General features: G+C 27.6%; 2 protein-coding genes across 4 annotated transcripts; both read left to right on the top strand.

Annotated features, from left to right (window-relative positions):
- Positions 1-16,597: 16,597 nt before the first annotated feature.
- LOC100203772 (ciliary microtubule associated protein 1A) lies at positions 16,598-41,577 on the top strand. Its single transcript, XM_065799792.1, has 4 exons — positions 16,598-16,932; positions 36,265-36,488; positions 37,749-37,886; positions 41,146-41,577. Exons 1-4 carry the CDS (start codon positions 16,638-16,640, stop codon positions 41,233-41,235), a joined length of 747 nt encoding a protein of 248 aa, XP_065655864.1. The 5' UTR covers positions 16,598-16,637; the 3' UTR covers positions 41,236-41,577.
- A 4,226-nt stretch (positions 41,578-45,803) lies between these two features.
- Positions 45,804-50,176, top strand: LOC124814535 (uncharacterized). 3 transcript variants are annotated; one of them, XM_065799791.1, is made up of 9 exons: positions 45,804-46,079; positions 46,313-46,550; positions 46,960-47,118; positions 47,228-47,298; positions 47,433-47,726; positions 48,081-48,277; positions 49,286-49,350; positions 49,467-49,521; positions 49,845-50,151. In XM_065799791.1, exons 5-9 carry the CDS (start codon positions 47,591-47,593, stop codon positions 49,911-49,913), a joined length of 522 nt encoding a protein of 173 aa, XP_065655863.1. In that variant the 5' UTR covers positions 45,804-46,079; positions 46,313-46,550; positions 46,960-47,118; positions 47,228-47,298; positions 47,433-47,590; the 3' UTR covers positions 49,914-50,151. The 3 variants fall into 3 exon arrangements, with proteins under 3 accessions (XP_065655863.1, XP_065655861.1, XP_065655862.1); XM_065799789.1 differs by having other exon boundaries at positions 45,911-46,079; positions 49,467-49,573; positions 49,845-50,176; XM_065799790.1 differs by lacking the exons at positions 45,804-46,079; positions 46,313-46,550 and having other exon boundaries at positions 46,634-47,118; positions 49,467-49,573; positions 49,845-50,176.
- Positions 50,177-72,089: the final 21,913 nt, after the last annotated feature.

Below are 72,089 nucleotides of genomic sequence, written 5' to 3'. Positions count from 1 at the left end.
TTGTCCTGAACTACGTCCTATAGAAAGATATTAGGTTCATGTCAAAAGAAAACTAAGGTTCAATGTAAAAGAAGCCAATAACATTAAAGACCTCAAAAATTAATGGATTAGAGCTACCGAGAAAGTCCAGCCGAAGACTGTGCAAAAGCTGATGTCGAGTGTAAAACGTAAAGTGCGTGCGTTCTCACGTATGAAACTTCACAAACTTTGTTAAGTGAAATTTAAGAATGTAAATATATGTACTTTCAAAATATGTATAACATTCAATATCGAAATACAATAGTTAAATAAATATCCTTTAAAATGTCCGCGCAGACTTTTTCTGGTACATATCTTAGAAAGCAATAACATCGCAATCAACTTTGCTTACATATTTAATATTTTATTTGCAAACTATAGTTAGTGAAGTTGCTGTTGTATTTATTGGAGATAGTGCTGCACCTGCTTCCAGGGAAGGGTTTTATTGAGAATGTCAGCTAACTTAGATCCTACGGTTTATTCACTTTTTTTTCCCCAAGAGATGGCATAATTGGTGCGCAATCCTGAACATGCAACATTGGTTAGAAATGTGTATCTCAGTTTTACAATAAGTTTTAAGTTGAAATATAGTCTTTGATTAGAAAATATCACAATTTGTATGATTCTTTTACGTTTATTTATTATTCAGTTGTAACAATAGTAATATTATTGGTAATATGTTTAATGATAATAGTGAAATTGAAATGGATAATATTAGGCATGAAGTTATTATTGTAAATGGAAACAGGCGATATAAAAATAGTTGTCGTCAAATAAAAGAGATAGATCTAGGTAGAATAAAATTAGTCATTGAAATGTAAAAAATGCTGCTCAGCGAGTAGATAACTTATTTGCAAGAATTCAGTGTCAATCAGTGTTAATGTCTGTTAATTTGATTTTACTTTAGACATTTGAGAACAAAGCAAAGTATCAATTTTTTTTAATAGTAATATTATTTATATATTTATAGTAATATATTGAGTGATTTAAAGTATATATATTTATAGTAATATTTAGATTAATAACAGTTTATAACAATAATTTATAAATAAACAATTAATAACATAAATGATTTTAAATTTTTTTATAATTTCAATCATAATTATGTTCTTTTTTTTTTTTAGTTGCCTTTGTCATCATTTGATTAGTTTGCTTACTGTTTAAACATGGTTTTAATTTTGTAAATTTAATATGATGTTAAGTTTACTCTATTAATCATTAGTCGACTGTTACAGAGAAGCCGGGACTTAATTAAAAAATGCTGGGAATTTTGATCAAGGTAAAAATAATTTTGTTTACTGATAACATAATAAAACCAGTTACTATTATCTATTGCGTGTTTTTAACATTCTGCTTTGAAAACACTTTCTTTCTCTCCCTCTCTCTCTTAAATGAGAGAGAATTAATAAAACTTAGGTAATTACTGAGCTTTTACGTATTTCTTAATACCACAATTAATAATGATCATTTATAAGAAATATCTTACGAGTTGCTATTTTATGATATAATTGTTCAAATTAATAACTATAATTGTCCCTTGACTGTTCAAGTATTGTAACAAATAAAATCTTTTTAGTTCAAGTATTTTAGTTAATAAAATATCTTATTAAGTTGTGGTGTTATTACGTTGTATTGTTTATCCTTTTTATAATCTTTTTCTTTTTTAATTATTCTGAAGACACATAGTAATGTGTGCTTACAAATATCTTATGCTATGCGTTATTGTTGCTGTGTTTTGTGTTGATAGGCTGTTGACCTAGGCTGTTATAGCTGTTTTTTTGTTCTTTATATTTTCTGTAATGTTATTATTCTAATTCTACTAACAATAACATGCAAATAATACTTTTGTAATTAAAAATTGTAATTTTTTTCATTTCTTTTTTTAGGTATTTGCAGGCTTTACTTGACTTTCCTTTATTGGTACCTCCTGAGTTGTGACAGATTTTAAAAAGAACTTAACTGATGCTAATGCAGTTTTTATGTCGGTAACTATAAGTAATAACATTGCTGATAGGGAGTCAAACTTAAAATGTTACTTATAGATAAATTTGTATTTAATTTTTTAGATAATATATTAAGTTATTAATAAGTTATTATTGTTATAAATGATTTAATTACTAATAACCCGTATTACGGGTTGCTTACTGCTAGTATATATATAATTTGTTTATTTTTGAATGCATAAAAGTTTTTTATACTAAGAACTTTAATTGTAAAAGAACAAAAATTATTGTAAAAAATCAATATATATAATACTAATTTGTTCGAATTGAGTGAAATTTCAACCTGATAATGCACCAATAAAAACACCTGTAGAATGAGAATCTTTCTTTATAATTTGATTATTAGTGCAAATGTAACCTATGACTACGCCAAACCTTACATAAAATTCCAGAAAGATTGGTTTACTTGTTAAAGATTTATGGCAGTTTTAGTTTAAGTTCTTCTAGTTTTTTGCTACTTATACCTCAAAACCTTTTCAATTACTGTACTATTTAGTCGCTTTTTTCATAATAAGTGTTACTTAAGTGTTCTATTATGTAATACCAACAACTTTTACTTATTTGTTTTATTGCTGCACGTGCCATTTGCATTCTATAGGTCAAAATATTTATTTGCTATTTAAAGTGTGGCTTGAAAAGGCTTTTTCTATAGCGTAAAAACCTAAGTATTTCGTAAGCTACAAACTACTATCAAAATGCGTAAACGTGCTTAAAAAAAAAGGTGCATAATCTGGTCAAAGGACTATCAATTGAGAAAATAAAAAAAAGTTTCGTCTCTTTTAACAAACTTTTTATTGATTCGTAAAACCTGCTTAATTACATTTATTTTCAAAAGTGAAAATTCTTTTTTTTACTTTTTATTACCATTAAAAAACATTATATGATTACATTTTATAACATTCTTTAATTTTTTTCACAAAAAACAAAACAAATGTAAAACCTAAAATCTTATTTTTTAAAATAACAACATTTAAGGATTGAAATTTTTAACGCTATAGTTTAAAACTATAAATTTTTGCTGCCTAATCTCGAATAACTCAGATTTTGCTAGCATATAAAACTGCTGTTCATAGCGGTTACGCATCTCAACAACCTTCCTTTACTCTATAAGGGATTATTGTTTTCGCTTATACCTTGAAAAATGTTGATGACAACCTTAATAAGCAGTTTTGACTGATTATTCACTTTAGGGCCCCAAAGGAGGATTCGTGGTGACTAATGAAACTCTTGATGTGGGAAAATTGGGTGTGAATTTTAGGTTATGCTTGCATCAGTTTTTATTAAGTAACCCTTTTTTTAAATTTTCATTTTTTTCAGCAAAGCCCGGCTAAAGGATAAATCCAAAGCAAAGAATGACAGCTAATTTAAAACATTTGAATGCTTTAATAATGAAGTAGACGTTGGGAACCAAGTTTGTTTGAGCAAGTTGCTGCAGAACATCTATATTTTATAAGAAGCTTTTTGAATATATTTCCCTCGAACAGGCCCCCATAATATGAGCTCAGTTAAATGTTGAGGGCTGCTAGCCACTTATCAGCTTCTTTCCAGGCAGTTTTTAGGATCTGGAAAAAATAATCGACAAAACGTAAAAGGAGGAAAATAAATAAGCAGTTTTATTTTCATTTTTATAAAAATGAAAATAAAATATTTTGGGTCAAGATTTTGGGTCCATTAGCCCAAAATATGGGCTACATGCTGCAATAAACAGCTTGTGAACCAATAATGGTATGGCCATAAAATTTTCACAGATTTTAAATAACAGATGATTGCACTCACCCTGCTTCAATCTATTTTAATAAAATTGTTCATATTTTTGTAAGGAAAACATTTTGAGTCATAAAAAAAGCTCTGAAAAAGCTTTTAATTGAGACTTTTGGAACCAGTTAACTAACATGAATTATTTTGGTAAAGTGAATATATATATATATAAAACAACACTTAAAAATTTCAACACAATTGGAGAAACTAATCAACAGATATTTATCGCAGCGTGCAAAAATCTGGTACTTTGAAAAAAACGCTGATAGAAATTTGAATAAAGAATGAATTATATATAAATATATAAGTCAAAAACTTATGAAAAAACAGAGAAAAAAAAAAGCAAAAACTCTAATTTGAAATACCAATTCAGAGTTATTCGATAAAAATACAATATAGCTACAGCAAAATAAAGTTCAAATTTAATAAAAATAACAGAAAAATTGATATCTAAAACACCTCTGCATCATAAGAAAAACCATCACTTTCATTAAGTGTGCCAGTAAAACTTTTGGGATTTTTTTTTGGCAAAATCAATGCTGTGTTTCATCATATTTTCCTTGTAATAAATGTAGGTCGTCTCTGATTTTCTTGTTTTCTGATTTGATTGCATTAACGCAATCGACGAGCTTTTTTAAAGTCGACAACAGATTTAATCATTAGCAGATTTACATCTGGTAATTAGTATAATTGTTGACTATTTGTTTGCAATTAGATAACAATTTATCAAAATCTTTGTGAAGCTGTTTTTCTGTTAATGATATTGACATCAAATATATGCGGACAAAAGATTATCTTTTGCAATGGAAAAGTTGAAATGGAAAGTTGTAATTCAAAAATCAAGTTGTGAAGCTTTTAAAAGAAAAAGGATTTTTGTAAAAATAATATGAAGTGCTACATACTATTTTTTACAATGATTTTAACTAGGTGTAAACAGGCTTCTCTAAACTGCAAAAAATCTTGAATGATGACATCCTTCGGATGAGAGTATTTTTCCGCGACATTATTTAACTTATATTAACAGATATTATTATTCAAACTCAAATGTGAGATTATCTTGCTAATTTCTTTTAAAGCCATCTTTTTATTTTCTTATAATTTTTTTATTGTTTTAATTCAGTTAAAAAGTACGTCCGTTTACTATAAGAACCATGCAGCAAAAAAAGTAAAAATTTTGTAAAAAATTTTTACTTTTTTTGCTGCATGGTTCTTATAGTAAACGGACGTGCTTTTTTTTGCTGCATCTTTATCTATTGAACTATTGTATGTATGTATGTATGTATGTATGTATGTATGTATGTATGTATGTATGTATGTATGTATGTATGTATGTATGTATGTATGTATGTATGTATGTATGTATGTATGTATGTATGTATGTATGTATGTATGTATGTATGTATGTATGTATGTATGTATGTATGTATGTATGTATGTATGTATGTATGTATGTATGTATGTATGTATGTATGTATGTATGTATGTATGTATGTATGTATGTATGTATGTATGTATGTATGTATGTATGTATGTATGTATGTATGTATGTATGTATGTATGTATGTATGTATGTATGTATGTATGTATGTATGTATGTATGTATGTATGTATGTATGTATGTATGTATGTATGTATCAATCAACTATTTAATAGAATTGAGAACAAACACTTTTGTAAAATTTCAATAATAAAACTAAAGTTAGAATACTCATTTCGTAATCTACATCAGTTATGACGACAGTGGAGGTAATTTGTTTTGGGAGTTAAACTGTTTCGCCGACAGGGATCTATTAATTTTAAAGAGAAGTCTATTTTGAAATAATTTCTATTTCAAAATAGATTAACTCCCCGGTTAAATTTTTATGCAACGAGAATAAAAGTTAATTTATTTAACGACACCGGTGTTTTGTTAAATAAATAGCCCGTTAAAAAAGTAGACAGATGCGCTCTGCGCATGCACAGCCATTAAGTTTCCATTTGATAGGTGAAATCTATTAATAAATAGGCCGTGGATAGAGTGCCGACTTTCGGCACTCTACCCACGGCCTATTTATTAATAGATTTCACCTATCAATTAATAGATTTATTAATAGATTTCAGACTCTATAACGAAATTTGCTTATAGTGCCGGAAGCCCGTTAATTGGTTGAAAAAGTCACGTGTCAAAACAAATTCCGGTTTCATATATTTTAAATTCCAATCATTGGGAAAATATTTGAAAAATTTCATTTCATTCATACTTAAAAGATGTCAACTAGTTTTGCATGCAAAGATACTTTTTTATCATTTGAAGATTTAAAATCAGTTATTAAGAAATATGAAGATTCTCATTTTGTGCAGTTGTGGATTCGTGATGCCAAAACAATTAAAGCTGCTAGAAAAACCATTCCAAGAAAAGCTGCTATAATAGCTCCACAAATAAAGTATTACTATATTAAGTATTGTAAGTGGATATATACTATATTAAGTATTGTAAGTATTGTAATACCTAGCCAATAGAAAGAACTTTTTAGCTTTGCTCTAGTGTTGTTGAGACCAACATGAGCTCCATAAATCATGGTAAAATGGTTTAAAATGATAGCGTTTAAAGATGTCTATGATTCTAATCATGGCATGATTAGAATCATGGACATCTTTAAACGCTATCATTTTTTCACAGTCGTTTATAAGAACCTGTAATTTTTTAAATGCAGTTACATAATACAATTTACCATCTGAAGTATATAAAAATATATATTTAATTCAATGATGATAATTATTTACTCAACAAATTATAATGTAATGTTTACATACCACATAGTTTGATTTTTTTGCATACTTCAAAATAAGATTTACGCTCTGATTTGTAATATTTCATCCTTCCATCAGAGAGATATTGTTTAACATCTTCAACAGAATAGTTATGAACAGGCATTTTTCAAATTAAATTTTGGCCGTGGATAGAGTGCCGAAAGTCTGCACTCTATCTACGGCCAAAATTTTAATTTAAATTGTATTATGTAACTGCATTTAAAAAATTACAGGTTCTTATAAACGACTGTGAAAAAATGATAGCATTTAAAGATGTCCATGATTCTAATCATGCCATGATTAGAATCATAGACATCTTTAAACGCTATCATTTTAAACCATTTTACCATGATTCATGGAGCTCATGTTGGTCTCAACAACACTAGAGCAAAGCTAAAAAGTTCTTTCTATTGGCTAGGTATTATTAGTGTGTTATGTTTATAAAAATTATATTTGTTTTATTAGCTTTTTTTAATTGTTACATATTTCTTTATATTAAAAGGTATACCAATAAAGTTTAAACCTGAATTAATAATATTTATAAAAATCATTTTCACAACATTACGTATTTTATTCATGTTTGAGTTTTGTTTTATGTTAAATTTAATTGTTAGGGATGGTTAATCATATTAACAAATGGGTAAAAGAATGTGACAAGTGCCAACATATGGAGATATAAAAACTGTTGCTCCGGAATTAAAACCTATTAAGGTTAATGGACTGTGAGATTTTTTGGGTATAGATCTAATTAGACCTCTTACACTTACAAAACTTGGAAACAAATACATTTTAACTATAACTGATCTTTGGAGTAAATATATTGAAGCTTTTGTAATTCCTAAAAAGTCAGCGTTTTATGTTTCAAAGTGCCTTACTACTTATTTTATTGATTTGGTCCTCAAATTCTTTCAGATCAATGCAGAGAATTTGTAAATAGTTTAAATGAACTTTTGTTCTCTTCATTTTAAATCAAACACCTGATAACCTCTGCTTACCTCCCTCAAACTAATGGGCAAGATGAAAGAAAAATTCAGACTATTAAGAAATCCCTCTCTAAATTATCCAATGAAACCCAAGACAATTGGGAGAAATTGTTAGAAGCTGTTTTATTTGGTCTACGTACATGTGTGCAAAGTTCAACAAAATTCACACCTTTTTTTTAATGTTCAGCAGAGAAGCAAACTTGTTATGAACTTTGTCACTAAATAATATTGATGTAGATACAATGAAAATAAAATTTTTGAATATAATGCATCCAATGAGCAAGTTCAAGAAAAAATGGATTCTTATAATAAAATTGTTACAGAAGTAAATAACAATATTATTTAGACCCAGACTAAAATGATAAAATATTATGCTTCAAAACAACTGAAAGGATGCAAATCATTTTAAATAGGGGACCAAATTTTAGTAAGAAATACAGAAAAATATAAAAATGAAGTACAGAAAAATTGGTCGCAAAGGAAGTCGAATGGAGCATGATTGGCTGGGACCTGGAGTCATTTCAGAAATAAAACAAACTGGTGCTATTTTAACTGTTAATTGTAAAGTTTGGAAAAAATATGTTGCTTTATCTAATATTAAGCCTTATTTATCAGAAAAACAAGCATTGTCCACCCAATTGATTTTAAAAGAGCATGATTATTGTCTTAAAATGACTAAACAATTAATCGAAAAAGATGATTTAAAAGTAATTAAAAAAAAATCCAACAAAAGAAAGGATCCAACTTCTCTAACTGATGCAAGTATATTTAAATCCAAAAGATTAGTTTGTCCCGCAATTTCTGTAGATAATAATTTTTATTCAACATTATCAGCGCAGTCAGTCAAGCTGTGCATAGATGTTTTAAAACATCCATCTCGTTGGCTCAATGATACTTTAATTGATATTGCACAAAGCTTTCTTTCACACTAGTTTCCTGAAGTAGGTGGATTTCAAAGTTCTTCCATTTTTAATTCAAAAAACTCTGGTGGTTATACTATTTCTGGAAAGTTTGTTCAGATACTTAATGTTAGAAATTCGCATTGGGTTCTAATAAGTAATTTAACATCTGAAAATGGTTCTAATTCTGTTCAGTATTATGATTCACTGTTTACTGGATTTAATAAAGGCACTGTTCCATTACTGGTACACAGAGTTACACAATCGTTGATAATAAATGAATGTATTTCTTCTTTGAATGTGGAGGTCATTAGATGTCAAAAGAAAGACAATGGAAATGGTTGTGGGCTTTATGCTATTGCAAATGCTACTGCTTTATGCAATGGTTTTGATCCAAGTTTAATTATCTGGGATAAAAGTAGTATGATGTCTCATTTCCTGCAGTGTATTGACATTTCTTTATCATATGGTAAGTATGCTCATTATCATTTCAATGTGATGATTTCTGTCTCTGTACAATAATTGATTGAAACAATATTGATGTAGTGTCTCTTTAGCTTATAAAATAGTAAAAATATTTGAGTGTATATTTACAATGTGCTGACCTAATCATGTGATAATAGCCGTTTTCAGTTATTTATTTTGTTTTAATAAGTGAATTAGTAATTTTAGAAACTTTGTGTAAAAATATTTTTTTGAAAACCTTTATTAATTTATTAATTTTTGTTTCGTGAGCATAATGACTTGAAATCTTTTTGTTAAATACATAAAAATATTTTCTTAACAAAAACTTATTTTAAACAAAAACTAATTTTAAGTGTCTTTGATTGATTCGGTTTTAGATAGAGTTTTAAGTAGTAGAGATACAACAAGTAGAGTTACAAGTAGTTAGAGTTAGAACTAGAGTTACAAGTAGTAAAGGTGGAATTAGACTAGAGTTTACTCACTTTTATATTAGAGTTTAATCTAGAGTTTTTTAAATTAGATTTGTTATCGTAATTTATTTATTTTTTTAAAATTGTTACTGTAGTTTAAATTCTAGTTGTATCATCACTCTAACTATTAAGTAAAAGTTATAATTAATAAATATAAATTATAAATATAAAAAAGTTCAAAATAGTTTTCTAATATTATTTTATATTTCACTTTAGATTTTTTAGCCTGATTACATTTCAGGTTACAAGTACTTTTTTAAATTCAAACATATTGTCTTTTTATCTAGTAAATAATTCTACTTAAAATAAGAATGAAAACTTTCTTCTTTATTTTTAATTTTTTTTGTGAGTTTTAGGTACTACAACTTAAGCTCTTATGGCTAGGAGTAATTAAAGAAAAAGATTACATCGTTTATGTTAAAAGTATATTTGATAGGTAAACCTCAATCCCTGGTGTTTATTTGAGAAGGCAAACAACCGACAATCTAGGAGAGGTATATTTAAATGGACACAACTTTAATAACAATACAAAGTTGAATGTAAATTTATTTTGAAAAATAAATTTTTAACAATTTAATAGGTTATCATGTGTTTTTTTTATATTTCTCATTTTGTTTCCAAGTAATCGTAATCTTCTACATGTTTTAATCGCTTACACATTATCCCACGTAAGCGTGTTTGGACAGTTTAATTTGGATAATGCTGGTTTTTAATTGTAACGTTATGGAAGGTTTAAGATCATATTTAGATCAAAACCTCTAGGTTTTGTTAAATTTCAAACCATTAACTCGTTTTCCAGATCGGAAATAGATTCATAGGTTTATTAAGTGTAATAGATTTTAAACTTTTTACACTTATATGAAAATTTTCATTAGCTGAAAATTTATAGATTAAACTGCTTTTTTAAAAAAATTTAAATTAAAAAATGATTCTTTTAGAAATACTATTGCATTAAGAGATAATATTACTTATCCAGGAGGCACCGTGTGGGGTGGGCGCCAGATATCAAAATATAAATGTATTATAAATTTATATCACAATCTATAAACATAAGACACAATACAATATAAGATCGTTAATCAGTTAGTGCGGCGCTCCTAATTTAGGAACTTTTATTTATCGTGTTGTCACGTTAACTATGTTTGCAAATATTAAGTTCTTATAAGATTATTTTTAAAGTCATACTTTTTAAAAAAGATTTTATAAAACTTTAACTTAATCTTAACTTAGCCGCACAACGGATTGGATTTGGGTTTAAAATTACGTTTGGCGTTAAAAGTATTGTCTTGATAGCTCATTTTGTCTACTTTTTTAACGGGATACTTATTTAACGTAACGCCGGCATTTTAGAAGTCTTTATAAAACGTTAATGTAAACAACGTTAGCGAGCAAATCTGATTAAATGAGCATGGAATAAACAAAAAAACAATAGATAGAATGAGGAAGACGGTTATTTTATATTTCTGCTGTTGCTATGTAGGATAAATCAATGCTCTGAAGTTAAAAAATGCTTTTTGGTTAAATTGAAATTTTCGAATAATTAGTTTGTGTTACGAGCATCTTGAAGTTTAATTGAAAGCTACTTATAAATTATAATGATGCTTTACAATTTGTTAACTACATACCGTAAGTAGTTAACAATGTGTTCGTAAGTCTTACGAACACATTGAAACTTAGTTTCAAACAAAATTAAAGGAAAAAAAAATTATTAGTTTCTCGTAGCAAATGATTAGTTATTTATCAATGTTGCACGAACTGGTTGTTTAATTTAAGACATAATTAAAGAATAACGAATATGCAATATGTATTATGTTACGAATTTAAAAGTGAAATATGTTTCAATATATAGTTTAATTTAAAAGTAGGTTGCCCAGTATTATTGGACAAAAGGTATACAAATTTATATACACTGTTTATGAGAAAATGCTTCAAAACTTCAATTTAAACATTTTTTTACTCAAGAAACTGAAAAAGAGAGTTGGAAAAAACCAAGATTTATTTTTAAAAAAACCGATCGAAATGGATTGGTAAAGCTACAGTTTAGCAGCCTAAAATAATTTTATTTTTTTACTTGTTGCGCTCTTGTGCGAAGACTTGCTCTCTCAGTGGAGCATTTTTAAACATAAGGAATATTTATTGGCTTCAGTACATACATCAGCTATCTTATAGCCTGCTGCTACTAGGAAGTGCATTTACATTGACTGAGGGTTTGGCATGGGGCATTTGAATATTTTATTAATATTCCTAATGTTTAAAAAGCCTCCATTGACAAGAGCGCAACAAGCAATAAAAATAAATTATTTCAGGCTGCTTAACTGAAACCTTACTCATAGATTTTCTTAAATTTTGGGTTTTTGTAAGTTTTTTGGTTTTTTAAAAAGTAATTGTAATTTCAAATTTTTATTACTGTAAATATACTGTATTATATATACTATAGTGCTCAGGTGACCACTTTAATTATAAATTTTAGATTTTAGAAAAAAGTCATAATAAAAGTTATTATGGCAACTTAGTTATATAAACTTTTCACTACTTAGATTTTAATTTATCAATTGCAAGTATAAGTTTCAATAAGTAATCAATTATGCTACCTAAATTGGGAAGATGTTAAATGAATGTAATAAGATAGTATCAATTTAACATAACACAAAATTAAAAAACATTATCTACAACAGAGAACAGAAGTTTAAATGAGTATTTAATTTACACGCACAATCAAATTGAATTGCATTGGATTGCACTTTGGTGTGATGGAATTCCATAAAATTACAAATGAAATAGTGCAAACTTAACAAACTTAAGAAATTCTTTAGAGACTTAGTATTATTCTTAGTATCAGACTTAGTATTAGATGTAGTATTAGATTCGGAAAAAAATTCTTCAAAGAAACTTTTTAGTACTAGCCCATTAACTTGGTTTCTTATAAAATAGATAATAAAAATGTTAAAAATATTACTTAAAATTTAAAATTAAAAAAAAAAGTGTTACAGTTACAGTAGCATTACAAGTATTAAAATAAAAATCTAAGTAGCCAAATAATAAATAAAGTTAGAATTTACTCAAATAAATATAAAAAAAAAACAAAAATTTTTTGCTAAAGTGTTAAGAAATGAAAGTATTATTCTAGAGGATGGCAAAGAATCATCTCAGAAATCTGTACACCTAGTATGTAATCATATTAACCTAGTTATTCCAGATTCTTTTGAAGTATCAAGCTTTCCTGCCCATGTAAATAACAAAAGGTAATAGAAAACTACATATCAAGAACAATCAAAACATCAAAAATTGTTTTTAACTTGCAAGATAGAATTGACTGTGAATACTTATATGGACTGCTTAAAGAACTATAATAAAATTTATGACCACTACCATGATATTATAAATAAAAATTGACATTAAACATAATATTAGGAAAATATTAATGGAATATTATTATAATAGTAATGCTGTAATTTTCAGAGAAGCTGAAAATCTTCTAATTTAACTGGAGAACTATGGGACCTTTTGATGTTGTAGAGCATGCAAGGAATGTTGCTGCAAATAGATAGAACATGCAAGTAGTTCTGCTACATTAACTGACAAATAGATAGAATATGCAAGGACTGCTTCTATATTCTGAGGATTTTAGTTTGGGCAGGCAATCTATCAATAAAAAAAATTTTTTAAAACTTTTTTCAGTCTTCGAAATAAATTAAAAAAAAAATAGCAACATAAAATTTACATTTTATGGTAAAAATTAAAGACAACTGAGCAAGAGCATATATACATATATATATATATATATATATATATATATATATATATATATATATATATATATATATATATATATATATATATATATATATATATATATATATAAATATATATATATATATATATATATATATATATATATATATATATATATATATATATATATATATATATATATATATATATATATATATATATACACACACACACTTTAACGTGATGATATTACTCTAGAATTTTTTATTAAACATCCAGACATATTTTTTCATCCCTTTTTTTAATTTAAAAATATAGCTTACACTACAAGGTACACCATTGTAGTGTAAGCTATATTTAATATTATAAGGTGGTGTACCTTGGAGGTATTATTGTTGTAACAGATTAAGTACTCAACGTGGTAGAAATTTGATATAATATTTGCTTATAGTATAATTGGACTTTACATCAACCTCGTTTGAGATATTAATCTAACTAGTTAGATTTATATAAACTATATGTTAATTTATATTTATGTTGAATTTATATATGATTATAAATTTAAACTAATTTATACTTAGAAATATTAAAAACTTACAAAAGAAATAAAGTTGATTAAGAAAAGATTAATAACAAATATCTACATTAAAGTTTAGTAATAATAAGTCTTTCACTTTGATTTAGCATGTGTCTACTCGACATTCAGCTAATCAAAGTTAATGCCAAATGATAGTTTTTCCAGCTGTTGTGCTGAACCTCCTATAATAGAGGGATGTGGCAACTGAAAGGCCATGTCTGATTTGTCTAACTCATACACAGTTTTATAATCTCTTTGATAGTTCGAGAAAATTATCAAAGAGAAGATAACAATTTGAGAAAAATAATAAATAAATAATAATTAAAAATAATAATAATAATTACAATTTAACAAAGAAATGCACACATCCTATTATACTAAAGAAATTCCTAATAAACAAAAAAAAATCGTAATAAACTATAACAACATATTACATTAAAAAATACTTTCATAACAAATATTACTTATAATAGTATTTTACAAAATCATACAAGTGTGTACCTTGGTGGTATCACCAAGGTATAGCAAACAACCGGGGTTGATATTTGACCGGGGCCGGGTTTGATAAAATGTAACTGGGGCCAGGTTTGTGACCAGGGCTGCATAAACATTCATACATCCTAAAGTAAATTTTTTGAATTCAAAATTCATGTTATATTTTTTATATATATATGCATATATAAACATCATTATGATCAACATGATCATCATAATCATCGTTCCATCATCATCATTGTCATCATCATCTTCTCTTTCAGCAAATACTACACCATATAAATACTAAAGTTTATATAAATATGAAAGGAGAGTTTTGGTTAGTCTTCAACAATTTCATTAACTAAAGTAAGTCTAACATTTAATCTTATTAATTATATAATATTTAATAATACTTAATTTTTAAAAAGTGCTAAATAAGTGGTTCCAATTTTTTAAAACTCTAGAAAACACTTTGACCTCTCCAACTATCCTACAAATTCACTCTATTATTAGTTTCTTTATATAAAGGTTTTGAGATTATTAAATTATTTCTTACTAAATGCAGTAACTATAGTTATTCTTGAAGGCCTCTTTCTTTATTTACTCTTCTTTATTTCAAGTAACTTTAAGGGTACCACAAGGTATCCTGTATTGTTTCTTATCTACAATATCTTCATGAAAATTTAACATCTAAAGTTGCTCTATTTATTGACGACTCAACTTTATACTCTTGTCTTGACAAAAAATCTTTACTTTTTGATTGCTTAGAACAAGCACCTGATTTTTAATCTGATCTCTCTTCTGTAACAGCCTAAGACTTGATGTGGTTTAAGGATTTAAATTCTGGACTTAAAATTTGCAATTTTTGTTAGACAACAAAACTCGTTTATTTACTGCAAAAAAATATTGTAATAATGTTGGTATTCCTGTATTGATGAATAACAACCCTGTTACTCTGGGACAAAGTCTAAAAGTACATTGTAGATGTAATCCGGTTGTAAGAGAGAGGTACCGAACTTGGTACCTTTCTCATAAGCGAGAGGTACCGAGTTTGATCCCCACCACAACCCTGGTAGTACCGCGCTCAACTTGTTTCTCTATGGAGTGGCCTTGGTTGTCAAGGTTTGTGTTTCGGAGTTATATAGTTGAGAGAGGTTATAACCACAATAAAGTATCCTCCTTGTCTGTAGTGGCGTTTTCAGCCTTGTGGAGGTGAATTAACATTAAAAAAATAACAATAAACTAGGCCAAGCTTGAGCCACTCTCCCATTGTTGTAACGTTGCATTTCTTTCTTTTTCTACAAATACAATCATGGTCTCAACAATACTCAAACAAGCTATCATCTCTATTAAGATAAACCGAAAGTCATTCTTGCTTGTTTCTTATTCAACAAGTTGCATTCTTTTACTGTATCTGTCCCTTCATGCTATAAAAACTTTTATTAATCCAGTTTTTTTCCTTACACATCAAAAAAACCCTATAACTATTAGCCATCTTTATGTTTTTCTTTGATATACAACTTTTTAAGTCTTCAGTTAACCATTTCCTAGTATTTTTATTTATTCTCTTTTTTAAAGTAACTCATAACTTAATAGTGGTTGCTTGCAATCTTGTTGGAAATAAATTAGAGTTTAAAAATATATAAATATATGCCAGTATTTAATAAATAGTAAATGTAAGCATAAAATTATAATAAATAAAGTATTGTAAATTTTTTTCTAGCCCTGGCTATCAACCCCTGCTAAATCTTATAGTTTAGCCAGGGCCTGGGTCGGGTTTTTAAAAAGTCTCATTTTTCAGGGGCCAGGGCCCTGGTCACTTACTACCAAGTTACACCTTCAAGGTACACCGCTACCACAGCTTTTACAAAATCGCTTCCATATATTTATAGGTTAGAAATTAAGCAGTTTCAAGCATCCATAAACGCAGCTGAAAACATGCTTTACAAATTTTGATAATTGTTTTTAAAGTAAAGTTTATACCTACAGTTGTAGTAAAAAAATAATAAGGCCTAAAAAAGTTACTTTTTGGTACTGGAAACAAACTTTTATTTTTAACAACAAATGTGTTAAGCAGTGTTAAAATAACTTATTATGAGCCATTAATGGCCAGTATGTGCAACTAAAATTTCAGTTTGAATTCATCATTCAAGATGGCAGCACAATTGATGTGCCTTTAAGGTACACACATCTAAAGTACACCATTCTTCGCTATATATATATATATATATATATATATATATATATATATATATATATATATATATATATATATATATATATATATATATATATATATATATATATATATATATATATACATATATATATATTTATTTATATATATTTTGCTCTCTATCTATATTTGTACATCTTTTTTATTTTTGAGCACTCTTTTATGAAGTTGCAATGTAATATAATTTTTATTTAGAAGTACATTATATTCATACATATATATATAAAGTATGGCTGTTGAAGCTACAGAAAACAAAAAGCCAATGATAAGTGCAATGTTTCGTGGACCAGGGCCATGTTATATGATGCCTGGAACAACTGGGTATGTTGGGCATGATGTTACAAAAAAAACAGCTCCGCATTATGTTTTTGGAATCAAAACAAAACTTAAAGATGAAACAACACCTGGACCTGCTGCATACAAAGTTGATCCTAAAGTAACACGGTTTGGAAAAGATGGGCTTCCAGAATATACCCTACATTATCGTCCAAAGGAGTTAACAACCTTTATAACACCAGCTCCAGGTTTGACAAATATATTTTGAATTAAAAAATAAAGAATATTTATGCAGATGGTTACTTAGATTAGCAGATGTTTAAAATGATTTTCCATTGACAAAAACATCTACTTAATATATTTTTAATTTGTTTTCTTATCATTTTTTAAACATAATTATTATTATTTATACATCTTAATAAGTATTTCTTCTGATGAGTTATAAATTTTATTAAAAGTCAATGAAATGGATCACCTTCAAGAAATTTATTATTTGTAACTATATAGTACTATAAATAAAAATAAATAAAATGATAATAAAAAGAATTTTTTATGAAAACATTTGTACAAAGCGATGAGTAGCAAGTTGTAGCATATAATTGTAAATAGTTTTGTACTAATATATAGAAAATAGGTTTGAGATACATATCTGCTACATTGCATGTTTATGTAAAAAGCTTTGACAACTTGGTCTCTGTATATTTTGTTTTTAAAAATTGAATTAAGCCAAATTACAAAAAAAAAAAATTTGAAGAGTTAAATTTTATATATTTTTGTAGCATTTTTTAAAATTAAATTAAAAATTATTAATAAGTAGCTAATCATGCAATTTAAAAACTTGTATATTTATATATTTAAAAACTTATATATTTAAATACTTATGTATTTAAAACATCAACTTTTTGGTCCTTTATTTTTCAAATAGTTTAAAATCAATATTGAAAGTGACCTTGAAATTTATGCAGTATCCATTACAGGTCTTCTAAGATAAGAGAATAAATAAGAAGAATAAACTATAATGTTGTTTCTAGCTTTTTATGTAATAATCTAGTGACAAATCTTAACCTGTGTATTAAGTAATAAAAATAATTAATGCTATGCTTTTGAAGGTTTTATTGACAGTTTTGAAATGACAACAAAGTTTGATTTAGTGTTTATTATTTTTATTACTGTTATTAAAAAAAAATTTGAATTTATTATTATTATTATTATTATTATTATTATTATTATTTTAATACTAAAAATTTTCTTTTATATTATAATTGTAAATATATCAAGTAAATCCTGCAAACACATGCCACATTTTTTTACATACCATATTGAATGTTCTTTATAATTTTCCATAAATCATCTTCATCCATCTATAGTGTCAAGTGCCAACCAGATTCCACAGAAAACAGTATTATTAGTATTATCTTTACAAAGTGTCAAATATATATATATATATATATATATATATATATATATATATATATATATATATATATATATATATATATATATATATATATATATATATATATATATATATATATATATATATATACACATATATACAGTGGGTGCTCATATTATTAGAAACACTGTCTTTTTTTTGAAAATTATGTGTTAAAGGTTATTTATTATAGAAATAAAAAGGTTGCAGACTATTTTTTTGTAACTTTTGAGTGTTGCGGTCTATATTTATTACAAAAAACATATTTTTTTATATTTTTTTTAAAATAATTCCACTATTGTACAAGCAAAAGATTACATATTGGTGATTTATTTTAGTATTTTGTTATCCCTCCCTTGGCACTTATTACCGCTTCTACACCTCTTGGTATACTTTCTATGCATTTTATTGCATTATTTTGAATATCTATGTTATTGTGCCAGACTTTGATCATCTTTTCAATTAATTGTATTTTGTTGGTGATCATTTCAGAAGCAATTTCCCCTTTCATGATCTCCCACAGATTTTCAATAGGGTTTAAATCTGGTGAGTTTCCAGGCCATGGTAGCACTGGAATTTTCTTTGCTTTTAGGTACTCTGTAACCTTTGCTTTATGGCATGGGGCAGAATCATGCATAAATGTAAATTTTTGGTTCTTTGGGAACCATTCCTTCAACTGTGGTACCAATCTTGTGTCAAGAACTTTTATGTATTGGTCCTGGCGCATAGTTCCCTCAACGATATATAAGCGCCCTGTTCCATGTCCACTAATGACAGACCATATGGTCTGTCATTAGTGGTATAATGTGTGTAGTGGTATAATAGTGTGTATAATGGTATAGTGGTATAATAGTGTGTATAATGGTATGTACCATTATACTTAGAGGATGCTTTACAGGTTCTAAGATGCAGTCTTTGTGGAATTTTTCTCCAGCTCGTCTACGCACAAACTGTGATTTGTTCATCAATATCTGGATTGTCGATTCATCCAAGAAACATACCTAAACAACATCAAAAAAACTTATAAGTCAAAGTTTTAATGTAGGCAAATCTCTAAATGGAATGTGTACAATTATAAATGAAGTACTTACATTTTTCCAGTCATCAACGGTCAAATGCCGATGACTTTTAGCCCAAGCAAGGCGTTTTTGTTGCATTGCTAGAGTGAGCTTAGGCTTTTTAGCAGGTCGACAGCATCTAAATCCTTGTTCTTTGAGTCGGCGACGAACTGTCATTGGAGATACTGGTATTCCAGCATCTTCTATTAAAGTGGTTAGTATTCGCCTAGGCTTATTCCTATTTTCTAGGCAAATATCTCGTATTTTTCTATCGTCTCTTGGCATTGTTAGTCGTTTTCTACCACAATGTCCTGTTCGTTGAGGAGTATAATCAGCATTTTTGTCCAGATTTTTTTTTATTCGGTTGACTGTTGCCACTGAAACCTTTGTCATTGATGCTATACACCTTTAAGAATAAGAAGTATTCTTCAATAATGCTCCAACTTCTCTTTTTTTTGAGGGTGAAACATCTTTTGCCTTTCCCATATTGAACAAAACACGTGATTCTAGTAAACCGTTATAGAAGTCAAATTATATGTAAAAATATTGATTTAATCATGTTTAACTGTAAAAAATAGACACATAAATAGAACTCAATAACAAAACAATAAAAAAATCTTTGAAAACTTTAAAAAGAGAGCAATACACAAACAGCACTTCACGCGACAACAACACAGGTATAACTGCCAAAATTGTCAAAATTCGGGAAAAACCCTATAACTTCATAATGAGATGAAATGCAATGTTGCCAAACTCCCAGATTAAAGTAAAAAGTACATACATACTATTTGTAAAATAAAAAAAATTATTTTGTTAAAATGTTTTGTTAATTTTTAACTTTATTCACAAAGTTTTTAAAATTTGGTCGTGTTTCTAATAATATGAGCACCCACTGTATATATATGTATGTATATATATATATATATATATATATATATATATATGTGTATATATATATATATATATATATATATATATATATATATATATATATATATATATATATATATATATATATATATATATATGTATATATATATATATATATATATATATATATATATATATATATATATATATATATATATATATATATATATATATATACATATATATATATATATATATATATATATATATATATATATATATATATATATATATATATATATATATATACACAGTTCAAAAGTGTCTTAACTCTTTTTAAAGTAATAAAACACCGCTCAGCATCAGCTGTAGACACAGGCGTGACTAAAACAATCTCTATCAACTTTGATACTTCAGAAATTGTTTCAACGAGGTTATTTTCATGCATAATTGGGACAGGGCATTAATTGCGCCAATATCACTAAAAACAGCTTTTCAACAAAATGGGTAATTCCAACATCAACTTAACTTCACTTAGTATTGGTTAGTTATTTTAATATTTTATATGATTCAGAGGAAAATGTTGTATATTAAAATTGAAATTTTTTTGATCCAAAATTGGTTTTCGGATCCCAATGACGAGAAATGTTTAGCCAATGACTTTGACTAACTTAACTATGACTTTGGCATGATTTAAAAGCAAACTTTATCAGCAGTTGTTTAGTCAAGAAGGGCTTCTTAATTACCAATCGATAAAATAATAAAGAATGTAACATTACACATACATTGAACTCTCTGATAAGTTCACATAAAGATTTCTGAGAATGGTGAAAGGGTCAACAAAAACAAAAAAGATACTTTTACAACATTAAAAAATTTTTAAACATGTTTTTTAAATATTTTTTTCATAATACAACACATGGGTCAAATCATTATATTTCAACCAATCGCCTGTGGGTCACCACCTCTGATTTCCTGATTTTTACATATTGTTATGTGCATTATGTAGATAGGTTAAATTTGAAATTTCAGACTTCCAAGTACAATGATTCAGAAATTATAACCTTAGAATCATGACACAGTGGCCCTCCTCGATTTAGAAATGGTCAAAACAGACTACTTTAGAGCTGTATAACTTTTTTCTCACATTCAACAAGTGTCTCATTTTTTCTAGAACTATTTTCTGGATAGTTCTCTCTTTAAAAAAGTGGTTTTTATTAACTTGTGTTAAATTAGAAAAAAAATTATGACCTCCTTAACTTTGGAAAAAATCATAAAATTGCTAAAATATGCCAAAATAAAACTAACTGTAGCATTATTCTATTCATCCACAAGTCTTTACAGATAAGTTTTCTGATTAGATACTACTGTCTGCAATAAATTAGTAAAATATAGGCGGTCTGGACCCCCCCCCCCCCCTCAACTCACTAAGTTGAGGGGGCAGCAGGAGTTTGGGGTGGCACTAATCAAAGAGGGAAAGAGGGCAACCAACTTTTAGTAATATAATTAACTTTTGTTAATTTCCATTTAAGACCACTACATTGTATATTTGCTGCAAAATCTGGCACACATTTTTGATAATCACTATCAAAATTTGAATCTTATGGTAAAAGCATGAAAAAATGCAATAAAGGTCTAATGGCTTTAACTGTATATTCATTAGAAAATGAATTATGTATGTTTCATGCTAGAAAATAAATGCTTGTATTTTATAAGTTGGTTGCCCCCTTCCCCTTTGATTAGTGCCAACAATTGTCACTTTTTTAACTTCAGGTTTAATATTTTTTTTCACAATAATATATAATGATTAATTGTTTTTTTATTTTTTTAAAAATCATGTTAATTGTTTACAATTTTATAACTGTAAACAATTAACATTTATATTTTTTTGGTTTGGCTAAACAAAATACTCTTTTAAGTGGGAGAGTACAGTGCTTAAACTTAATAAATTTTCTACTGCATTCTTCTACAAAAAAAAAGAAAAAAAAAAAAAAAAAAAAAAAAAAGAAGAAGAAACTCTGGCCACCCTTTCTTGGTACTCAGTTCATAAAAAAAGTAATACATTCAAATAAACCATTACCACATATAAAATATTATTACCACAAACAAATTAAATAGGGCCAGTAAAAATCGGCCTAGCCGTTATTGGCAATGAATTAAAACAATGCTACAATACTTTAAATAAATTGCAAATAAACATATTACCGAAAAAATAAAATAATTTAAAATTAGAACTAAAAACTATTTATTTTTATAGAACCTGTCTGCAAATAGTTTAGGCTAATAGTTGCATATTTACATATATATAAATACATATTTACACTAATATAATAATAATAATAAAACTAATAATAAAACTAATACTTTATTTTAAATAAATCTATGTGGGGTCGGCCCCCTATGTTCTCTATTGACAAGCCGCCACTGTATATATATATATATATATATACATATATATATATATATATATATATATATATATATATATATATATATATATATATATATAGAACTCTTATATGTTAATTATATGTATATTTTTTCCATATTTTGTTGACAAAAAGTTAAAATTAAAATGCAAGACCGGAATTTTTTTTTTTTTTAATTGATAGACTGCCTGCCCCAACCAAACTCTCAGTCGATGTAGCAGCACTCCCTTGCGATTCAGGCTAAAAGATAGTAGATGTAGCAGAACTCCGTTGCGAGTCAGGCTATTTGTCAGTCGATGTAGTAGCACTCCCTTGTGAGTCAGGCTATAAGATAGTCGATGTAGCAACACTCCGCGCATGATTTACAGTAAAAAAAATTAAAATAAAAACATTTTATTAAAATAATTAAAAATAAAAACATTTTATTAAAAAAAATAAAAATAAAAACATTGTTTATATTGTTAAAAACATTCTGAATGTTTTTAAAACATTCTGGTCAATTAAATTTGCGTTTTTATGGTCTTTTTAAAAAATGATTAATTTGTAATTAAATTAATGGTTTTGACTTTCGTCCAATACGCACATGTTGGACGAAAGTCAAAAGTAATTAAAAGTGACGTATGTGTTGGCGTAAGAATCACTTTTTCCTTCCGTGCTTCCCAAATGCAACAGAATATAGAACTATATATATATATATATAAATATATATATATATATATATATATATATATATATATATATATATATATATATATATATATATATATATATATATACATATATATATTGGATATCTGCTGCCCAAAACAAACTTGCCTGCCCCCCCCCCCTCTTGGTGGCCCTGTTTGTATAGGAAACATAATATTTAGTATTATTATAATAACATAAATCTAATAACCAAGCTAATAACATACTGAATTATCTTTTTATTTTGAATGGAAGGAAAATATGTCTATTTGTCTTTTGAATTACTGATAATAGGTTAAAGTTATAGTTTGAATTAACATTTCTTAGTGAAATAAAATTTCACTCTGTATAAAAGAAATTTTTCACGTACTAAAAACTAAATAAATAGTATAGCACATATTGTTTTAATCTGTTGAAATACAAAGTTGCAAGGTTGATGACTTTCGTTTTTTCTTCAAATCTAACCCACTCTGATTCAGACTTACGTCCGCAAGTAATTGGTGAAAACTTTTGTTAGTTGCTCCTTGAGATTTGCTGCATCAGGAGCTGTGGTTCTATAATATGAAATAAAGATATATATCAGAATGTCAATTGTCTCTTTACTTTATAGATTGTGTAAATAGCTCGATTATTAAGCTCCACTATGCTAAATTAGTGCCTATATGAGCTATATAGGCACTAAGTTATTATAGTGAAGCTGAATCATCTGATGATGAGAAATTGTTTTATTAGTTGAGCATTTATTCAGACATATATGTACCCTCCCCCCATACATATGTACACCAACCCCCAGCCTGTGCCAACCGCCTATAAAAAAAGGTGAGCATTATAACTGCTGCTCTATAACACTACCTCTATATATGCATGACCTAATTAAAAAAACTTTCCTACCAGCCTTTCCATGGGGCTCAAAGATATGACTTGTCATATAGTTTAGTCCAAATTTTCATTTGATATAATCAATTGTAAATGAATTTGCATTCGACCTATTTAAAGTATCTAAGCGTCTGCTTTGCTTATCTGCATCAATAAATGTAGCCTATAAATATTTAAAAATAATTAGAAAACTTTTTGGCAAAATTGTAAAAAAGACAACAAAATATAATTTCAGACACACATGATTTGCACAACTGTTGACCTACTTACATCACTCTCAGCCACTTGATTGGGTGAGCTTTCGTTATTGAGCAGATTAGATTGACAGTCTCCCACTGTAGCTGTTGAATCGGCCCTAAAAGATGATTGGTCTCTTTTTCGATTTTAATGAGCTCACCTATAGAGTATAATTTACAATTAAAAAAAAAAAAAAACTACGAGCATGATCATCACAGTTATGCAATGAAATCATAAAATTACATACTATTAGATTCCTGCAACACTTTTGTTTGGTTATTGATAGCTGTAACTGAAAAAAATGCAAAAAAATGTATGTAAATACTTATGAATTAAAAAGACAACAGGAACAACAAAGCTGAAATTGATCAAGTGTAAGAATATATATTTTCTATAAAACTAGGGTAAAAATTAGCATTAATTTTAGTGTACGTTAGGGTTAGGGTTTTATTTAGTTATAATCGGTGAAATGTTCGTTTCATTCTTAGTTAATGTTTAATTATTTTAAGTAATCCCCTTTGACCACATATATTCGTTCTATACTAAGTTATATTTAATTATAATTAAACACCGCATTATGGAGCACTTAGTATTAAAGAATGTATACCATAGCAGTGGAACAATTTATTTTTTACATAATTTATATGTAATTATAATATATATTTTATACTTAATTTACATTTAATTATAATTAATACCCTATTGCTAGAAATATTCGTTTATTGCTTAGTTTATATTAAATCAAAATTAATGCTGTTAACATGGAGCTATTTGTTTTTTTCTTTGTACAGATTTAATTATAATTTATACCATTTAGTTAATTGTTTTAGTTGAGTAATTTGTTTTATAAAAATATGCACCGTTTTGGTGGACGCATTCGTTTTACATTTAGTTTATATTCTCAAATAGCGATAAACAGAATAAATCTGTGTACCCCCATGCAACATGAACCTGTCAGCCTTAAACAAAAAATAGGAAACATCTAATTAAAACCATAAGAATTTATAAGATAAATATTCAAAAAATCTTTTACAAGAACCAAAACAATTATTAATAATTGCCATCGTTGTGGTAGTCATAATGTGATAAACTAATTAACACAATATAACAAAATAACTTAATTTATTAGACATAAAGCACAACAAAAAGAAACATTTATTATAATAGGGAGAGTGCATGCATAATTACTAAAAGAAAGGGTATAAAAAGATATCAGCGTTAAAGAAAATTAAAAATTTGTATAATACCAGATTCTCGTAAGGAAATAGATACAGTATTGACCCTTATAAGGATTCAATACTCTGGTATATGATGTTTCGAATGTTTTAATGCTCATTTCTTGAAACCCCCGTCGGGGTATCATCCTCAAAATAAGCAAGTAAAAGCCACCTCTATGCCATCAAAGCCTTCTTATATTGCAACATTTGAGAGGACATACTACTGCTGAGCCAAATGCCCTAACTTTGCCCATTTAAATAGATAGACACTGATATATTTTCAAGAAAGTTGTTAGATTGTAATGCGCAAGAGGTATTCTTAATGCATTTACTTAAAAATTAATCCTAATGATAGAGAGTGCTAAATGTTAAGGAATATCTTCCTGAATTAGTACCACATATATACTACACTTGTGTAATGTCATTATGTAAGAAACACAAAATCTAACATTCTTTTGTTAATTCGTGAATCATACAAGTAATCGGTACACCACAATACCACACACAATATATTTAGAATCTAGACATTTTGTACATTTTATTTTAACATCAAAATGTATTTATGTGCCAAAGGTCTGATATATATTTAGTGAATTTAGTGAATTGGTATTTAGTAGTATGTCCTCTCAAATGTTGAGTCTTCCCACGTTCATCAAATTATTTTAGAGAAAACCAAACATGTTATCCCACACACTAACAATAAGTTAAAACTCAACATACATAGAGCCTTAGCTCTAGAACCTAAGATAAGGTATTAATTATCTTAATCACTGTGCTGTTATCCATAAATAAAAACAAATAATAAATAAAAAAATTAACATTCAACTTCGCATTACACTTAAGTTTGTGAAACTGAAGTGCAATGCGAATGAACAGATATTTAAACACATGTTTAATTATCTTAATATTAAATGCATGTTTAATTAAAAGTTTGAGTTTAAATGTATTGTGATTCTGGATGACAAATGTTTCAGTTAAATAGTTAAAGAGTTGCAATAATAGGAAATATGCTCTTTGAGCTAAATTTTAACTGATATATATGCAATAGGTAAATGAAAAGTGTAAAGTGATTGGTTAGTGATTGGAGAACATATAATAAAAAAATTAGTAGAAAGTTCCGGAAAAGACATCGCAAAAGTCAAATGCTTTCGAAATAGTTGTGGGGGAGGGGCAAAGCAAAGACAAGCAGCTGCGTTATTAAATAAGTTTATCTTTAAATCAATAAAATAGAAGTTGAATTGATCAGCAGAGGTAACAAATTATCATATTTAAGATTATTCCATCAATCCCCATCCCGCAAACAGAAAAAATGTGTTATTTATACATATTAATGGCTTATATATATTATACACAAGTGCTATTTATACACATTAATGGCTTAAGCTAATTATGAATAAGGTACATTAAATTAGAAAGGTTAACATTTTATATATATTTTTGCTTGTGGGTTTATAAAAACTCATGAAGTATAGTGCTTGCATTATTGACCAAAAAAAATGTAATGTAACGTAACAAAATCTAGACATGAGACATAGTTAAAATATGTAACTTATTAAGACGAATCTATTTTACAATAAAATAAACGATGATAATAAGCAGTTTTAAAAGATATACTTTTTAGTTACAAATTTCTCGACAAATGCATTGTTAAATACCATAACTCATGAGTTACAGTATTTAACAAAATTGTTTTATTAACAATATTATTTATGTATTTGATTATTTATGTATTTGATTATTGAAAATGTAATAACTTACAGTACTTAAGCACCGTAAGTTATTTTACCTTATAAGCTACTTATTACCTTTAAAAGTATAACCAATCGAGACATAACGTAACGTAAAACATTTAAGAATTGAAATGTTATTAAAATATGTCACAAATATAAATTTTTTACATTACACTGTCTTTTTGTTTTTAAGGGTAACTAATTGAGTTGTAACATAACGTTAAAAAAATCTATGTTTGAGACATATTTTAGTTACATCTCAAATCTAGATTTAGTTACTTTTCATTATGTCTCAATTGGTTACACTTTAAAAAGTTAAAAAAAAAACAATTAAGACGTAACGTTGCAAATTGAGACTTTATTTTATTTTCGTGACAAAGTAACCAACTGAGACGAAGCTATTTTACAATAAAAATAAAATAAAAGAGTATTTAGCAATATGGCAATGATGAACAAACAATAACTGAATTTTTAAGTTTATTTACTTAATATTTTATTAATAATTAGAGAATGAAACCTTGTTACCAATTGTAACGGATTGAGATGCAATGTAATCTTAAAATGTTTTTTTTTTTTTTTTTTAAACATCTTCGCTTCCAACAAGCCTGCAAGCAACCACTAATTTAAGTTGGAAGTTACTGGAAGAGAAAAAATGAAGATTGTAGAGCAATATAACGATTGACAGACGACTTAAAGGATTGCAAAATTTTATGAATCAAAAAAGCAAGATAAAGGAAGCGAATTCCAAATAACTGATGTTCGAGGAAAAAAACTAAACGAATAAGCGTTTTTGGAGCACTTAGGAACAGTCACAGAAAAAGGATGAGACTTAATTGAATGATGAGTAACACGAGAATGAATTTTAGTAGATGGCACAAGAGACGCTAGCTCTTTAGAGCAGTGCCCATTATAGTATTTGTAGAAAAGAGAAAGAGAAGCAACATTGCGATGATGTGATAATGGTAGGAGGTTGGCTGCAAGAGCAGGTCCAACTATGTTTACAATGCCTTTTTGCACCTTGTCTAAAAGAGAAAGGGCATCATCAGAAGAACCGCCCCAGATATGGCAACAGTATTCCATACAAGGCCGGATTTGAGATTTATATAGATAGAGAATAGAATCCGAAGTAAGAAAGTGACGAGCTCGGTAAAGAGATGCAACCTTAGCAGATGCGAATTTTGCAACTGATTTGATATATGGCTTCCATTGGGTTGTAAGTAAGATTGGAAGTAAGAGTTAATTCTAGAAGATGAAGAGTAGATGACTCATCGAGTACATCACCGTTCATAAATATAGGGAGATCTAAATTGTTGCGATAACAATTGGTTGAAAAAAATTGAGTTTTATCTGTATTGAAGTTCACCAGCCACTGTGAGCCCCATGCTGTAGCAGAATTTAGAGCCTTTTCAAGCTCAAATGCCCCTTCCAAGCAATCAGAGAGTGTTGCTTTCTTATCTCGACAAGAGTAAATGGTAGTATCATTAGCAAACAATGCCACCTTAGATATGAGAATATCTGGAAGATCGTTAATGTAAATTAAAAAGAGTATAGGGCCAAGGATAGAATCTTGAGGGACCCCTGAAGTTACAGAATAAGAAGAAGAGTGCTGTCCGTCGAGGGCAACTTTTATACTACGATTGGAAAGGAAGGATTCAATTATCTTAAAGGTGTTGCCAGATACACCATAAGAAGAAAGCTTATGGAGAAGACCAGCATGCCAAACTTTATCAAAAGCTTTTGAAATGTCAAGAGTGATGGCCTTAACCTCTCTACCTTTATCTAATGCAAGATAAAACCTGTCAGTTATTACTGTTAGCAAATCAGCTGTAGAACGAGAAGATCAAAATCCATATTGAAGTTATTAGATTCAAGATGAGAGGCAGGAAATCACTTTATATACAGAAGCTGGAGTGATACGAATGTCAAGCAATGGATCAACCTGTTTGTTGGCAATATCAGGTAGAACGCAACTAGTGGAATCAAGACATGATATTGATGAAAAGTTTATAGCAAACAATTCAGCTATGTCTTTAGGTGAGGTGACAAAGTCTGAACCATACAAGAGAGGTGGAATTAAAGTTTCGCCCTTATTATTAATACTATTAAAGATTCTCCAGAAGTCACGAGAGCCTAATTTTTGAGATGAGATACGAGATTTCATGACCTGAGAAAAGCGGGCTTTCGCGGTAGACAAAACATTTTTACAATGGTTTCTAGCAGTAATAAACAGACATTTGTTTTCTGGAGAATTGTTTTGCTGATAAATATGGAAGTAATGGTTTTGATTGGCAATCACAGCAGCACAGTGTAAGGAAAACCATGGAGGAGAGTGAGGCTTGACCTGGAATCGTTGAGAGAGAACAAAATATTCCATGCCAGCCTGAATCCACGAAGTTATGTAAGAAGCACATTTGTCGACAGGAAGACGAAAGATTTCTACCCACAGGCCATCACGGAGAAAATCACGGAAAGAATCCCAGTCAGCATTACTGTAGTTGTAAGAGGTACGATAATAGGGGGATTCAGGTGAGGAAGAAGAATGAGATATTAGTTTAAGAGAGATCAAACTGTGATCAGAAGCACCTAAGGGTGAATGCTGAGAAACTGAGCACTGACTAGGATCAGAAACAAGACATAAGTCGAGTAGAGAAGGTAATTGATTCGGGTTCTCTGGAAAGTGAGTTGGAAAGTTGACTATTTGAGTTAGGGATTGAGAAAGGCAAAAGTTGTGGATTTAATGCCTGCAGAATCACTGACACTAGAGCCAAGCCAATCAGAGTGGAGCAATATAGAACAAAGAGAAAGGCAATAGAGTGAAGTGGTGCTAATCGAAAGTATATAAAAGAATAATCTGTGGATTCAAATCTAGTTTCACAACAAATGGGTGAATTCTTACGAATGTAAATGCCCAGGCCAAGCATGCAACTATTTGAGTCTTTATGAATTAAAGGAAGATAACCATCAACACTAAGATCGCAAGATGAGACAGCCGAACTCAAATTAGTCTCACAAAGAGCAAGTAGGTCTGGTGAACTTTGCAAGAGATAAGACTCAACAGAAGAAAAGTTACTTCAAAGACCACGAATATTAGTGAACGATAGGTTTAGAGAACTTGGTGATGATGATGGTTTTTTGCGTTTTATAGTTTTTGGTACTTTATTCATTTTTAAATTTGATTGAAAAACTTGACTCAAAGCTTAGATAGTACTCAAAACACTGCTTAATAGCCCAAGCAAATGTCTCATTACTATTAATAAACCCTAAGCCGTAATAAAGGGCTCCAAATGTGGCCTCCGCAAGGCACACCAAAAGTACAAAAGTGCGCAACATGGCACTGTTAATACTTTGATATTTTTCAGCTGTTGATGGAATCTGCCTCTCTGAGAGCTACCACAGAGTTCGGGAAACCTGACTACCAGCCGGCCTCAGAACCACAAAACTGAGTTTTAGAGCTGTACCCTCATTTGGAGATAATAGAATGAGTTGCCTAGTCATAAAAACAGGGACACTAGCAAAACCCATGCAATGAGTCAAGAAGATCCAGCATTCAACATCCTAAACTGGAAATGTATTAAAAATACATCTGCGCCAGTCTAATAGATAAAGAAAGGGTGCAAGGCTGGTCAACAGATAGAATCTGTTTACCCCTTAAGTCTTTGCCTAGAAGGCCTTCAACAAGACCGTAGCCGGATGCATTTTAAATCTGCCCAAGATGAGTATTTTTATCGAGACACCATCTCTAGCCTTACTCAACCAAGAGCCCCAAGGCAGGGGGTGTTTTAAGTCGGAGTTAGCATCTCCTAGCCTTTGCCTAAAAAGATGTATCCTACCAGACAGCAGGACATGAAGTAGATTGTACTGGGTTACATGTTACCAGTAGCAAGATAACCTGACCTAACATGGCATGGCCTGACCTGACATGACAATTAACGTGTAAATAACCACATAAAATTACGCTTAAATTAATATTTATTGTTTTTTTAACTAGATATTTCCTCTAATGAACATGTCTTCACCATTATAAATTTAAAAATATATATATATATAGATATTTGAAAGTAGACATTCAAAAATGCATAGTATTGTGAAAATATAGATGTTAAAATAATTTCACCAAATTGTGTATTCTTGCCACCAACATAACAGGTAACATCGGTTGAATATTTCAATGTAATATATTTTATTAAACTATTTTAACTAAATATTTGTCATGAACATTATTATTACTTTATTCAAATGAGCAAACAATTTGTATAGCTTCTTATCTCTAAATTAAAGATAAGATTCGATTTCTTAGAGAAATTTAGAATCTAATGTTGTTATATCAATCAAAAACAAATAAAAACTATCTACTAACAATCAGTTGTAGTAAATTAAATATATAAAATAAATGATGAACTTTAAAACAATGCACCCTTGACTCGGTTAAATAAAGAATATTTTTGTTTTACTGCTGAAAAATTATTTTTCATTGGCTAATTTCAAGATTCACTTCCTTACAACAACTGAAGGCAAAACGACATATAAATAATAAACAAGTTTCGGGAACGCCATTTTAATTCATGTTAAAAAAGCTCTTTTCGCAACAATCTACCTTCCTAAATGCCAACAAATCAATGGACTCTGGTATTTTTGAAATTTCTAAAATACCAGAGTTTTAAGTTTCTAAAATCCCTGGTATTTTAGAATTTTCTAAAATACCAGATGTTATAGGGGTTTTAAGACCTTTTTGATTTTTTTCATGGAAAATATTGTTTTTTCATTAATTTAATTAAGGAAACTAATTAAATTTAATGTTTTTTTAAAAAAACCACAAAAATGCAAATATAAAGACTAGAATGTTTATTATTATTATTATTTTTTTTTTTTTTAAAACATTCTGAATCTTGAATTTTTATTATTTTACTGATAACATGCGTGAAGTGTTGCAACATCGACTATCATATAGCCTGCTGCTAAAAGGAAGTGCCGCTACATCGACTGAAGGTTTGGTTGGGGCAGGCAGTCTTTCAAATAATAATAAAAAAACATTAAAAAAAAAATTTCTGGTCTTTAAAACAATTAAAAAAAAGCAAGAATATATATATACCTAGTCACTGTTTCAATTTAGAGGTTTTAAGTTGACCTGAAAGAAAACAAAAAAACCCTTTTTTTTTTACTAATCTTATCATTGCACGAAGTTTGAAATTTCTTATTGAAAATGATTTTAGTTAAGAATACTTAAAAAAATAAATTGTGGGGGAATTTTGTTTGGGTTTTTTTGTTTCCAGGCTCCAATCATCCCAATATTTTGCAAAACATCTTTATTTGACATAAACATATAAATGTTTGGAGTTTACCTTATTTCTGGAAGTTTGCTTTCTCAAACACCAAAAAATGCTGCAAATCTTTTCATTGTCTTGTTAATATTTTTGTGAACAGTTTCACAACTTTGCTCACTGAAAGTTCCCAAAGGTCTGTTTTTTCTTTCTAGAAACATGATGAGGTGTGAGTGTATGATGTGAAATTTCCAGCCTAGGAAAATCTTGTGTGTCGTGTATTCTATTAGATACTGATGCAAGTTGCACATTTCTGAGGCAAATTCCTGAATATCTCTGCTGAATTCAAGGGAAATCTTCATTCCAAAACATTCTTCTGTCACTAAAATGAACAAGTTTAAAAAAATTATATTTATAAAAACTAATAAATATAGTATAAACTATAGGTGAAAAAGAAAACTAATTTCGTACCCTTTTTGAATTTACTTAAAGTCTCGATACAAGATATCATCAGGAGAGGAGCTATAATTATAAGCTCATCCAAGCAAGAAAGTGTTTTTTGACAGTTAGGTACATCAAATCCGCCTCCATTGTAACTGTGCCTTGTTAAAATCTTACTAATTAAGAACTTTTAAGTTGAGTCCTCAGCCATCAGAACATCTGTTGTTTGTGTAACAATATGTTCAAACAAATGTAATTCAGGAGGCGGAACTATATCAATAACAAGAGTTTCTTTAGATTCCTCAATTAGGCTTGAACAACATTTTTATATTTTTTCATGTGCTTATAAAGTTCACCATCCTCAATAAATTCCTGATGCCAATTAGTCAAACTTTAAAAAGTCCTCAACTTTCAATTTTTGTTATTTTTTTCTCCTTCACAATAACAGCAAGCATACTTTCCTCCGTGTGCAAGTGTTAGTATTAAAAAAGAATTTATTAAAATATTAAGTATAATATTGATAAAGTAATAAAAAGCAATCACTTTTTACAAAATATCATGCAATTACACAAAGTAATTAATGTTTAACTTACAGAAATGCCCAGTAAACAATTAATAAACTTCAGGTCAGCAGCTACTGTGTATTTTAGCTCATTTAACTTAAGTAATTTAATAAGCCTTTCCAAGTTATTATTACTTTTTTTGTACTCCGTGTACAAGACCCAAAATAAGAACTGTATTGACCCCTGCATTTTTCATGTTTCTTTTCTCTGATTGTAGCTCTTCTGTGTTGAAGATGTTCATTATGACTTTCAGTGAACCTTGACCCCCATCAATGCTAACTCTTATAAAGTAATTTTAGGGATTAAGTTTTCTGTGTTCACAAATTTCTTTTATTAGTTCCCACGGTTCAGGAACAAATACAACATCTTTCTAAATTGTATCTAAAACCTTGCAGTTTCTATTGTTGTGTGTTTGTTGTCCAAATCTTTACGTATCTCTGTCATTATACAATCGATTGCTGAGATGGGAAGATCCATTTTGTTTTTTTTAGTAAATAATGTATCTGAAGATATTTTTAAAATAGCTTTATGCACATCTTCAGAGTAAAGAGTAACATGAAGAGCTTTACCTACTACAAAAGATATATTTCCTAAGACAAATGTTCTATTCATCAATGTTTGACTTCAATATATACGTATCTATTTTTATTATTATAAAATTAATGATAAATGTAGATAGATAGAAAAATATAAAAACACATTTACCTGTTGCTACAGTTAATTCTTAATTTTCAGATGTTTTATACAAATCTTTTAGTACAGAGGAAATAACTTGTTGGGAAGTTTTTGAGTCTTGAGAAAGAATGAGCTCATGTAGATTTTGCACTATTGCAGATTTTGTGCAAGGATGTCTGATACCTTTACCTACCCTTTGGCAGCAATCTATGCAAAAAGATGCACATCTGAGGACTCAGGCTCTTTACTAAAATCCTCAATAAATTCAGAAAGATTGATTTTTCAATGACTTCTTTTCTCTTTTGCAATACACCAAATGGGACATACGCATAGACCAGTATCTTTAATCTACATATTTCTGTAGTAATCTTCTTCCAATTTTCCACAAATCTTCTATTTTTTGAGAAATATTCCCTTCAGTCTAAAATTGTTTAATATAGTATTTTATATACGTTTATATATATTTACATTTTCATGTATCATCAATAAATCAGCATTAATGACAAACTTTTGTTTAACCTTTTTTAAATGAAAACATTTTTTACATGTTGAACAAACTTCAGATTGATTCCCAAACTAAACCCTGGATCGACATATAGAAAAATAAGTTCTTGTAGAGCTGGGTTATTCTCTAATTTATGACATTTTACATCCTTATTTAGACAGCAAAAACAAGTTATATTCCTGTTTTCTTTATGAAACCTTTGTCTTGTTAAGCTCATTATGACCCAATACTGGGATTATTTGATGAATCTTTAGCAAATTTTTTAAATTTTAATACCTTAATGTAAAGTAAATTTTCAAACAGCCTTTATACAGAGACTTTTTTAGGTCCAAAATAAATCTTAAAAGAATAGCAAAGGCATATTTATATACTTAAGACAGATTTGGATTCTGCATTTTTTGGTGTTTGAAAAAGCAAACTTCCAGACATAAGGTAAATTCCAAACATTTGTATGTTTATGTCAAATAAAGATGTTTGTAAAATATTGAGATAATTGGAGCCTGGAAAAAAAAAACCAAAAAACTTTCCCCCTCTGCCCCAAACTTAAGAGCTACAAGATAACAATTTTTTTTTTGAAGTATTCTTAACTAAAGTCATTATCAATAAGAAATTTCAAAAAATGACGACTATTTAAAGTTTTAACTCCCCTCAATTTGAGGGGGTTACAAATTTAATATTGCCATAACTATTGAACGCTGAAAGATTTTTACATAAAATTGGAAATTTTTAAATTAATATGATTTTAGTTAAAATTAGTAAAAAAAAAAAAAGTTTATGAATTTGTTGCTCTCATCTTAAGAGCAGGAGGAAAAATTTAAAGGGCTTTTTTGTTCCCAGGCTCAAATCATTCCGATATTTTTACAAAACTTCCTTATTTTGACACAAGTATAAACATATAAATGTTTTGAGTTTACTCTGTTTGAAAGTTAGTATCTAAAACACCAAAAAAGGCTAGTTCTGCCACTGAGTTAAAATTTCTTCTGTAAAGTGATAATTTTAAAAAGCGTATAAATCCCAAAAACGAATGTTTTTTATGGAATACATCTCATGCACATCCAAAGTATTTTTATCTTTTGAAACATCTTGAGTACCTTTTAGGTCAACTTAAAACCTCTAAATCAAAGCAGTGCAGTTGTTATTTCCTGGAGGTTTCAGTTTCAATATTAAGTTTGTTTTTTGAAGTTTTTGTCATGTTCTTAGTCTTAAATTTTTAGTGTCATTTAATTTTTTTTTTTTTTTTAATAAAACCTTAATTTTTTTTTTTTTTTTTTTTTTTTAAATTATTCACCTCCCCAAGGCCCGAGGGGGGCCACTACAGTCGAGGAGGCTACTCATTTTTTTGTGTTTTTATTATTTTTTTTTTTTAGTTGTTATTCGTGGTGCAACCCTCTCTCAACTCTTTAACTCCGAAACACGAACCTTGCAACCGAGCAAGGCCGCTGCGCGGAGAAACTAAGTTGAGCGCGGTACTTCCAGGGACGTGGTGGGAGTCGAACTCCGAACCTCTCGCTTACAAAGCGAGCGCTCTTACCACTACACCACTACCGCAATTTTTAATTTATTTAATTTTTAATTTTAACCGCAATATTTAATTTTTAGGTACTTATCAAACAGAAAATGCAAAAATTCTTAAGTATAAAACTTCTCCTTCTTTTACAATTGCTGGAAGAACTCGTTATGGTAAAAAAGATCACATACCTGGACCAAGTTCTTATAATCTGCCAGCAATGTTTGGTTCTAAAATTCCAATTAAATCCTCACCACCATCATTTTCAATGTCTGCTCGATCAAAATTTGGTGGCTTCAATGAAGATCTTAAAAAGGTAATAATAAGTTAATGGTAATAACTTCAGATAAGATAATATTTTGTCATGTTAAAAAATTCTTCACACTATCTTGCCTCACAAATTACTCTACAAACTTGAAAAACAATAAACTTCTATTTATTTTTGTAATATTTGTTTCTTGTTTCTTCTGCTTTACCCCAAATTTTGTTATTCTATACACTTATCTTTTTTTTTTTAATAAAAAATGCAAATTTGATCCTGTTCTTAATTAATCTTATATTGTTATACTCTGTCCCTTCTAACTATCATCCAATCAGTCTTCTCTCTGTTGTTAGCAAGGCTTTGATTATTTAATTAACAAACTTATAGTATCTCATCTTGAGTCAAACAACTACTTACAATCAGTATGGATTTCAATTCTCTCATTTTGCAGGTTTAACTTTTTTAACATAAAAGCTCTATTGTGCATTAGATGGAGGCAGTATAGTAAGGTCTATTGCTCTTCAGCTTTCAATAAAGTCTGGCATGTTGGACTTCTCCATCAACTAACTTTATCTGGTGTATTTGGAAAAGTTTTAAAAACTAATGAATCATTACTTTTTAAACACAGTATTAAAGTTGTCCTTGAAGGTCAATATGCTTCTTCATTTCCAGTAACTTTTAGGGATACCACACAGTTCCATCCTTGGTCCTGTATTTTTTCACATCTATATTATTCTCATCTATATTATATCTTCCCCACAATATTACATTTAAAGTGGCTATATTTTCTGAAAACACAGCAATATACTCAATTCTTAACAAAAAGTCATCACATTTTGATTGCTTAAAACAAGCAGCTGATGCGATCTCTCTTCTTTTTTAGCTCCAGGCTTGCGGTGGCTAGTGGCTGGTGATTTTGTAAATAAAACAGTAACTAATTGGATTTTGTACCAGGCTCATTTGTTTACTGTTAATAATTATCACAGCGTTTTTAATATTCCTATATTAGTGAATGGCAACGTTCTTACTGAGTCTTCTACTTAACTTTTCTTGGATTATCTTTTACATTTCATGGAAATCACATATCCATTGCAAAGTTAGCATCTACTAAAGTTGTCTCTCTTTATGGTGCTTGCCATCTCCTTACTCCTGATTCCATTCTCCGCCTCTCTTATTCCTCTATGGAATACTGTTGTCATATATGTATGCATTATAAATATGCATGCATTAAAAATGCATTAGAAAATTTATTATTAAAGTATTATAAATATTTATCAAAATATTATAGTATTTTATAAAATATAAACTGTTTAGACTCCTGGACCTGGTACATATAATTCTGGAGATCCTAACTCATGGAAAATAAAAGCTCCAATGTTTTCAATGGCAGGTAGAAGTGCATTACCAACTGATAAAACTCAAAATCCTGGACCAGCTAAATACTTGCCTGGTGTAAGTATTTTTAAACTATTTCTAATATTAATCCATGGATAAAGAAGTATATATATATATATATATATATATATATATATATATATATATATATATATATATATATATATATATATATATATATATATATATATATACACACACACACACTTACACACACATATATATAACATTGGGTCATTATTGTACCAATACTGCTTGCACTTAAAATCATTACATCTTTAAAAAAATTCTATTTTCTTTGACCATGAATAAAGAATTTTAAAACTGGCATGCGTTTTAAAACTTAAATGTTTAAAACTGACATATTTTAAAACTGAATAATTTTCTCATTAAACATAACAAGTTAGAGTATTTTCAATCTTGTTTTTATCAACCTCAGCAAAGTTTGTCTCAGTAAGACAGAAGAGCGTAAATCATTAAAATCTTTTCTATCTTGTTATGCTTTTTGACCAGAGATATTTGACAAAGGATTTGTAATGGTCTCAACTGTTTGACAAAAGATGTGTAATCGTCTTTACTGTTAAGCAAATAAAATTTTAGTCTGCAGTATCTAAATTTATTTATTAAATAATAGTTTAATTAATTTATATACTTAATAGTAGTAATATATTTTTTTTTGTTTCCGATTTTAATGCCAAAACACATTATTAAATAAACTCTAAATTCATTAAGTCATTGAATTCGTATCTCTAAATTTTCACCAGCCTACTACAATGGTTGACCTCATCTTAGATCAGGTGTCATGAGCAAAACTCTGTTTAAAAAATATCTTATTGTTTGCTAAATCTTTTTTTTATTTTAGCAAATCTTCCTGTTATCTCTTAATGAATGTACAGCTCTAATAAAAAAATTTATTTACAAATATTGTGGTCTTTGAAGTAACTTTCCATAAGTTGAATCTTACCTGCACAATTCACCATATTTGCTTGCTCTTTGAGACTAATTTGAATTTAGCTGTTTCTTCTTCAGATCTCAGTGTTGATGGCTATATTCTATACTTGTGCGTTGATTCACCTAATTTTTGAGAAATCATTATTGAGTCTTCACTCAAACACTACTGACCGTGGTTGTTCTAAAGCTCATAACTCCTGTATTTTTCAATCTCTTACTCAGATAGTTAACTTTGTGACTTATTTTCCAGACTCAGTTTTTCTATCGTTTTCAATAGAACAACTCTTTGAGAACATAGGCTTTTTTATTATTGCAAGAAATCAATGTAAAAAAGGGCTGTTTGGTGCTAAGCTCCATTATTTCCAGTTGACTAAATCTTGTACTTTATATCAGAAGTTAAGCCCTAGAGACTTTTTGAAAATCTTCAACAGTGTTGTTAACAAAGATAAATTGTGGTCCAACATTCCTATCACAGTCTTACAAAATTAGTTCAGAAAAGTCTTACAAAAGTGAGAACTCTCTTCAGTTCTTTCTAAACTATTTAATAAGTGCTTAAATGAATCTTGTTTTTCTGTGTGCTGGAAATTGGCATCTATGATTCCATTTTTATTGTCATATCAGTCTTCTCTCTATTATTAGCATGGTTTTTGAGACAAATGCTATTGCTCTTAATATATCTAAAGCTTTTGATAAAGTTTAGCATGGTGGCCTCCATAATCTTGCTTCATTTGGTGTATCTGGGAAAATTTTTTAAAATTAATTTGAAAAAGTTCTGGTTTTGTATTTTTTATCTATATTATTAATCTTTCTAACAATCTTACTTCTAGGGTGGTTCTATTTGCAGATGACTCAACATTATTCTCCTGTTTTCACAAAATGTCTTTTCGATTGCTTAGAACAGGCAGCCAATCTTAAATCTGATCTCTTTTCTGTAACAGCTTTGGGCTTTGCAGTGGGTTGCAACATTTAACTCCAACAAAACTCAGTTCTTTACTGAAAACAACTGTTCCACTGTTATAGACATTCTTATATTAATGAATGGCAACCCTTTCACTAAATCCTCATTTTCTTAAAACATAATTACTCTTATGTTCTTGGATTATCATTGACTACTTACCTCTCATGGAAACCAAATATACTAACGATTGCAAAGTTAATATGTGCTAAGATTGTTTCTCTTTATCATGCTCGTCATTATCTTACTCTTGATTCCATTCCTCTCTAAATCTCTTATTTATCCCTGTAAGAAATACTGTTGTAATGTTTGGGCTGGTTCTCCTAATGATGCTCTTTCTCTTCTAGACAACGTCTAAAAACTTATTGTAAACGTAGTTGAACCTGCTTTATTTGCCAAGCTTTAGCCACTCTCCTATCGTGGTAAGGTTGCATCACTTTTTTACAAATACTATCACAGTTGCTGCGCAAAAGTGCTATCATCTTTTGTACCATCAACCAAAACTCATTCTTACTTGACTCATCATTCAGCAAAGCTGCGTTCTTTTACTTTATCTGTCTCTTCATGCTCCAAAAAATTTTATTCATCTAGTTTTTTTTTCTGCACTTTATTGCTTTGGAAATATCTAAATTTCAAATTTTTTTTTAGTTTTTGTTTTAAATTTTTATGCTGATGGTTACACACGTGTGTGATTTAAGAGGCTTTCTTATTGCAATTCTCTTATTTGAATATGGCATTATGGAAGAGTTGATACAACTTCTACAATAGAATGCATTTCAGGGCACTTACTTGTTTTTCAGATTGAGTATTTTTATTTTACTACTTCCATTAGGGATAATACTCTCCCTTATCCCTAGGATAATACTCTCCCTTATCCCTAGGATAATACTCTTATAATCAAACCATCTTTATGTTTTCCTGATTCATACAACCTTCAGCTTTTCAAGTCTTCTGTCAACCGTTTCCTTGCTCTTTTCTTTGTTTTCTAGTAACTCCCAGCTTAATAGTGATTGCTTGCAGCCTTGTTGGTAATGAATTAAGATCAACAAAAAAAATATCGATTAGTTAATAATTTTTTACCTGTCCGCCTTAATAATAATTGATGTTAATGAGTTCATTTTTTTTCAAAAATTTTAATCCACACTTTTTCACAGCTATTTTTCAAGTTTAAGAATTTGCTTAACTTTTATTTGTCAAAAAACAAATTTACCGGTCTCGTCATCATAATAATCAGCAGAATTTCCTTCTTCAGATAACAATGCAACAAAAATATAACAGAAAAATATTTTTATAATAAATATTTTTTTGTTATAGTAAATCTAGCGAACCAGCATAAATAGTTTTACTTTGAAGCTAGAGAGCGAATTTAGACAATTTTGAATATTTAATGAAAATTATTTTTTATTTTAGATTACTAAAGGCACAACACCAAAATTTTCTTTTGGTGTTCGACATTCGGAGTATGTCGTCCCGTTAATCGCTGATGTTTCTTGTGCATAATTTCCATTATTTACGTTATCGTTACGTTACTGGCTGGGCGCTTTTTATGCATTATATCTGTTAGACTTATTCGTAGCAAGATCATTTTAAAATCATATTCAAAGTATAATTGTTCGAGAATATTATTTTTTAAACTAAATTTTAATGATTTTTTTTTATCACATATTTTTCTATATTTTTTTATTACTATTATTATATTCTATATTGCTACATTATGTGATAAATATATACTATATAATTAATATATATTGTGATTAAAATATTTTTTAAATTTGATTAACTTTTTTTAATTCATTATATATTTAAAAATTGCATTTTTTAAAAATAGTTTAAATATGTTTATTGTTATAGTTTATTATATAAAAAAAATTATCCTTACAAAATTTTAACACCCGATTCAAAGTGGTTCTTAAAATTCAAAACTTTTTAATATCCCTATTTAATATCCCATTTTAATATTCCTAAACTTTTTAACATCCCTAAACTTTTCAATATTTATGCCAGTTTATTGTAACTACAACAATTAAAATCGTAAAATCTGTAAAAATAATACTCGGAAAGTAGCAAAATTATGTATTTAAAATCTGCTTTTTATAAGTAAAAATGTTTTTAATAACTATCAACCTCTTAATATAATTATTTAGAGTTAAAAATGGTTAAACGATTTCGTAATACTGTAATTTATTACTCGATTTAGCGGTTAATAAAAACAGCAATAAAAATAAGTTACTTTTAGTAATTAATTAACGATATAACACCCGTTACGTTGCGTAATATATTATAATAACCCATTACGTTGCGTAATAATATATAAAGACGATTCAAAATCTATGCTTTATCAACGTTAAAAATAAACCGCTTTTTAAACGTCACATTTTCAACGTTGAATAAGCGTATAAATTTCAACGTATATTATCTTCTCAAAAAATTGCGTTTATTCAACGTTGAATAAAAGTACGCAAATAATCACTGTAAAAACGTCGCAAAGTTTAAGGTTTATCAACGACATTAGCTGCTTTTTCAACGTATTTAAGCTATTTATGAAACAACGTTTATTCAACGTTACATATACCAACGTTGAAAATATGGTCATTGAAAAACGTTGAAAAAGTGTTACTTGGCCAACGTTAATAAAACGTTGTTTTGACAACGTTGAGGAAGTGGCACATTGACAGTTATTTTCACATTAAACTAGCCATTACAAAAAAAAATTGCCGTAAGGAAAAGGTAAGGAAGAGTTAATAGAATGCATGCAGATGGTATAAAAAAAAATATTTTAATAAAGTTATGTTTTATAACTTATTTTTACTGCGACAAATTTAAAACTTTTAGATTTCACATCAAATTGTATATAATATACATAAATGTAGGTATGCGGAAATCGCGTTTTACGGAACCGATAAATGTACTAAAATTTTGTGCAACGCTTTTTGAAGATTGATTTTAGAGACAGAGATTGTACCAAATTTTGTTGACTTATTTTTTAGAATTTCATATAAACATAGATATTTTTTCAAAAGTAGAATGATTTAACTTGAATAATATGTGTCTTCTGATTACAATGACGAATTTTATAAGTGGGTTTATTGATATTCAAAACTGTTATTTACTTTCTCTATCAAGCAAATATTGAAGATTTTTAAGACTCTGAGAACTAGTTCTCAGAGTAGTAAATTATAATTTTTTTTCTAGCAATTTTAGCTTTAGTTAAAAAAGTAATTCAAAATGTATTTTTGTAAATGTGTAAATGTGTAAAACAATGTTTCCTAACAAATACATATATAATATACACATGTATATAATATAAGGTATATAATATACACATGTATACACACACATGTATATATATTATATATATATAAATATATGTAAATATATAATATATTAATATATATATATATATATTATATAATTATAATTATATAATACTTTAATTACAAAATGTATTTTTGTAATTAAAGTATAATATATTATATATTAATATATATATATATATATATATATATATATATATATATGACAATTTCAAAAAATCGGTATGAAATATATTCCTGGCTAACACCCTAATATAAATATATTTAATTATTTATTTTTAGGAATAAAAGTATTTAGTTGCTATGTCATCACGGATTACGCAATGGAGAAAAATTAATAAATCAGTAATTGATTTATTTACTGAGACAGATAGTACAATAGAAACAGATAAACAACAAATAAATGTTTCAGATTATAGAGTTCTTTCCGAAGAATCAATTGAGCAAGAAGTTGAAGGTGTTGAAGAAACAGATTTCTAATCTTGACTCCGCCGGAGTCTCCGATAGTTCTGATTCTAATTCTTGTTTCTTGAATCATGGAAACTTTATAGAAGACAAAATAATGAATGGAAATCTACGTGAAGAATTAGCAGAATGGGTTGTTGTAAACCAAACTTCACATTCTGCAACAAATCAACTTCTTTTTATTTTGAGAAAAAATGGCCACACAGAGCTTCCAAAAGATGTAAGAACATTATTGAAAACTCCAAGTAACATTCCTCTGAAGAATAAGTGTGGTGGCGATTACATTTATTATGGTTTGGAAACTAATATTTTAAAACATTTAAGCAAATTTCCAAATCTTGCGAAAATTGAATTAGTTGTTAATGTTGATGGAATACCATTATTTAAAAGCACATCAGTAGCTTTATGGCCCATACTTTGCTCATTTTCAAGTATCCAACCATTTGCTGTAGCTATTTTCTGTGGTAAGAGCAAACCTTCATCTGAAGAAAGCTTTATGTTTGATTTTGTAAACGAGTTAACAAATTTATTACAAAATGGAATCAAAACTCAATATAAACATTACTTAGTTTCCCTTAAATCATTTTGTTGTGATGCTCCAGCTCGACAATTTTTGAAGTCTATAATTAGCCATAATGGATACGATTCGTGTGAGCGATGTATTATTCACGGTGCACGTATTAATCACAGACAAATTTTTTTGGGGTCAGGATATACTCTGAGAAATGATACAGAATTTAACCTACACGGTTACAAAGAACACCAAAAAACTTTATGTACTCTAGCTAAATATAATATACCATGTGTTACATCATTTGTTTTAGATATCATGCATTTGGTTTATTTAGGAGTAACTAAAAGAATAATAATTTTTTTCAACAAAGGTAAAAGATCATGCAGGATATCAGAGATTCAAAAAGCAGTTATTTCTGAAAAACTTAGAGAATTATCAGGAAAATTGCCCAGCGAGTTTGCAAGACAACCAAGAGGTATTGATGAGTTTAAACGCTGGAATGCTACAGAGTTCAAAAATTTTCTTTTATATACCGGTATGATTGTTTTAAAAAATGTAGTTTCTCAAGAAATATATACACATTTCTTAAGCTTATCAGTTGCTATGAGTATAATGATTGATAATGATCTTTTGAATGATCATAAGTTGTTAATGTATGAAAGGGCTCTTGGAATGGTTTATATATCGGTCATCATTTCTATATGGACAAGAATTTGTTACTTTAAATGTTCATAGTTTGACACATCTGTATGAAGATGTGGTCAACCACAGCTGCAGTTTACAAGATACATCTGCTTTTCCTTTTGAAAACTATCTAGGCATTCTAAAATCTTATGTGCGCAAGGCACAAAGTCCCTTGTCACAATTGACAAAAAGATTAGAGGAGATAGAGAAATGTTGTGTAACAAGAAGCAAACAACAATCAAAAACTAAGATTTCAATTGGAAATAAAAATAGATGGTTTTTCATTTGTGGAGAAAAAGTAGTGCGTGTAAATAATGTCATTGGTAATGATATAGAATGCTATGTCTATCAAATATCTGATTTGGATGGGTTTTTTGATGATCCGTGTTGTTCTAAGTTGTTGCATATATATTTCCTTCATAAAAATGTACAATTCAAGAAACAATTTATAAAAAAAGATCTAATTATTAAAAAAGTATGTAGTATTCCATACAATGATGGGTGCCGTTACACCACAATGTAAATTTTTGAATTATTTATCATTAAATAAAAGAGTTGTTTTGTATAAAAAAAAGTTATAAATACTTAGATAAAAATCCCAATAATAACTGAAGACCTAAGTGCTTAAAGTATTAATTCACAAAGAAAATGTTGTCAAAAAATATATTTTAATCGTTTATTTGTAAAATCTTTTTGTTTTTAAAATTTAAATTTATAAACAAAGTAATTAAATAAAAATCAAGAAATATAATAATTAAGTAAAGAAAAAATAAATTATTACTTAATGCATTTACTTTAAGTTTTTACAACAAAAAGGCTATATAAATAAAATGATTGAAATATGTTTTCTCTTAATTTTTTTTGTGTGACTTAAGTACTTTGAGCACTATAGTCTTCAATAAAAAATAATATTTTTTCTATTAAAATTAAAAAACCAATTAATGAACAAATATAGATATTATAATAATGTTTATATTTATTTATTTTTTATCATTGTTTTTAAGTAAGATTTTAGTATTTTGTTTTTTTAAATATTTTTCGCTTTTTTTTTTAATGAAAAACAAAAATGAACTAACAATAATTATATGTACAAAAAATTGATGATAATAATTAAATTGCATTATTTGATAATAGTAAAAATATTTATCACTATTTGTTTTATTGCAGCAATTTAATAATTGAGGATGTCTGCTTTGCTAATTTTTAGTTAGTATAAACAGAGCATTTATATAATTAAGCAATTAGTCTTAGAAAAAGTTTAACTATTAGTATTTTAGCATTATCAATATGTCTGACTTCCTTATTTTCAACTGGTATAAAAAGAATATTTTTATTTATACAGTCATTAGAAGCCATTTCAAAAAAAGGTAAAATTTACAGCTATATATTTTTGTTTTAATTTCTTTTTTTACTGTTATTATTTTGTAATATATACATATATATATATATATATATATATATATATATATATATATATATATATATATATATATATATATATATATATAAAAATATAATAATTAATTTCTTTCACATTTATTTTAATAATTTCACTATTATATTAAACTATTAATAGATTAATTTTTTTCTTTTGAGTTAGATAAACAGGTTTACTATAATTGTTAATTTCACAAACAAAATGTCTTGGACCAGAGCAGTATGGTTTGAATATGCAAAAGATGGCTCATTAGAGGAATATGAACAGACTCCTCCATCAAACTGGGTAAAGTGTAACAAAGTATTTTGGCCTAATAAAAATGTTGAGTCGTCAATGAAAAAAATATCCAATCCAACTGATGATTGGTATCAATTCAAATTGAAGTACATCAAGCTAACTGGTAATTGAAGATTTATTAATATTAAATGATGTAATATATAAAAATGTTTTTAAAAAATATTTTATTTTTATTTATAAAAAATATTTACACAAAATTATTATTTTTTATGGGTTCTTTCAATTCGACTAATTTATTTGCACTGTTTTCGATGATCACTTAAATTAGTAACTCCATCAAATGATTGAGTTACTAATTGCATGACTAAACAAATGCCCACTATACTCTTAAAGCACTTCATTGATGTCTCTTTCTAAAATAAATTCTTTAAAGATATAATTTTAAATTATTTCTAGGTCTTTTTATATATTTAATGAGTGCTCATTAAATTTACTAAATAAATAACAGTCATCATTATGTTTTTTCCTTATAATAAGACTTTCAATGTAAACATTAATTGATTCCATCCTAGATGATGACAAAGAAGTATGCGAAGAGTATGGAGATAATGTGACAGCTGGAGAACTGGATAACAATGAAATGATGATTAAGAGTTGTCCCAGCTCATCTGAAAAAAGACATGCAATTATTAAGTATATTCCAAAGCCAGTTCCACCGAAAATGCCAATAAGTAAAAATGATATATAATACTCAAAAATGATTATATTTATAACACTATTGTTTTCTTGTATAATAATAATATTCTTGCTGTTAATTAACTTTCTTTTTTTCTTTCATAGGAACTGTTACGCCGGATACAGATGTCCACAAAAAGCAAAAAGGAACAATTCAAGTCAAAAAATTTCGTCTGGTACCTTTTGCCTTAGTGACATATTTATTTTAAATTATTTAAATTTTTTTTAGATTTTCAAAATAACATATTAAGGGTTTTTACTATAATAAATGTTATGTCAAATTATTTTAATGTTAAATTGGTTTCTAAAGGTTATACTCAAACCTCTTCTATACATGGTGGTTATTCTGGACTTACTGCTTTATCAACATCTCACATACCAAAGCCATTTCTTTCAACTACTACCTCTTCTACATGTGATAATTTTTCTATACGCGAACCAACATTAAACAGTCAGACCACTACTAGTATGTTAGAAAGCTCATTCACAAATGTTTCCACCAATTCACCTGCTGTTATTTCTCAATCTTATGTTAATTACAATAGAAGAGATTCTGCTTGTGCTCGGGACGAGTTAATTAGCTCAAAAAATCTCGAAGATAATGGTAGGTTTCTTTACTATATCATTTGTGATTTACAGCTGTCTTTCAACTTGCTGTTGTTTTGTATGCATCATATTCATTCAAGTATATCATTTATTGTCATGGAAAAGGCCAATAAATGTTTGCGAGATAGGTGGGGATGGAAGGAATTCCTGTCCCCTTGCAGCTCAGCTCTCAAATATATATATATATATATATATATATATATATATATATATATATATATATATATATATATATATATATATATATATATATATATATATATATATATATATATATATATATATATATATATATATATATATATATATATATATATTATATTTATAAAGTACTTTTTGTTTTCAAACTCAGGATTTCAACATATAGTATTACGGAGGTTGGCCCAAATAACCTTGCAAATGAGTGAAATATCCAAAAAGTTAGATGCAGCTAGTGGCACCAGAATGAAAGATGTTGAAGAAGAGATATTAATACAATTTGATGATATAGACGCTTTATATGAGTTCGATCGAAAACTTGGAGCTGACAAAAGGGTTTTTAAAAAGTTTGTAAGTTATTTTTCATTTAAATATAGTGTTGATTAGATTAAAATCTTGTGTGATGAACATGGCTACATTTACATTGATAGATCCTATAAGTATATTTTTTATAAATGTGTATATCATCAACTCCCGACCATCATGATTATCATGATCATTAGCATCATCATCATCATGATCATTAGCATCATCATCATCATTGTGATCATCACCATCATCATCATCATCATCATCATTGTCATCATTATCCTTATCATCATCAGCATCATTTATGTGAATCTATTTATTTTGTCGTAAGTATAATATTTAAATATTATACTTACGACAAAATAATACAAATTTAAAATATTTTATACTAAATTGACTATTATACTGAAATTGACCATTATAGGTAAATTTGTGGGTATTTTTAAAAAACACCCCTCCTCATTGGCAAAACCGCCCTGAAGTCAAGATTTTCAGGAGATCCACATAAATGATGCTGATGATGATAAGAGGCCCTGGCCCAAAACAGAGCTTTTTACAAACCCGGCACCGGCCCCGGGTTACTAGCCGGGTTAGATTTTTTTTATAGTATTGTACTCTTTTTCACTGTTTTGTTTTATTTTGTTCAAGTTATTATCTGTTATGAAAGTTAAAGAAAATATTAAAAAAAAGTCATAAATACATTAAATAAATCTAAAAAAAATCTAAATATTTATTAAATGTATTTATGACTTTTTTTAAATATTTTCTTTAACTTTCATAACAGATATTAGCTTAAACAAAATAAGCAAAAACAGTGAAAAAGATTACAATACTATAAAAAAAATCTAACCCCAGCTAGTAACCCGGGGCGGGTGCCGGGTTTGTAAAAAGCTCTGTTTTGGGCCATGGCCCCGGTCACTTACTAGTAGCAGGATAACCTGACCTGTTATCTGTTAGGATGTTATCTAAAAATTCCATTGAAGATCTAGATGCTCTATTATGCAATATTGCCACATTGCTCCTATAGATATTGTTTTATTTTTATATCAGGTTAATCAGCTATCTTCCATTGGCGGTAACAATGGTAAAAAAAGTGTTGCAAACATGATAAACAGGTTGAAACATTTTTTAAATCAATAGTACTTACTATTTTTGCAAAGAAAATTAGTTTTTAAAAGCGATTTTTAATTATAGAAAAATAATGTTGAGTTTCTCTTTTAACATGTTTAAGGTTGATGACAAACAGACTTCAATCGAAGTTCAATTTGGTTGGTTCCAAGGGAAAGGTTACTGTGAAGTTACCTATGGAAAATTTAAATGTTTACAAAGCAATAATTGGTAGCTATAATGTTGATCTCTATATTTTTATATATTTATATTTCTTTTTAAAGGCTGCCTGTTGAAAATAAATGAATTTAGTTGAATTCACAAAAAGTAGATATAAAAATCTTCCTTGAACAAATTGAAAAACAAAATTAAATCAGTTTACATTAAAGTTGTAAACTTTATGTATTCGTATTAAATAGTGTAAATTGAAGACATTCTTTCTTCCTTTATCTACAGTTTTATTCACTTGACCAAATTTGATATTTTTGCATTTATTTTTTAGAATCGATTAAGCGCTGTGAGCCTAAAGCAACAGACAAAGAAACTAGGTCATTTATTGCCTCGTGCCTAAAATATGCACCTTATCGTTTAAATGGAGGTAAACGGAAATCTTGCAACCACGAAATAGAAAACGATGAAGTTCACAAAAGCGATGAAGAAATAAATCAAGGTGACGACGAATGCGAAGTAGAATGTGACGTTGCATCAAACAAAAGCGGAAGTAGTAGCGAAAAATAAAAATAAACTATCTTACTTTCCCCCACTTATTAAACTTTGTAACAAATACTTTTTTGTAAATTTTTTAAATGTTATCTTTCGAAAACGTTTATAAAACGTAAGTTGTTTTTTCGACGTTGAATCGATGTTGATATTTCAACGTAGATTTCTTGTTTCCAAATCAACGCTTAAATCAACGTTTGTAAATCAACGTACGCTCAACGTTGATTTATTGACGTCGAATCAATGTTAATATTTCAACGTCGATATTTTGTTTCCAATTCGACGAATAAATCGACGTCTGTAAATCAACGCGTTATCAACGTTGAATCAACGTTGAAATGCTTGCTGGGTTATTACTGGGTTATTATCATAATTAATAATTTTATAATGAAAAGTTAAATTGAGTAAGAATTTTAATAATTTCAACAAATAAATTTCAAAATGAAATTATTAAAAGTAAGAATTTTAATAATTTCATTTTGAAATTTATTTATTGATTTTTAAATGGAAACAGTAAAACTAATAGTAATACTATTATTACTAGTAATAATATTACTATTAGTGTAAAGTTATTAATAGGTTTCACCCCAACCCCACATACACCCTGACTCAAAAATTAACCTCTCATATTGTTCTAGAAGAAAATAAAAGCAACTACTTGCATATAAAAACTAGCAATTACAAAAAAAAAATACTCTTTTAAAGATGAATTATTGATATTATGACAGTGAAGGTGGAGGTTGTGTGGCCCCTCTAGCCTACCAAATACACCCTGAGGGTGTAGGACAGTGTTAATGTGTAGGCTATTCTTATATCTACCTATGGAAACTAATTTTTGGGCATATATATATATATATGATTTGACAAAGTTATAATAATTTTAGTTCAAAAAAACTTTTTTTGACCACAGTTTTATCAACAAATCCATATATCTAAAAATCGGTACTTAAAACGTCATTTTTGTGGAATCGTTCGATTTTAAGAATTTTTTCACTTTTAAAATATTCAATAGAAGCTCTTTCTAATGATATATAACAACCTAGAATTTAATCAATAAAAAAATTTCATGTAGCATACCTAATAAATGTCGGGGTATATTCGGTTTATTCAGGTTATTTTTGTTGATGTTTTATTTATTTTAAGTTGACCATTTTAATAAATTGCAAAGTTGTTTTAAATATGTTATTTCTAAGTTAGAAATAGCTCTTAAGTTTAATAACATTCAAATGTGTAAAGTAATATCAAAATTAATAAAACATAATAAGTCAAACTAAATTTAGTTTGTTAACAGACTAAATTTTGTATTTATTTGAAAAACTTTAAACACCTCACCCTAATTATCAAGCAAGTACTTCACTATAAAATCTTCTACCAATAATGAAAGTATACATTATTAAGTTTTTTTTGTATAAAAACACGTTTGGATAAGTAACTTTATTTCCATTTTTTTTTAAAACTTCTAATTTTAATAGGAAAAGTATTAAGTCCTAATTATAGAGTTAGTGTTGTATATTTAATTCTAACATTTATTCTTAATCATATATTTTTATTTATTTTAATAATATGTATTTATGCATGTAAATATGGGTAAATTTATGAATATATATAAAGGAAATATATACATTTTATTTATATATATATATATATATATATATATATATATATATATATATATATATATATATATATATATATACATATATATATATATATATATATATATATATATATATATATATATATATATATATATATATATATATATATATATATATATATATATATATATATATATATGTAAATATATATACATATATATATATATATATAGATATATATATATATATGTACATATGTATATATATATATATATATATATATATATATATATATATATATATATATATATATATATATGTACATATGTATATATATATATATATATATATATATATATATATATATATATATATATATTTAGATCATATATAATTATCTATTTTAATACTATGTTTTTATGCCTGTACATATGGGTAAATTTATGAATATATAAAAGAAATATATACATTTTATATATGTACATAAAATGTATATATTTCTAGTCCTAATTTTAGAGTTGGTGTTGTATATTTAGTTCTAACATTTATTCTTTATCATATACCTTTGATATATGTTTTTATTTATTTTAATATTATGTATTTATGCATGTACTTATGAATATATATATAAGAAATATATAGATTTTATGTACGTATATATATATAAACATATATATATATATATATATATATTTACATATATATATATATATATATATATATATATATATATATTTATATATATATTCATACATTATATATATATATATATTTGTGTGTGTGTGTGTGTGTGTGTGTGTGTGTGTGTGTGTGTGTGTGTATATATATGTGGATATATATACATATATATATGTATATATATATATATATAAATATGTATATATATATATATATACATATATATATATATATGTATGTATATATATATATATATATATATATATATATATATATATATATATATATAATATAAACCTGTATGTATGTTGTGCCATAAAAACCGACTACAAGTATATATATATATTACTTATATATACTTGTAGTCGGTTTACCCAACTACAAGTATACAAGTCTTTTACCCAACAACATGGAACAACTGCCTCTGCAGTTGTTCCATGTTGTTGGGTAAAAGTTTTTGCAGGGTATGCAGTTTCAATTTTGGTATGCAGTTTCATTTTGGTATGCAGTTTCAAAAAAATTAATTACTGTAACATTGCATGGGCAAGCATTTTCCCACCAAGATTAACGTGTATCTTAAAAAAACAAAATTAAGCCAGCCGTCTAATATCTAATGCTAACAAATACACCAGTGCTAATCCACTGCTTAATAAACTTGGAGTACTGAATGTTTACCAATTAAATATTTATAATATTCTTTTATTCATGTTTAGATTAAAATATCATATGCTGCCTTATATTTTTGAAGACCTTTTTTTTATCATAGATCATAAATTAAACAAAACATTCGTTGCTTAAATGTCAGGTACTAAAAACTTTGTTAAAACACAAGTAAGGGCCACATTTGTGGAACTTATTTCTCCCAAATAATAGTAAAACTACAACTTCAATTCAAAATTTTACAAGTATCTTAAATAAACAGTTACTTGATTATGACGTATCTCAAATACTATTTTATTTTTAATTTTAATTTTATTCTCTTTTATTTTTTAATTTTTCTATTTGTTAAAAAGCGACATCACCCTTTACATCATTACTTATCTTTATATTTTATTTATTTTTTTATTTTAAGTTGTATTGTACTCGGGGGAAGAAAAAAAATGTAACACTTTTTATTTAAAAGTATTACTTTTCTGAGATTGTAATATTTTTTTTTTTATATGATAGATTATTTTTGGTTTAATATGTAAATGATACAACGGGGCTAAGACTTTTGATAAGACTTTTGTCTTCTGCTTGCTCCCGTCACCTTTAACTCAAAAAAAATTGTAAATAATTTATTTATGAAGATGACAAAATATATATCAAAAAAAAAAAAAAAAAAAACACCGAGCGATTATTGCATGACATTAGAGACTTGTTAATGAACTTAAACTTGGGTTAAGATGTTAAAAAAAAAATGTATATATAAATGTTATAAACTCATCGCACTAATGGCATGGAAGGGAAGTAAACATTTTATAAGGGTTTATTGTTAACAGACTCCGATTATCGCAATACTTTTGAAAAGCTTTACATAAATATGAATATATAAACGTTTAGAGTTTGCTTCATGTCGTTACATTAAGTTAAAACAAAAACAAAAAGCTTGCTACGCCCAGTAAACATGCAACCTTGTTTCAACGTTGTTATTTGGTTGAAAATGCGTTGCGACGTTGGGGACTTTAGATCATCTTTGAAATAACGTATGTAACATAACGTTAGTTCCGCCAACTTTAAAATAACGTCTAAACAACGTTTAAAAACTAACGTTATTTCAACTATTTAAATATTTCCGTTGAACAAACGTTGATTAACAGAACGTTAGATCCACCAACCGATTACACAACATTTGGTAATCAACGTTATTTTACCAACTGTAAATCAACATTGATTCAGTGTGTCGGTGTTAGTGATTCTTCCCGGGAATTTGTTCCCGGGAAATTCCCGGGAAAAATTTTATTCCAATTTCCCGGGGTCCCGGGAAATTTTTTTCGGGATCCCGGGATTTTTGTACACACATTTTTTAACTTTCCCGCCAAAGTCAGAATTTTTTGTTTTCCGGACCATAAGAAATATTGCTTATTTATATTGTTTACATATTGAAATTTATCGCAGCGCATTGGGAATTTTTAAAAAAATGTCCTTAAATCTTAAAACTTCGAAGGTTTGGAGTTATTTTGATCTTAAAAAAGCAGACGAGGCACAATGCAAACATTGTCCAAAAATATTACTATGCAAAGGTGGTTCCACTGTTGGATTGAAGAGGCATTTAGAAAAAATCCATAATATTATTTTAAATAAAGAAGAAGAACCATCAACTAAAAAACGTTGTGTTCAATTAACAATTGATTCCATGACAAAAAAAGTTTCATTGGGAGAACGATTGGCTCGTTTTGCTGCGATTGATGGTTTTTCTATTAATGCAATAACTGAATCGGATCAAATTCGTGAGTTGCTTCGTGATAAAGGCTTCACTCTTCCTAAATCGAAAACAGATGTCATGAATCTTATATATATATATTATTTGGAAATAGTCGAAGAAAATAAAAAAAAGATACTCGAAATAAAAGAAAAAAAATGCAAGTTTAGTATAGATTTGGATGAATATTCAAAACATGGCAGAAGATTTATGAATATAAATCTTCACTTTAATGAAGGCTTTATTAATCTTGGATTAGAGCGAATGTTAGGATCGCACAATTCAAATGATTGCCTAGAACTACTCATCAAAAAATTAAACATGTTTAATGTAAGTCTTACAAATGATGTAGTTTGCATAACAACTGATGGTGCTTCTGTTATGGAAAATTTAGGATATACTTCGCCTTCTGAATATCAACTTTGTTTTGCACACGCAATACATTTAGCCGTTGTTGATGTAATATATAAAAAAAAAAGATAAAAATAATAATAAAAGTACTAATGACAAAGATATTGAAGATGATGTCTCTGATGATGACGATGATTATGATGAGGAGGAGGATCAGCAAAATGAAATTAGTGACCAAGTTCCTGATCTTGTTCCTGAGCTTCATAAAGTTCTTGTTAAAGTTAGAAAAATAGTTGTAACTTTTAAAAGATCTCCTTTAAAAATGGATTCTTTAAAGCGTTATTCTAAAAATGAATTTGAACAAGAGCTAGTGCTAATTTTGGATTCAAAAACTCGTTGGAATTCAATGTTTATTAAAGATTTCAAAAGTTTATTAAAGATTTCAAATTCAAAGATTTATTAAAGTTAAAAAAGCAGTTTTTAAATCTCTCGTGGATTTCAGTTTAGAAAACCTAATGTTGTCTGATGATGAACTTACAGTAATTGAAAATTTAGCAAAAAGTCTGGAACTTATTGTCTTAGGTTCTGAAATGATTTGCAGAAGGGAAGCAACTTTATTAACAGCTGATGACACATTAACATTTATGGTTAAAGAACTTGATGTTCAAGATTGCTACCTAGCAAAAGATCTTAAAAATGCTTTAATTGAAAGAATATGTCAAAGAAGAAAAAAAGATCTTGTTGGTTTACTAAAATTTTTAGATAATCCACAATCTTCAAAAAGTGATATGGATGATGACTTATTTAGCATGCCATCTAAAGCAGTTATGATAAATTTAGCGAATGAAATAGCTGGTCGACTTTTTCCCATAATTGAAAATATAGCAAAAGAAAAAGATAGCGATAGAAAACTTAACAATAGTATTATTGATATAAATCAGTTATCTGAATCTATGGCTGCCAGATTAGAAAAATTTGTAAAAAAAAAAGATGTTTTTGAAGTCAAGTGCAATAAATCAATTATGCGTCAAGAATTCAATCTGTTTGAAGCTACTAATAAAAGATCGCATAACTTAGATATGCTTTATAATGCGCTTTTAACTATTCGTCCTTCCAGTGTAGAGGCTGAAAGGGTGTTTAGTTCAACTGGATTTTTTTTTACCAACTATAGAACTAGATTGATCGACATTCATCTCGATGCACTGGTTTTTCTCAGAAGTCACTTTAAAGTTGTAAACAGTTACAAAAAATAAATAGAAAAATAGAAAAGTGTATTTAGTTATTTATATTTTCTCTGATGAAGATTTTCCCGGGAATTTCCCGGGATCCCGGGAACAATGTAAATAATTCCCGCTATCCCGGGAATGGAAAAAGTCCGGGAAATCGCAATCCCTAGTCGGTGTGTTCAGGAAAATATACTTTAAGGTAACTTTCCAGAATATATAATCTTGAATATATATTCTGGACTATATAGTCCTGGAAAGTTACCTGAAAGTTTTGAGTTGGTATCTTTCAAAATGAATTCTAAACGTAAGTATTAAAATTATTTTATATTAACACATCTATGTATAGTTTTCTATTTTTTTTAGTTTGAAAAAAAAATTATAACTTACAATATAAATGTCTTACTGGAAAAAAAATCGGCTCCTAAATAATGAATTAAATAAATTACTTAGATGCAGTTTACCTTATGAGTTGCAAGAGGAAGTAATTTAAAAAAAAAAGGAAGCAGAAAGTCGTTCTATACCAAGTTATAATGGTAATGCTGTAGTTAATGATGAATCAGAATCCGATTCATCATTTACTACATCTGATTCAGATGATCACTTTTCAACTAATGATTGTAACAATTACTTATTGCCAGTAAGGGAAATTGATGACGTTTTGTCATTAGATTATGTTCCCAGTGTTGCTGAAAATAATAAAAGTTTAAAAAGTCAATTAGCTGCTTGGGCCACAAAACATTGCTCAAGGGCATGTATAAAAGATCTTATTTCTATACTACACTCGCAAAACTTTACCGAATTACCAAAAGATCCACGAACTTTACTTCAAACTCCTGTTTCAAGCAGATCTGATGAATCTTGTGGTGGCTTTTTTATTTTTATTGGTATTGAAAAAGGTATTTTGAGATTACTTTCTTGCAGTGATCATTTAAGACAATCTTTGGTTTTGAAAATGCATACCAACGTTGATGGTGTTTCCCTGTATAAGTCTTCTTTAACTCAACTATGGCCTGTTTTGTGCACAGTTAATAATTCAATCCCTTTCATTGTAGCTGTATATTCTGGTGAAAAGAAACCTGATAATGTTCAAGATTTCATAGAAAATTTTGTTAATGAGTACCTTGTTCTTAAAAATAAGAGCATAATCTTTTTAGGTAAAGTATATGAATTATTATTGACTGCTTTTGTTTGTGATGCACCAGCACATCAATTTTTGAAATGTATTAAAGCACATAACTCATATTCTGGGTGTGAGAAATGTATTGTAAAAGGTACTAAAGTTGATGAAAGAATGGTATTTAGTGATAGTAATTCAAAACTTTGATCATCCAATATTTTTACTTTAGGCTACATTAAACATCAAATTGCTGAAAGTCCTCTTTCAAAAATTGGGTTACATGCACCTTGTATGTCTTGGAGTATGTAAGCGTCTTTTGTTGTTTTTAGTAACAACGGCTGGTGTGAAGAAATCACGGTTAACTTCACTGCAAAAAGAATCAGTATCTAGCTGTCTTGAATTGTTTAAAGGCTGTCTACCAACTGAATTTGCTAGAAAACTAGGATACTTAATGAACTTAAGCGATATAAAGCATCAGAGTTTAGATCATTTCCACTGTATACAGGACCTCTTGTGCTCAAAAGTGTTTTGCATAAAGCTTTCTATGAACATTTCCTTACTTCAAATGTAGGTATTGGCTTGTTATTAGAAAAAAATCACGAGTGCAGGACTTCTCATTTGAATTATGCAAAAAGACTACTTAGATTTTTTGTCGATAATGCACCTAATTCCTATGGTGAATACTTTGTTGTTTACAATATTCATAGTTTGATTCACTTAGCTGATGACTATACATTTTGACTCTGAATTGGACAGAATATCTTGTTTTCCTTATGAAAACTATCTTCAAGTTTTAAAGAAGTTTGTACGCAGTGCACAAAATCCTGTAGCCCAAGTTGTGAATAGGCTAGCAGAGTTAGAAAAATCTGGATCAAAAATAAACAGAATTGCAAAATGTGATATCTAAAATACAAAAAGATCGGTGTTTTCTTTTAAAAAATGGTCATATAGCACTAGTTTATGAGGAGATTAATGGCAGATTTGCGTGTCATGTAATAAAGTTAAAACATGCTTATAACTTATTTGAAAACCCGTGTGAATCAAAGCGTCTCAACATCTGTTTAATTGAGTGGCCTAATATTAAAAACAATGTAAAAGCTAAAATTTTTTCTTTTTCTTTTTTTATTATTATAATCTAGTAAAATCTAGTAATAGATTATAAGATATACTTACATTACTATTACTATTTTATAACATATACTAGATTATAATACAGGTTTTGAAAAACAATCTCTTGAGGAAAAGGAATCAAGAAAAAGAAAGATATTAGACTTACTTCCACTTTTACCAACTATACCAATCAAAGTAAGTAAAAAATATTCAATTAATCAAAGTCATTATCACTCAAATGATGAAGATAGTTAAGATAGTGAAGGAAGTATAGACTGTAATGAAGAAAAAACTGATAATTCCTATAAAAAGACTAAAAGCCTATTAATGACGTCAACTCCAGTTCCTAGAGACGAATTTAACAATGAATTTGTCATCGTATTTCACCCGATTTTATTCTTCGTGACGATGAACGTAAGTTAATCAGTTACAGTTTAAAATTACTTTAAAATATATTTATATAATATTCTACAGAGTATTATATAAATATATTTTAAATACTATTATATAGGATTATATAATTAAAGACATTCTATATGTATAGTATGTCATAATATACGCGCATTTATTTATCCTTAATTTTTTATAAAGGTTTAGAAGCCGTGTTTTATATCTGCTAACTGAAATAAGGAATCTTTTACTTGATGATAAGCGAAAACATTATCCTTTAAGTGCAAGCATCCATCTGAAAAAAATCAAACCTACTGAAGAATTAGATGCACTTGAGCAAAAAATTGTATTATGTGAAGAAAACTACAAATTATTAGTAAATAAAAATTATTGGTTTTTATTTAATCTATATAAATTTTGTTTAGTAACCTGTATGTATGGTTATTTTATATATAATGGGTTGTATTTTTAATTATATATTAATATGAGTATACTGCATATTTTATCAGGTGAACCAATTGATTGATGTTGGTGGAGCAACATTAAAAGAAAATGTCAATAATATAATGTTACAGTTAGTTAATTCGATTTATGTTAATTAGCACAGAGTTCAATATACTATTATTATATATTACCAAAAATTAAAACCATTAGTTTAGTTGTGGATAGGCAAATCGAGATGTACTTACATATATATAAGTACATATATGTAAGACCTAAGTTATATATAATGTACATATATGTAAGTACGTAAGTTATAACGCTAAGGCCTAAAGGCCTAAGTTATATATATTATACATATATGTAAGTACATATATGTAAGCTCTCCTGTCTATAGACTGGAGAGCTCATGCAAGGAGTAGTGAGCACATTGGCTTTTTTAAAGAGAGCACACAAAGAGTAGTACACGCTTCGACTGACAGTGTGGGTTCATTAATTAAACAATTAATAGCATACCCGCATATATATATATATATATATATATATATATATATATATATATATATATATATATATATATATATATATATATATATAGAGAGAGAGAGAGAGAGAGAGAGAGAGAGAGAGATTTTAAAATCTCTCTCTCTCTCTAAGTATGCTAATTAGCATACTTAGCTATAATATATAACTTATATATAACTTAGGCCTTGTTTAATTAACCTTTTTTAGATTAATGACTAACAAAGTTATGGCCGAATTTAACATGGTTTGTCAACGAAGAAACGTGGTTTCTATAAATTAAAAATATATGAAGCTATACTTGGTAATTTACTTTTATTTGTCAATTGTAAATAATTCAAAATTTAACATCAATTAGATTAGAAAAAACACTAATAATGCAAATTAACAATTGAACAACACAAACACTATACTAAATTAAACTAATTAATTAGTTTAATTTAATATAGTGTTTGTGTTGTTCAAGTTGTTCAATAATTATTTAGAAGCTGTAAAAAAAAGATTTCAAGACGAGTCGGGAGTTTACAAGTCGTTAATGTCTTTTTTGAAGTATGCCCCTGATCGCGTTGGTGGCGGTGGCAGAAATAAGTTGCAAACATAATATATTTAATTTGCATCTTAAGATGCAATTTAAAGTTAAGAGAATTCTCTTAACTTTATTATATGTATTATGTATATATTTTTTGCATATTTGTTGCAAAAAAGAAAAAGTTAGACAAACAATATTTTATTTTTTTGTTAAAGAAATTCGCAACGATGCGAATCGGCGTTTTTTTATGACGTTGATTAAACGTTTTTATTATAGCGTTGTTTGCGTTTACGACGTTGTTTAGACAACGTTGTTTTTATATACAACCCTAGACGTTACATCACGTTATCATTCTAGCGTTGTTTCCATTTGCAAAACTAACTTCTATTTCAACGAGTTGTCGACGTTGTCCACCGACGTTTTAAACAGTAAACAATTCAACGTTGAAAAAACGCTGAAATGTTTACTGGGTGGGCCTGATTTTAAATATGTGGTTGGAATCTTGTTGTTTAAATATTGTGATTTGCACTTTTTTTAACTTTTTACTTTAAATTTTATCTATATGATAAAATAATAGAGACACTTTTCTTCAAAATTGACTATATAATTTTGAATTTAAAAGTGTGCTTTTTTGAACCATTTTTCTAAATTCGCTATACTAAATAAATTAAATAAGCGGCTGTTGTGGTTATGAAAAGTTATAATTTTTTTTTAAGTTAATTACTTTTAGTGTTTAGTGTACTTTGGTGTTAGGGTTTTTTAAATCACCTAAAATTGACTTTAACAAAATTAAACGATTTAAAACGTACTTGTAAGATCTAAATGCTTCCATAAAGAGGTTTTTTGGTCCTTTTGACGAGGTTTTTCGTAAATTTCACAGGTGTGCTGCAGTCTCTGAGAGTATAATCACTTAAATATATCCTTTATAAAAAACACTTATATCTAAAAACATACTGATAAAAAACAAACAACTTGGTAAATAATAAATGTATGCTACAAAAAAAAAAAAAAAAAAAAGAGAAAAAAAAGAGAAAAAAAAAAAAGAGAAAAAAAAGTGAATCTGAAAGTATTAACTATTTACACATAAAAACATTGTAAACAATTCAAAATAATAAATGCATTTTAAACTATTTTTGCTTAGGCTAACGATATAATTAAATTAACCTTCGTTATTGTTATGTTGTATAAAACATGCGTATATCATAACTAATGTGTAGCATAATTTTTATATTTAAAACAATTTACATTTATATATATTATATATAAGAATATATATATATATATATATATATATATATATATATATATATATATATATAAGAATATATATATATATATATATATATATATATATATATATATATATATATATAGTTATATATACTATATATTAGAAGGAACATAACTTATCAAGACGAAACCAGAAACTCGACTGATTTTTATATCGACAATTAATTTTTAAAAGAGCTCTTCTTATTGAGACAAGATTTTTTTCCTGTAAGTCTTTCTTCTGTTTTGCTTTTAAAAGTTTTTTCTGTGCTTTTATCATTTGTCGAATTCTCAGTTTCTTAGAGGTTTTATACGAATTACTCAAACCACTCTGAAAAAATATGTTTTTTTTCATAAAACGTCTTAAACTGTAGTTATTTATTTTCTGTTGACGAACTGACAACTTCAAACGATTGATGTCATACGCAATCAAGCCAGCTGTAAATAAACCTTCTTTTTCACTCCAGTTCAAGTTATTTCTGCATAAATTTATGATTTGCTGAATTACTGTTGGACTCAACTTTTCTAAAACAATTTGAAAAGATTTTAAATTTAAACTATTAGAGAGTTTTTTAAATTGGCGAACAGTTACACTTTTAGGATGTTGAGCAGGAAATTCTTGCTGGTTTGGTTGGTGAACTTTAATTAATGTCGGTAATACAGGTTTATGAACAAAACTTTCAAGTCGCTTATTTGATGCTATTTTTCTTCTCCTTCTTCTAGAAAGATCAAATCTAGACTCATTTTCATCTTCAGACAAATTTTCCTGAAAAATGTCATTTTCAAAGTTACTAATGACTGATGTTTCAATATTGTTCCCTTTAAAGTTGCTTTCCAGAAGATTTTGATAATTCATTTCTTTTTCAGAACATTCTTTGTCATCTTCATCACTATCAGAAGAGATGTGAACTACTCGACATGCTTCATCATCAGAGCTGTAATCAGAAACTGTTATAGTAGTAACATCACTATCTGACAATTCAATTTTCTCAACATTGTCTTCAATTATTTGCTCATAATTATTTTGGTTTAGGCATATATTTGAACCATAATCAACTGGAAAGGATACATTTAACTTTGGAGATAACTTTGGAAGCAATTTCGGTCGAAAGATTTTGGGTTTAAGAAATTTTGTTGACTTTTCATGATTTATTGGTAAAATATTTTCATAACTGTTAAAAATATTGTTTTGATAGCATAATGAGTCTTTATTTAACAAGCAACTATTGTGCAGATATAAAGATGGATTAGTATTATTTTGATGGGGCAGTAAATCTTTATTAAATGAGCAACTATTATTGAAAAATGGATGATTTGAATTTGCATTTGAACTTTGGTACCCATTTTCTGAACTACAAACTGTGACATTAGGAAAGACACAGCTTTCTATTACTTGTTGTTGTGCAGTGACTGGTGAATGCGTGGTAAATAGTGGATGTGAGCAAGTATTAAAGGATGAAAATGTTTTTGTAGCATTGGTTAAACCATTTTGTTTACTTATCTTTTCAGATAAAATTTTGTTACTTTCATAACAAACATTTTGTAGGTTGCTTAAAGATTTAGATTCAACATTATTGCCAAGTTCTTCAATATTTGAGCTAGTTGTGTTTAATTTTTTGTAAATGGAACAATCAAAATGTGTTTTATCAAAACTTTTTTTTTTGTTTGAATTAAAGCTTGAGATTGAGGCAAGTGGTTCATTTAAAACATGTGTACTGTGTTCATTTATTATTAACTCTGAATTATTACCATCTAAAGATACAGGATTAATACAAGGAGAAATGCTAGTTGATTTTAAACTGTTTCTGAGTTCATTAATATTAAAAGCCTTGTTATTCTCTTTAAAAGAACTTGAAGTAACTACTAAATCATTTTTTTTTTCTGTGTTAGTTATGTTTAAACTTTTACTTTCTTTATTTCTCTCCACTTCTACATTTTCAAGATCAGTTTGAGTTCCACGGGAATAATTATTCATAGTAGTCAACGAACTTGAATTTTTTTTTTCAAGTGGCCAGAGAAGCTCTCCAGTTTTAGATACATTATTTGGCAACACAACAACTACATCTAAAATTTTAAAATCTTTCATTTTAGATTTAGGCAAATTATTTAATGAATTAGAATTAAGCATTAGGGAATCAACACATTGAGCACTATGGAATCTACTAGACATAGGCTTATCATTTTCATACAAACAAGTTCTACATTTCTTTTGTGCAAAAATACCCTCTTTTTCAGATAGATCAGTTTGAAATAAATTAGTTTTAATAGCAGAGCATGTTTTATCCAATTTTTCTGTATTTTTAAAAATAGTTTCAGCGTCAAAATGAATAGTGTCATCATCACTACTTAACTCTACAATTTCATAGGCAGTACACTTTTCAAATGATTTGGAATGAGATTTATGACTTGAAGCAATGTCATAACTATTTCTTGACAGCTCAGCTTTGGGTTGCATTGATTTGTCTTTTGTCAGTATAAAAAATAAATCTTTGGTTTCTGTATTGTGATGATAAAAAAACAAGAGATGTTTTAAAACTAATTTTTATTATTGAATAATTTTGATAATTGAATTATTTATCATAATCATCATAAGATTTTTTTTTTCAAATCAAACTTCTTAGGAGAATTTTTGCTTCATTTTATAGTTTTAAAATAAAATTTTATTTTCTTCTAACCTAAAAAAAAATAATAACATATAATCCAATAATTTTATGTTAAATTTAAAACATAAAGTATATTAATTTCTTCATTAAATATAATCTAGCAAAAGATATATATATATATATATATATATATATATATATATATATATATATATATATATATATATATAAATATATATATATGTATGTATATATATATATATATATATATATATATATATATATATATATATATATATATATATATATATATATATATATATTGTTTAGTAATAATATCAATAAAAAAAATAGTTTATATATAATAAATATATTAATATATAAATATTTGAAGTATATTAGTGTCTAAAATTTATCTAAAATATTTTTGGCGGTAGTAGTATAATTTTATTTGTTGATACTTGTAGTCTGTTACATCTAATACAAATAAAATGCTATATATTACATATATTAAATGTAATCAAGCAGAATATACCAGTACAACATTGATACTATAAAAATTATTATTAAATAAATAGATACAAACAAAATAAGTATTTATCTAAAGTATTTTTTGGTTTATAATTACAAAATATTATCAACTAATTAAAATAAACAAAAATTGAACTACCTAAAAAACTTAACGGTGTTAAGTTACATTAGATAAAGTTATATTGCAGATTTAAACTTACTCAGTTTACGCAAACTTTTTAAATGCTTAAATTTGGTCATTAATGGTTATTGATTTTAAGAATTATAGAATTATAAAAATTCATGAATCATGATATAATTGCTATATGTGGATTGGCACACATAGCAATTATTTCAATTATGTGTGCATTTAAGCACTACATTTGTAGTTTGTTATTGCATAGGTAAACTTTATCATTTGCATAGGTAAACTTTATACTTTTTAACAGATATGTTGCGTATTAATTTTTATTAACCTTGTTAGTCATTAAACCTTTTTCTATATAATAGCGCATACGCTAGAAAATAAGGGATTATAAAAGAAAAAAAGAACCAATAACTTTATGAATCTTATTTTCGGCGCCGTTAGTCACTGTATTCCGTAAAATTTGTTGTACCGTAAAATCGCCTAAGTTCGGTTACTAGAGCTTTGAACATTTATCACGTATAAATAAAAAATTTTCAATATTTTTTTCTGAAACATAGAGAAAATTATATTGATAATTGATATTTTAAAAATAAAAAAATGTAAAATAAAAACTAGTACTCAATATTTAATTTAAAATGAAAACATCTACTTTGACCGAACAACTTTCAATATCATCTCATAAGTTCGGCCGCTCTATAAATACTACTGACGTAACACAAACTTAGCGTCACAAATAATAAAAACTAATTTTTAAATGTTGTTTTATTGTAAAATTATGATATAAACTCAGGTAATACCAGTAATAAACTAAGGAGGGTATCGCCCCGGGCTTAAAAAAAAAGTCTAATGGGGCACCATATAAAACAAGAAGGAGCACATAAAAAAAAGCCTTTTTAAATACAAGTAGTACGTCATTGGTTGATAAAATTAAAAATATACTTTTCAATTAATGTATAGGTATTTTCCATTAACAAAAAAACACTACTTTGCTTTAAATGAGCTTTGTATGTTTATTGGCAATTCTTCCATTTATCGTTGACCATAGTAGAACAGCAAGATCCACACAACCTATTGTCACAAGATTCGCAAAGTATCCATAATTGCCGTTAAGCTGTAATTTTATCTCCAAAAAATATGTCACAAGCTTGATAATTTTTAGAACTCAAAGAGCCGTCAGTTAGTTTTGAAATTATTAACAAATTTTTTATTCAATTTAAATACCATGGTGTGTATCCATTATAAAAATGTCAAAGTTTACTGGTAAATTTACAGGTAAAGTTACCGGTAAATTTTACATTCGCAATGCTTATCAACATTTCACAATATTACTGCTCATTGTCTCCTTTGTTGTTTATCTGTGAATGACCGAAGTTAGAGTATTTCAAAATTTCACTAATTTTTATGAAAAGAGTAGTTAATTTTCAAAAATTAATAATTTTTTTTTGTTAATATAATTAATTTGGTGTTCTTAATGATACTAAGATTAAATTTGATCATTTATTTTAATAATTTGCTTATTTTAGATTTTAATAGTGTGCATGTTTAAAAAATGATGTTTTGCTAAAGAATTATTTCAGCAGATTGCATATAAATTTTTTTTTTTTTATAGATCCATATTTATGAACTAATTACAAATATTATTTAATAAAAAAAGTTTGTAAAATTTGAGTTTCGCATGCTATTTTTATATTTTTTCTTAAATTACCGAAGTTACATTGTGACCGAACTTAGGCGATTTTAGGTTATACATCACATGGAAAAAAGGAACCTAAATTAAAAAGATATCAATTTAAATTAAAAAGATATCAATTTAAATTCAAAGATATCAATTTAAATTCAAAGATATCAATTTAAATTCAAAGATATCAATTTAAATTAAAAAGATATCAATTTAAATTAAAAAGATATCAATTTAAATTAAAAAGATATCAATTTAAATTAAAAAGATATCAATTTAAATTGAAAGATATCAATTTAAATAAAGAAGATATCAATTTAAATTAAAAAGATATCAATTTAAATTAAAAAGATATCAATTTAAATTAAAAAGATATCAATTTAAATTAAAAAGATATCAATTTAAATTAAAAAGATATCAATTTAAATTGAAAGATATCAATTTAAATAAAGAAGATATCAATTTAAATTAAAAAGATATCAATATAAATTAAAAAGATATCAATATAAATTAAAAAGATATCAATTTAAAAATTGCAAATTAGAAGTATTATAGTTATCTTTTTTTTATAACTGTATAATTTAAAATATACAATTTTTAAAATAATTTTTCAAGGTAATTTTTTTTTTGGCTGGCTCAAGTGGATCCATGGTAAGGTGGATCCATGTGAAAAATGCAAACAAATGATTTTTTTTTAATTATTGTTTTTATCAGAAAAACCACCTATCTTTCTGAAGAAAGTGATTCTTAATCATTTTTTACATTAAAAAACTGTTTAAGGATCGATGGTGTAAAGGAAAAAGAAGGTGAAAGCTGGTAAGTACGCCATTATTAAATTTGATAAAATTTATTGCAGAGATTTTAAAAAATAAACAGCTGTTTTAAGCGAGCTTATTTTCTAACAAGTTTTTATTTTCTAAAAAATCATAATGGCTTATGAAACAACAGACTTTGAAACGCGGCGTTTGAATATCTTTGAAATTGTTAATAAATCTTTACCACATATAATCATTATGACGACTTTAGCTTTTTAAACGAAAATTACTCCGATTCTGCTTATTTTGATATACAAAATTTTAAATTTGAACTAAAAACCACTATAAATAACTTTACGGTAATACACAATAACATCAGAAGTATACTTATTAATATAGACAAATTAAAAAGCTTTCTCCTTGAATGAAAATTTACTTTCAGCATGATCTGCCTTACAGAGACTTGGTGCTCTGACGAAGCAGCGGAAACAAACTCTGACCTCCAAATTCCAAACTATAAAATATTTTCTAAAGAAAGATCAGTTTGCAAAAGAGGAGGAGGAATTGTGAATTATATACGGAATGATCTAAACATTAAGATAAGAAATGATCTTTCAAACTCTGATGGCGATAGTGAGGTCTTTACAATGGAAGTTATTAACACTGCCTTAAAAAACTTTCTATTTTCTACGTGCTACAGACCACCTGATGGTGATACTTGTAAATTTTCAAATTATATGAAAAATATAATTATGAAAAATAGAGAACAGAAAAAGTTATTCATTATTGGAGATATAAACATAAATATTTTAATGTACAACAAGCATGCTATTCCTAAAAATTTCTTTGACGACATGTTTCAACTTAATATCTTCCCCATTATCAACAAACCTGCTAGGGTAACTTCCAAATCTGTTCTCTAAAATCAGGAATCATTCTCTAAAATCAGGAATAATAAAAACAGATATTTCAGATCATATTCCAATATACTTCTTTTGTCACAAAATTCCACAAAAATTAATAATTCAAAAGTCTTATGTTATAAAAGAATTATCGATAAAACATCTACTCAAAAATTCAAGGACTTGCTATCGGCAAAAAAAAAACACAAAATTTTATATTATTTAATCAAATACAAAAATTTAATGGTGACTTAAAAAAGACATGGGACATTATGAAGGAAATAATTGGTAAAAGTAATTTTAATGTTAACAAAATGCCTTCTAGAGTAATAATTAATGAAAGTGAATCAAACAACAAGCGAGATATTTTCAATGAATTTAACAACTACTTTGCCACCATTGGAGCTGATCTTGCATCAAAAATTCAATGCCCAAATAATACATTTAAAAGTTACTTAACAGGTCACACTGCTCTTTAAATTTCGATGGAAGAAATCAAGACGAACTTGAAATAGCTATTAAATCACTTAAAATTAAGTCCCGAGGAATCGATGATACCTCTTGGAAAGGAGTGTCAGATGTTTTTGAGGAGATACGAATTCAATTTACCAAGTATTTAATTCATCAGTTTCAACAGGTATTGTACCTGATAAACTAAAAATCTCTAAAAATATACCAATCTATAAAACAGGAGAAACCAATTCTTTTAACAGTTATAGACCAATCTCTATCCTTTCGGTATTTTCAAAACTTCTAGAACGTATTTTTAAAACTTCTAGAAGGTATTTTCAAAACTTCTAGAATCTATAATAAATTAAATGAATGATTAAAAACTAATAAAATTATCAATAAAGGTCAATATGGTTTTCAAAAGCTACACTCAACTGAATATGCAATCCTTGACCTCTCAAGTAGGCTATGTTGATCATTTAAAAAAAAAAATTTACATTCGGGATCTTTATTGATTTGTCAAAGACATTTGACACCGTCAACCATGAGATTTTACTAACAAAAATGAAAAACTATGGTATAAAAATCAAGCTTTAAATTGGTTTAAAAACTACCTTAATAACAGACAGCAGTGCGTTATTATAGATAGAAAAAGTAACTCAAGTTTACTAAAAACAAAATGTGGTGTACCCAAGGTTCCATTCTTGCTCCTCTTTTGTTTCTAATTTATGTAAACGATCTTCCAAACACCTCTAATATCTTTAAAACTATAATGTTTGCCGACGATACAAACTTATTTTACTCGTCAAAGACAATCGAAGATCTCTTTGAAAAAAACAAATGCTGAACTAAAAAAAGTTAATGTATTGTTTAAATCAAATAAACTTATATACTTTTCATTCATACATAGCTATCTCATGTATGTAAGTATAGCATGGGGCTATATTTACATACATGAAACATGTTTCAAGACAAGTATACAACAACAAAAAATTTACTCATGCTTAACCCCTACTGGAACAAATGAACACACTAAATATGTTTTAAATAAATATTTTTCAAAGTATACTTTTCATGTTTAAATATAAACTAAGTCTGGTTCCAGAACATTTTACAGCACACTTTTTTAAAAACAATACAAATAAATACAATACAAGAGCAACAGGCAACTTTAAGATACCTTTTGAAACAACAAACACTCTCTGAAAAAAAAGCTAAAAACTACAATAATCAAATTAAACAACTGTAAGGAATTTTTTTAAATTTGAATAAAGAAATAAATAAATGTAACTTTACTTTTAATGCAAATAGATAAAAAAAATAATATTAATAACAAGGTATATATGTAACACATACATATATACCACGTATGCAACTGATTTTTTATGTGTATTACACGTCTAAGAAAATGGTACTCGATGACAAGACTGATTTAAGTTTTCTGCGAGCTTCCTATAACTACAAAAAAGTAATTCTTTTTATCAATCTTACACAAAATTCGTTTTTATCATATTTATACACTAACATTATTTTGAAATGTGGTAAATAAAGTTATAGTGAAACATCTAAACTCTTCTCCAAAATATCAGCAGATTTATTTTTATTTATTGTATTTTTTATTTTAATTGGAGTAATATATTTCTCGAATTATTTTTACGTACACGTTATTATATTGTTGTAATTGGTATTTATTTTATTCATGTCTCAGAGTTGTATTCAACTATACTTTTATTTACTTCGTATATTTCGAACTTTATATTTAAGGTTTATATTTGTATATCTTTACTGCCAATCTGTGATTGGTTACTTGTAAATACTTTGTAGTTGTAAAATAAACATGTATAAAAAAAAAAAAAAAGAAAAAAAAAATTTCATCCTATGTTAATAGTTGTTCATTGCAACGCGCATAGCAACCACAAAAGATTATCGATTTCTTTTTATCTCCTTTTATTTCTTTTTACCTTCTTTTATCTCCTATTATTTCTTTTTACATCCTATAGAAATCTAAATAATTGGTATCTGTGTTATTTAAAATACAGGGTGGGGCAGAGGAACTTACTTATTTAGTTTCTCAATAAAAACAAAATATGTAAAAATGTAGTTTATATTCTTAAACAACATATGGAATAGCGTTGGAAGTTCATGCTGATTTAGTTTTAAAAATTATGTCAGGCAAGTAGCGGCTATTATTTTCAATGCACTGTCTCAGTCAATTTTAAAAGTTATTTTGAACTCTCTGCAGCATAACTACCGGTATGATGACAACAGCGTGACGAATGTTGTTCTTCAATTCATTAAAGGAATTCGGGTGACCGTTGTGACCAATCATATGAGGTAACCTCACATAAAAAAAATTGTAAGGAATTAAATCAGGCAACCAAGTCGGCCAATGCAGGTTGCCTTTTGAGGAGATAAGTTGCCATGGAAAGTGTTACCGCAAAACATTCATTGACACTCGTGCAGAGTGTGACGTGGCACCGTCCTGCTGGAACCACACTTCTCTAACACCAATTTCTTCAAGTGCTGGCAATAAAAATTCTTGAACTATATTGACATATCGATCTGAAGTCACAGTGACTGTCTGGTTGTTCTCTTCAAAAAACCATAGACCAAAATATTTCAACTTGCGATATTGCACAACAAACAGTAACACATTCCAAAGTTGATGAAGTTGTCTGTGGTTGCTTGTGCTCTAATAACGCATGTTTTTCTTATTAACACATTGCTAAAGATGGAAGTGAGCCTCATCAGTAAAGAAAATTATGGTATCTTGAGAATAGCGTCTTGCATGCATTTTTTCAAGCAGCAAAATTACGAGGGCTTAGATCCTGTTCCACTGCCAATTTATAAAGATGGAATTTTAGTTCTTCATGAAGGATTCGTCTGATTGAACAAGTAGATACTCCAACAGCAGCTACATGTTTACGTGCAGAACGCTTAGAAGAGTGCAACACAGATTGCACTCTTCTAAGCGTTCCGACTCCAAAGCAAAATTTTTGAAAAATTCTTTTAATTCTTTAATATATATTACGCAATAATTAATTTTTTTTTTTGCCAAACATAAAAAGTTCTTTGAAGGTTTGAAAGCTCCAGGCATCGATGATATTTCCAGCAACGTAGTAATAGATATCTTACCCTTTATAAAAGATCCTCTTTTTGATATTTTTAACTCATCAATTTGAAAAGGAGTTGTCCCAGAAAAATTTACGATGGCGAAAATTTTACCAATATTTGAAACTGGAGATACGGCATCTCTAACCAATTACAGACCTATCTCAATTCTCTCAGTATTTTCCAACCTTCTTGAACGAATAATCTACAATAGACTATAAATATCTAACTGAAAACA

Source organism: Hydra vulgaris, chromosome 06, assembly GCF_038396675.1.
Source record: "Hydra vulgaris chromosome 06, alternate assembly HydraT2T_AEP".
Classification (NCBI taxonomy): domain Eukaryota; kingdom Metazoa; phylum Cnidaria; class Hydrozoa; order Anthoathecata; family Hydridae; genus Hydra; species Hydra vulgaris.
The sequence above is the reverse complement of the archived record's forward strand: the minus strand, read 5'-3'. Positions and strand labels throughout refer to the sequence as shown.

Bases quoted from the DNA above. Each gene is read 5' to 3' on its own strand.
- LOC100203772 (XM_065799792.1), top strand. From the start codon at position 16,638: ATGGCTGTTGAAGCTACAGAAAACAAAAAGCCAATGATAAGTGCAATG. The intron at 36,489-37,748 runs GTAATAATAAGT...TAAACTGTTTAG, and splicing joins TCAATGAAGATCTTAAAAAG to ACTCCTGGACCTGGTACATA. The intron at 37,887-41,145 runs GTAAGTATTTTT...TTTTTATTTTAG, and splicing joins CAGCTAAATACTTGCCTGGT to ATTACTAAAGGCACAACACC.
- LOC124814535 (XM_065799789.1), top strand. From the start codon at position 47,591: ATGTTAGAAAGCTCATTCACAAATGTTTCCACCAATTCACCTGCTGTT. The intron at 48,278-49,285 runs GTAAGTTATTTT...TTTTTATATCAG, and splicing joins AAAGGGTTTTTAAAAAGTTT to GTTAATCAGCTATCTTCCAT. The intron at 49,574-49,844 runs GTAGCTATAATG...TTTATTTTTTAG, and splicing joins TGTTTACAAAGCAATAATTG to AATCGATTAAGCGCTGTGAG.